At 39.0% G+C, this 64,261-nt stretch overlaps 2 protein-coding genes across 9 annotated transcripts; both read right to left on the minus strand.

Annotated features, from left to right (window-relative positions):
• Positions 1 to 22,334: 22,334 nt before the first annotated feature.
• Positions 22,335 to 51,078, minus strand: ZNF484 (zinc finger protein 484). Of its 8 annotated transcripts, XM_061426179.1 has the most exons (7): positions 50,723 to 51,004; positions 47,705 to 47,831; positions 45,340 to 45,405; positions 42,166 to 42,210; positions 31,522 to 31,648; positions 31,164 to 31,259; positions 22,335 to 25,134 (listed from the first exon to the last, which is right to left on the minus strand). In XM_061426179.1, exons 2-7 carry the CDS (start codon positions 47,705 to 47,707, stop codon positions 22,823 to 22,825), a joined length of 2,649 nt encoding a protein of 882 aa, XP_061282163.1. In that variant the 5' UTR covers positions 47,708 to 47,831; positions 50,723 to 51,004; the 3' UTR covers positions 22,335 to 22,822. The 8 variants fall into 8 exon arrangements, with proteins under 8 accessions (XP_061282163.1, XP_061282162.1, XP_061282165.1 ...); XM_061426178.1 differs by lacking the exon at positions 47,705 to 47,831 and having other exon boundaries at positions 50,723 to 51,020; XM_061426181.1 differs by lacking the exons at positions 45,340 to 45,405; positions 47,705 to 47,831 and adding an exon at positions 45,197 to 45,301.
• Positions 42,814 to 43,920, minus strand: LOC133253352 (2-methoxy-6-polyprenyl-1,4-benzoquinol methylase, mitochondrial-like). Its single transcript, XM_061427013.1, has one exon. The coding sequence runs from the start codon at positions 43,918 to 43,920 to the stop codon at positions 43,099 to 43,101; it is 822 nt and encodes a 273-aa protein (XP_061282997.1). The 3' UTR covers positions 42,814 to 43,098.
• Positions 51,079 to 64,261: the final 13,183 nt, after the last annotated feature.

Raw genomic sequence — 64,261 nt, forward strand, 5'->3', positions numbered from 1 at the left:
GGGCTCCATACGTCACCCACATCAGGCAACTGAAAGAACCTTTGTCATTAAACACTTCAACAGGCAAAGCAAAACTGTTAACAATATCTGGCCACATGATGGTCAGGATCCAGGGAAGAGCCAGGGAGTTCTCGAGTTCAGTCCCGTGTTCTGTAAAGACAGACAGGAAGTGCCCTGATCCCATCATCCCAGGCTTCGGGCAGGAGGCAGACACATTGGAAGCCTGCTCGAAAAGGATATTCTTTATCGGAATAAAAATGTATTGTTGAAATTGCAAGCACACTAGTTATTATTTGCCAACCTCAAATATTCTTAAAAGCTTAGTCCCCTGATCTTTGTGGATCATTGGCTCCTTTGTGTTCAGATATTTGGGTAGAAACAAGCCATCATTTCAAATTAGTTTCTTATAATTCTGTTATTTGCTGTTATATGAATGAAAGGTCACACTTGAAAAAATACATAAGAAAATCCCTGCAAAAGTCAGAGCCAAAGAAGCCACAAGCTGCATGCATTTTGCCTTCTAACAGTTTCAGCTTTCTCCCTGAAGAAACCTGATAAAATAGGCACCCTGATTTTTTCACTTCTCTGTTCAAACTGTGCTAAAATGAAATGATTTTCATATCAACAAGTAAGAATTTCTGAGTTTTGAGATGTCACACCAGGGTAACAGGAGCTGGAGAAAACAGAACATTCCTATGCTGCTGCTGCTGCTGCTGCTGCTAAGTCACTTCAGTCGTGTCTGACTCTGTGCGACCCCATAGACGGCAGCCCACCAGGCTCCCCGTCCCTGGGATTCTCCAGGCAAGAACACTGGAGTGGGTTGCCATTTCCTTCTCCAAAGCATGAAAGTGAAAAGTGAAAGTGAAGTCGTTCAGTCGTGTCCGACCCTCAGCGACCCCATGGACTGCAGCCTTCCAGGCTCCTCCATCCATGGGATTTTCCAGGCAAGAGTACTGGAGTGGGGTGCCATTGCCTTCTCCACTCCTATGCTACTGGTAGGCAAACCACATCTTTAAAATAAGCTTAGTTTCAAAGTGGATTTAATTATGACACTACATGATTATATGAAGTATGAAGCAAGAGTCTAAAGATCTCAGGCAATATGTAATGACAAATTTGATACCACATTTGTGAGAGTAAAAGCTACTGGTTTTTCCAGTATTCATGTACGAATGTGAGAGTTGGACCATAAAGAAGGTTGAGCACCAAATAATTGATGCTTTCAAACTGTGGTGCTAAAGAAGACTCTTGAGAGGCCCTTGGACTCCTAGGAGATCAAACCAGTCACTCCTAAAGGAAATCAACCCTGAATATTCATTGGAAGAACTGATGCTGAACCTGAAGCTCCAATACATTGGCCACCTGATGCAAAGAGCCAACTTATTGGAAAAAAAAACCCTGATGCTGAGAAAGATTGAAGGCAAAAGGAAAAGTGGGTGACAGAGGAAGAGATGTTTAGATGGCATCACCAACTCAATGAGCAAGAGTTTGAGCAAACTCCAGGAGATAGTGAAGGACAGGGAATCCTGGAGCACTGCCGTCCATGGAGTCACAAAGGGTCAGACACAACATAGCAACTGAACAACAATGTAAGAGCAAGTGTTTCTTGTTAGATCTGCAGCTGGTATGCACAAACTGGCGTAGAATACTCTCCAACAGAGAGTAAGTTGATTTAAGTAAGTAGGGCTTAACTAAGCCGGTTAAGTGTGTCACAAGTACATGCGTCAAAAGGTGATGTATTCGTTCCAGGAAGGAACAGAATGTTACTTTGAACAGTCTGTAAAACTTATAGGTAATCCACTCAAGATTTAAAATAATAAAACATTTATCTGAAATTTACAGCCTTTTGGAAAGTTGTGTTCTATCTATGAAAACATTTCCTCTCTGCCTTTCTATTAAATGAGGCTTCCCTAGTGGCTCAAATGGTAAAGAATCTGCCTGTGATGCAAAAGACCCAGGTTCAATCCTCGGGTTGGGAAAGTCCCCTGTAGAAGGGAATGGCAACCCAATCCAGTATTCTTGCCTGGAGAACTCCATGGATAGAGGAACCTGGCAGGCTACAATCCATGGGTTCACAAAGATTTGGACACAACTGAGCAACTTTCACTTTCTGTTAATAATTTTTCACATATTTAACACTTTAACTCCTCAGTTGCAGATGTTATTACCAAAATAAACTTGTCTTCATGGTTGAGGGAGGTGGAGTTGATTCATTGTGATTGCTGTATGGTCAAATGACTCTCCCAGTTTCTAATCATGTTTCTACATTCAAAATATTTCTTTTTATATCCATCAAAGTCTACTTCTCACATTTTCATGTACACCAAATACATGAAGATAAGAAATAAGAAATATCTGGTGAGTTCAGATTATATTAAACACTCTTTCCATAGCTTTTCCCATGTCAGTTGAGTCAGAACAGGGTGAAGCAGGGAAAAGTGTTGAAATTTTAAATGATTTATAAGGCCCCTAAAAAAATATACATTAGACAGAAATCCTAGCCTTCACTGGTCTATACGAATGAATTACAATGTCTCTTTCTTATGACATTGCAAGACATGACTAATGAGAGTTGCAACAAATTGGAGTTATGCTCGGAATGATTTGAGCTGAAACAGTTTTGGATGAGGGCATATGAAGATGTGTGGGATGACACATACTTAAGGAGGTATCAACAAGTATGTATCATTAAGTTGATAAGGTATATTTTGTAAACAAAGATGAAACATTTAACTTTTTTTCACTACCTGACCTTTCCAGAATTTGCCATCACCACCTGAATCTCCTGGGACTTGATGGTTTATTTACATGAGTCCTGGTTAGATTTGTTTTCTTTGCTTTGAAATTCTTTATGTTTCCCTCTCATAATATGATTTTCTAAATGCCACTATCTGTATCACTTATTTTATCTACCTATAAGGTTGTCTCTCACACTGTCCACTGTGTAACCATCTTCTGTGTATATGGATATTTATATGGCTGTGTATATATATATTGGAGAAGGCAGTGGCACCCCACTCCGGTACTCTTGCCTGGAAAATCCCATGGACAGAGGAGCCTGGTGGGCTGCAGTCCATGGGGTCGTGAAGAGTCGGACACGACTGAGCGACTTCACTTTCACTTTTCACTTGCATGCATTGGAGAAGGAAATGGCAACCCACTCCAGTGTTCTTGCCTGGAGAGTCCCAGGGATGGGGGAGCCTGGTGGGCTGCCATCTATGGGGTCGCACAGAGTCGAACACGACTGAAGCAACTTAGCAGCAGTAGCAGCAGCAGTATATATATATCTACATCTATATGTATGTATAATAGATATTCACATCTGTATGTACATAGATATTTATGTCTATATGTACATAGATATTTATATTTCTCTTTATGTAGATAGTTATGTCTATATGTACATAGATATTTATATTTCTCTTTATGTAGATATTTATGCCTCTATGTACCCTGGCATTTATATCTCTATGTATATAGACATTTATATATCTATGTACCTATAATTTACATTTCTGTGTACCTAGATATTTATATATCGATGTTCCTAGACATTTATATATCTATGAACCTAGAATTTACATTTCAATGTAATCTAAACATTTATACATCTAAGTACATGGATATTTATGTCTTTATGTACCTAGAATTTATACCTATGTACACATATGTATAAGCACATAGATGTCTTACAAGTGTAACAGGGCCTGGAGAAAAGGGAACGCTCCAACAAATATAGTCAGATATGATGACTAAACAATAACAAAATAGAAAATATATTCGGTTCACCTGCCACCAATAACACATTGTATATCAGTGTTACTACAATATGAAATAAAGGTTAATTTAAACAAGAATGCACAGGGGTACTTCCCTGCAGTCCAGTGGTTAAGATTCTGTGCTTTCCTGGATGGAATATGGAAAAAATTCTGATTAAAATTATATTCAGTTCAGTTCAGTGACTCATTCGCATCCAACTCTTTGTGACCCCATGAATCGCAGCACGCAGGCCTCCCTGTCCATCACCAACTCCCGGAGTTCACCCAGACTCATGTGCGTCGAGTCAGCGATGCCATCCAGCCATCTCATCCTCTGTCGTCCCCTTCTCCTCCTGCCCCCAATCCCTCCCAGCGTCAGGGTCTTTTCCAATGAGTCAACACTTCGCATGAGGTGGCCAAAGTACTGGAGTTTCAGCTTCAGCATCAGTCCTTCCAATGAACACCCAGGGCTGATCTCCTTCAGAATGGACTGGTTGAATCCCCTTGCAGTCCAAGGGACTCTCAAGAGTCTTCTCCAACACCACAGTTCAAAAGCATCAATTCTTCGGCGCTCAGCCTTCTTCACAGTCCAACTCTCACATCCATACATGACCACTGGAAAAACCACAGCCTTGACTAGACAGACCTTTGTTGGCAAAGTAATGTCTCTGTTTTTGAATATGCTATCTAGGTTGGTCATAACTTTCCTTCCAAGGAGTAAGCATCTTTTAATTTCATGGCTGCAATCACCATCTGTAGTGATTTTGGAGCCCCCAAAAATAAAGTCTGACACTGCTTCCACTGTTTCCCCATCTACTTCCCATGAAGTGATGAAATTATATTATTCCTGAAAATTATACTATTTTTAGGAAAATGTATTTACATATTCTCATCTAAGGCAAGCTTGTCAGAAAACCACAGAAAACTGCCACAGGAAATCACACTTAAGTTCAATGTAAAATATGACACAAATGAACTCATTTATGAAACAGAAGGAGATTCACAAATCCAGAAACGAACGGATGCTGTGGGGATTTGGTTGTGGGTGCTGCCAGATGCGGGTAGAGGTTAAGAGAGAAAAATCACTATGTATAATGTATGGAAAATAATAGGATATAGTATGCAGCAGAGAGAAATAAAGACATAATTTTGTAATATCTTTAAATGGCATATATTCTATTAAAATATTGAATCACTATGTTGTATCTCAAAGCAAATATATAACGTGAATCAACTGTACCTCAGTTGAAAAAGAAACAGTGGATGGGTAGCTACAAACACAAGAAATAATCAAGGATGAAGGTTAGCAAAATAAAAATGGGAAAATTTTAGGAATAGAAATTCCTATCAAGAAATTAATTTGGATGAAATTACTAAAAATGCTCATTGGTTCATCCACTAGATGGAACAATATGAGGATCTTCAAAAAATATAACACAGAAGTGCCTTAGGAAGCAGTAATCACATGCCTTGATACAGTCAGGGAAAAGCAACATGTTCAAAGACAAGGGTACCCTTGCCATCCCTGCCAGACCAGTTTCCATAGCAAGGACTCTGGTGCAACCTAAGTGTACAAGGACACAGAAATGAATAAAACAAATGGGTTCTATACACACAATGGTATATTAATCAGTCATAAGGAACAATGAAACAATGCCACGTTCAGGCACAGACAAGAAGGTAGAGATGATCATAGCAAGTGAAGTAAGAGAGACAGGGAGTGATGAATAAAATATGATGTAACTTCTAGGTGGAATCTAAAAATGGATACGTATGAGCTCTTTGAGCCAAGATAAACAGTTCACAGACTTAGAAAAAACTCTTCTCTTACTGTTAGCAGAGAAGAAAGGTTTTGGAGTGAGCTACTTGACTAACATGTGCACACTGCTATTGAGAAAATAAGCCCCAAGGACCTACTGGATAACACTAGGAATGATACTCCACTTTCTGTCATAATCTATACAGGAACAGTGTCTGAAATACAGCATGTACACATCAATGTGTGAGTGAATCAAGTGACTATGAATTAAAAAAAAAAAAAACACTGCCTTGTAATTCACCTATATACTCAAGTTCAAATAACTGGATAAACACAATAAATATATAAACATATGCTGACTCTATTCCCTTCATCCCATGGTTACGTTGGTTGGAATCACATCTCTGAAGACTGGGCAGGCTTGGGTCCCAAGGCTGGATTGTTGTGGGGCTCAGGGTCCTGGGAGGATGTGGCAGGCAGTGTGACCCCACAATGTTGCTGGAGTGCCTCTTGCCCTGTGCAGAAGCCCTCCATCTCTAGATACAGGTGAAGTAAATTAAGAGATTTGAATTAATGTAGACACACAAATAAATCCAATAGATTGTGCGAGGGTTATTAAAACTAAGAAAATGAGAATGAGGTTAGAACACTCTCTAACATCATCAGTTCAGTTCAGTTCAGTCGCTCAGTCGTGTCCTACTCTTTGCAACCCCATGAATTGCAGCACGCCAGGCCTCCCTGTCCATCACCAACTCCCGGAGTTCACTCACACTCACATCCATGGAGTCGGTGATGCCATCTAGCCATCTCATCCTCTGTCGTCCCCTTCTCCTCCTGCCCCCAATCCCTCCCAGCATCAGATCTTTTCCAATGAGTCAACTCTTCGCGTGAGGTGGCCAAAGAATTGGAGTTTCAGCTTTAGCATCATTCCTTCCAAAGAACACCCAGGGCTGATCTCCTTCGGAATGGACTGGTTGGATGTCCTTGCAGTCCAAGGGACTCTCAAGAGTCTTCTCCAACACCACAGTTCAAAAGCATCAATTCTTCAGCGTTCAGCTTTCTTCATAGTCCAACTCTCACATCCATACATGACCACTGGAAAAACCATAGTCTTGACTAGACAGACCTTTGTTGGCAAAGTTATGTCTCTGCTTTTCAATATGCTATCTAGGTTGGTCATAATTTTCCTTCCAAGGAGTAAGTGTCTTTTAATTTCATGGCTGCAGTCACCATCTGCAGTGATTTTGGAGCCCAAAAAATCAAAGTCTGACACTGTTTCCACTCTTTCCCCATCTATTTCCCATGAAGTGATGGAACCAGATGCCATGATCTTCGTTTTCTGAATGTTGAGCTTTAAGCTAACTTTTTCACTCTCCTCTTTCACTTTCATCAAGAGGCTTTTTAGTTCCTCTTCACTTTCTGCCATAAGGGTGATATCATCTGCATATCTGAGGTTACTGATATTTCTCCCGGCAATCTTGATTCCAGCTTGTGCTTCTTCCAGCCCAGCATTTCTCACGATGTACCATACACAAAATTAACTCCAAATAATAAAGATCTCAAGGTCAGGAGGGAGTCTATGAAATTCTTAAGGAAAACATAGTCAGGACACTGGATTATATAAACTACAAGGTCTTTTGGAGTTTGGATGACAACATTACAAGGTCTTTTGGAATCCATTTCCTAGAGCCATGAGAAATAAACCAAAAACAGCAAAGCATGACCTACTTCAATTTCAAAGCAGGTGCCCAGGAAAGGAAACCTTAAGGAATGAAGAAGGCAACCCAGAATATGAAGAAATATTTGCAAACCAAGATATCCACAAGGAATTCATCTCTGAAACCAGCAAGCAACTCACAATTTGGTCATATTTAAATAAAATTTATTCTGTAAAAATATTGAATAATTATGTTGTATTGCAACACAAATATTGTCATGTTAATATACTATACAATTACAAAAAATGTTTGATGTAGAGCTACAAACACAAAAGAAAAACAAGAAGAAAAAAGAAACAAAATGAAAATGGAAAACTTTATACAACAGAAAAACCAATTGAGAAATTACTTTGGATGAGATTATTATAAATCACATAAACTAGATTTACTGCTTTAATCTTTGCTTCAAAAAGAACTAGTCAGAAGAGGCCAAAGAATCTACCAACAAGATAAATATGGACAAGGAAGTGATGCAAAAGTCACATTTTACCAAGCCTATGTTCTGATAATGAGTACCGTCATAAGATGCATAAAAATTTTGATGATTTTTTTCAAAAACAATTCAAAAGGTGTTAACTCTGAAGATGTATTTCCCATATTTTTATCTAAGCCCCAATTTTTCTGGATGAAATGTGTAGAATTTCCTATTTCAGGCAGGAAAATCTGCACCCTAGCGTTCCTGGATGAAATATGGAGAATTTCACATTTCAGGCAGGAAATTCTGCACCCCAGTTTTCCTGAATTACATATGGGGAGTTTCACACTTTAGGCAGGAAAATCTGTGTCTCAATTTTCCTGCATGAAGTATGGAGAATTTGACATTTCTTGCAGGAAAATCTGCACCCCAATTTTCCTGGATGACGTATGGAGAATTTCATATTTCAGGCAGGAAAATCTGCACCCCAAGTTTCCAGGCTGAAATATGGAAAATTTCATATTTCAAGCAGAAAACTCTACACTCCAAGTTTCTGGGCTGAAATATAGAAAATTTCATATTTCAGGCAGTAAACTCTGCACCACAAGTTTGGGGCTAAAATATGGAAAATTTAGTACTTCAGGCAGGAAACTGTGCCCCCAGTTTCTGGGCTGAAATATGGAGAAATTCACAGTGTACCATTCCATGAGAAAAGAGGTCAGGGGAGAGTGTTCTGTGAGTGTTGACTGCCATACCTGTCGTTACCCTGATTAGTGAATCTGTCCTGTCAGAGGACGTCCCAGGAAGAAGTGGCAAGCAGCCTGTTTCTTTCAGAAAATAGAAAACTAGACCAAAGCTGTTGTTATAATGAATAGAGAAGTGAACCAGTGTGATTTTCTGGCAGGACTGAGGCTGCAACTGTTGAGCTCTCACAGTTGGAAAATAATTCTTTAGCCATTAGACCCCAGGTCCCAGGTTTAAAAAAAAACAAACATATTTTCCTGCATTTTAGAGCTTTGTAAAACACATGTAGGAAACACTGTACCACTCCATGAGAAAAGAGTTCAGGGAAGAATGTTCTGTGTTCTTTGAGTGTCAACTGCCATAGCTGTTGTCACGCTGATTAGGTGAAACTACCATCAGGTGACTTTCCAGCAAGAGGTGGCAAGCAGCCTGTTTCATTAAACTCAAAAACTTTTCCAAAACTGTTTGTGAATGAAGAGAAAAATGAACCAGTGTGGTTTTCAGGCAGGTTGAGGCTGCAATTATAGTGCTTCCACAGGTGGAAAATATTGCTTTTACCATAAGGGCACAATTCCCAGGTTCACAAAGGCATGTTTTCTGGCTGTTTCCGAGTTGTGTAAAGACACAGGTAGGACTCAGTGTACCATTCCAAATGAGATAAGATGTCAGGGTAGAGTGTTCTTTAAGTGTTGACTGCCAAACCTGTTGTTACCCTGATCAGAGAATCTGTCCTGTCAGAAGACTTCCCAGCAAGAAGTGGCAAACAGTCTGTTTCTTTCAGAAAACTCAAAAACCAGACCAAAGTTGTTGTTATAATGAAGAGAGACATGAACCAGCGTGTTTTTCTGGCCAAACCGAGGCTGCAACTATTCAGTTTTCACAATGAGAAAACACTGCTGCCATCAGGTTCACAGAAACATGTTTCCCTGCGTTTTCAGAGTTCTGTAAAGACACTCCTATGAAACGATGTACCATTCCTTGAGAAAAGACGTCAGGGGACAGTGTTCTATGGGTGTTGACTGCCATACCTGTTGTTACTCTGATTAGGTGAAATTTTATGGTCAGATGACTTCCCAGCAAAAAGTTGGAGGCATGCTTTTTATTTCAGAAAACTCAACATTGTGAACAAAGCAGTTGTAATGAAAAGAAAAATGAAGAAGTATGTTTTTCTTGCAAGTTTAAGGCTGCAACTATGCAGCTTATACTGGGGGAAATACTTCTTTTGCCATAAGTTCCCAGTTCCAAGGTTTACAAAATCATGCTTTCCTGTAATTTCAGAACTGTGTAAAGACCTCATAGGATACACTATACCATTCCATGAGAAAACAGGTCAGAGGAGAGTGTTCTGTGAGTGTTGACTGCCATACCTGCTTTTACCCTGATTAGGTACTGCTGTTACTCTGAAATGGTGCTGTTATGTGACTTCCCAGCAAGACGTGACAAGCAGCCTGTTGTTTGTTTGTTTGTTTGTTTTCAAAAAACTCCAAAATTTGACAGAAGCTGTTGTATTCAAGAGAAGAATGAACCAGTGTGTTTTTCTGGCAGGTTTGAGGCTGGAATTATCCAGCTTCCAAAGGTGAAAAATACAACTTTTACCATAAGGGCCCAATTCCCAGGTTCACAACAGCATGTTTCCTGGCTGTTTCAGAGTTGTGTAAAGACACACCTATGACACACTGGACCATTCCATGAAAAAGGTTGTCAGGGCAGTGTTCTGTGAGTGTTGACTGCCATATCTGCTGTTACCCTGATTAGGGGATTCTGTACAGTCAGATAGCCTCCCAACAAGAAGTGGCAAGTTTTCTTTTGGAAAACTCAAAAACTTAACCAAAACTGTTGCTGTCATGAAGAGAAAAATGAACCCGTGTGTTTTTCTGGCAGGTTTGAGGCTGGAATTATCCAGCTTATAAATGTGGAAAATACATGTTTTACCATAAGGGCCCAATTCCCAGGTTCACAACAGCATGTTTCCTGGCAGCTTCAGAGTTGTGTACAGACACACCCAGGACACACTGGACCATTCCATGAGAAAAGATGTCAGGGGAGACTGTTCTCTGAGAGTTGATTTCCATTCCTGTTGTTATTCTCAGTGGGTGAAACCATACTGTCAGGTGACTTCCCTGCCTGAAGTCAGAAGGAGCCTGTTGCTTTCACAAAACTCCAAAACTTAACCAAAACTATCGCTTTAATGAGAAAAATGAAACAGTGTGTTTTTCTGGCAGCTTTGAGGTTGAAACTATCCAGCTTTCACAGTGGGAAAATACTTCTTTTGCCATCAGGCCCCAATTCCCAGGTTCACAAAATCATGTTTCCCTGCACTTTCAGAACTGTGTAAAGACACTCCTAGGACACACTGTACCTTTCCGTAAGAAAGGTACAGTGTCAGAGGAGTGTTGAGTGCTGACTGCCATACCTGTTATGACACTGATTAAGTGAAACAGTAGTCATGGGACTTCCCAGCAAGAAGTGGCAAACAGCCCGTTTCTTTCAGAAAAATAAAACACTCAACCAAAGCTGTTGCAATGAAAGGAAAGATGAACCAGTGGGTTTTTCTGGCAGGATGAGGCCACATATTTCCAGTTTCCTAAGGTGAAAAATACAGGTTTTAGCATCTGGGCCCAATTCCCAGGTTTACAAAAGCATGATTCCTGGACATATTGTACCATTCCGTGGGTAAAGATGTCAGGGGAAAGTGTTCTTTGAACAAATTGACTTACAAACAATGCTCAGAATGGAACTTATTCATAAGTAGGGGACTTAAATGTAATATATAAAGCTTAACTAGGACTAGAACTTCAAAAACTATGAAAGAAGAGACGGGCATATTTAAACATGTAAAAAAAATTACTTATGAATGAGAACTATCATATACAAAGTCAAGAGACAATAAGTTTTTTTTTTTTTAAGTTACTACATTTAGTATATAAAGAGCTGTAACATACTGACAAGACAATCCAAAAAGCAAAATTTATGAACAGTTTATAAAGACAACCTGCAAATTAGCAAAGTGGTAAAGGAACTTTTAAACAGGTATATCAATATATCCATTAAAATAAAACTAGTTATCACTTTGAAATAATAAAATTCCTCAAGGTTAAAGAATAATAGCTACTTTTAATAGAGGGGAAAGGCACATTTTTATACTATTAGAATTATGAAATATTAGTCTTATTCAAGAGAAATCTGGCAACCTCTGTTAATATAGTTGAAGTGAAGTCGCTTAGTCGTGTCCGACTCTTTATGACCCCATGGACTGCAGCCTACCAGGCTCCTCTGTCCATGGGATTTTCCAGGCAAGACTACTGGAGTGGGTTGCCATTTCCTTCTCCAGGGATTTTCCCGACCCAGGGATCAAACTCAGGTCTCCTGCATTGCAGGCACACTTTACCCTCTGAGCCACCAGGGAAGCTCTCCTGTTAATATAAGAAAATACAATTCAATCCATCAATCTCATTTTAACAAGGGAAAAGAAGGCTCTGGTAGGTAAGAGCATGATTATACTGTCCTCTAACCTGTTTTCTGTGCCACCTCTTGAGGATGGTGGATCAGTTTTCCTCGTGGCAAAACTGTCAATAAACAGTGGCAAGAGGTTGAAAAAAATATGGCATGTCCACACCATGGGCTCTTCAGCTGGTTAAAAGTACTACTGAGTGCAAAAGATGCAAAAATGCATGTAATGCATGTATAATTCTATATTAAGATAATGAAAACACACATATGTGTGCACAAATAACATATTAGTGTGTCCATATGTGATCATGTGTAAAAAGAAAAATATAAGAAGCTCATCAACATTGCTTATCTGTTGACAGACTGTTGATGGCTGGAGTTACTGAGAATTGAGAAAGTATAAAATTCAAGAGACAAAATATGTCACACTTAATAAAGTTTTGCATGTATGCACATGTGTGTGTGTTTTTAATTAAAAGAGAGGCAATTTTTGGACTGGCCTATTTATCCTCACTTGTTCTACAGACATGAGCATGAAAGCTAAGAAATAAACAAGATGAAAAATTGCTTCTAGAGGAAGACTTCTTCCACTGTATCAAATATATAGTTTCTTCCTAGTATTAATTTTGTGGCATTTTAAGAAAATGATATATTCTTAGAAGATTTACTTTTCTTAGTTATTTATCTGTTGTCAGTAAGGTGTAACTCATGGGCAGAGACATATACAAATTACAATAATCATAGGGCCTTTCTATTGTGTATGCTTAGTCACTCAGTTATGTCCAACTCTTTGCATCCCCATGGAGTAGCCCACCAGGCTCCTCTGTCCATGGTGATTCTCCAGGCAAGAATACTGGAGTGGGTTGCCATGCTCTCCTCCATGGGATCTTCCCAACCCAGGTCTCCTGCATTGCAGGTGGATTCTTAACTATCTGAGCCACCAGGGAAGCCTTTTTGAAAATATAAATTACATAAATTATAAATGAATAATTTATAATACTGACTTGTGTAAGAAAACTTTCTCACTTTTAAGAAATACTTCTGTATAAGTACAGAATACTGAAAACTGATTTATGAAAGAAAATATTCCATTTAGTGCATTAATCTTGCTCTAACAGAAATTTTCTGATAACTTCCAACTGTGGAGTTCTCTAGTTATTGCTTTTACAGGGTTTTCCCTCCAAAATGAGTTTCTCTAAAGACGTATAATTTGTGAATGCACTTGTACTCAAATTTAATCATACAAAGAACTCTCCCCTATGAATTATCTGATGCATAAATATTGGTTTGGGTGAAAGCTTTCTCATACTGAATTCACAGAACAAGATTCTTTTTTGAAAAATTAACATAAACTGCACTTTAACTTAAAATTTTACATTTTAAGCTGTCTTAAAATAGTTTTGCTGTAAATACAAATGAATTGTATTATAGTACTGTCATAAAAAGATATGGCTAACTCACACTACTTTCCCTAGTCAAGTCTGTACCCTACACTTCCTTCAATCAGTTTATACTAACCTTGGGATTTACCTACTTAAGATTTAGTTCTCATATTCCACTGATAATTTTCCATCATCCATTCCTCAGTTAATTCCCAAGTATTCCTTGAGATGTTTTTCTGGAACTCTTGCTTTTTCCATGATCCAGCAGATGTTGGCAATTTGATCTCTGGTTCCTCTGCCTTTTCTAAAACCAGCTTGAACATCAGGAAGTTCATGGTTCACATATTGCTGAAGCCTGGCTTGGAGAATTTTAAGCATTTCTTTACTAGCATATGAGATGAGTGCAGTTGTGCGGTAGTTTGAACATTCTTTGGCATTGCCTTTCTTTGGGATTGGAATGAAAACTGACCTTTTCCAGTCTTGTGGCCACTGCTGAGTTTTCCAAATAAGCTGGCATATTGAGTGCAGCACTTTCACAGCATCAAGTTTCAGGATTTGGAATAGCTCAACTGGAATTCTATCACCTCCACTAGCTTTGTTCGTAGTGATGCTTTCTAAGGCCCACTTGACTTCACATTCCAGGATGTCTGGCTCTAGGTCGGTGATCACACCATCGTGATTATCTGGGTCGTGAAGATCTTTTTTTACAGTTCTTCTGTGTATTATTGCCACCTCTTCTTAATATCTTCTGCTTGTTAGGTCCATACCATTTCTGTCCTTTATCGAGCCTATCTTTGCATGAAATGTTCCTTTGGTATCTCTAATTTTCTTGAAGAGATCTCTAGTCTTTCCCATTCTGTTGTTTTCCTCTATTTCTTTGCATTGAACGCTGAAGAAGGCTTTCTTATCTCTTCTTGCTATTCTTTGGAACTCTGCATTCAGATGTTTATATCTTTCCTTTTTTCCTTTGCTTTTTGCTTCTCTTCTTTTCACAGCTATTTGTAAGGCCTCCCCAGACAGCCATTTTGCTTTTTTGCATTTCTTTTCCATGGGGATGGTCTTGATCCCTGTCTCCTGTACAATGTCACAAACCTCATTCCATAGTTCATCAGGTACTCTATCAGATCTAGGCCCTTAAATCTATTTCTCACTTCCACTGTATAATCATAAGGGATTTGATTTAGGTCATACCTGTATGGTCTAGTGGTTTTCCCTACTTTCTTCAATTTAAGTCTGAATTTGGCAATAAGGGGTTCATGGTCTGAGCCACAGTCAGCTCCTGGTCTTCTTTTTGCTGACTGAGCTTCTCCATCTTTGGCTGCAAAGAGTATAATCAATCTGATTTTGGCGTTGACCATCTGGTGATGTCCATGTATGGAGTCTTCTCTTGTGTTGTTGGAAGAGGGTGTTTGTTATGACCAGTGCATTTTCTTGGCAAAATTCTATTAGTCTTTGCCCTGCTTCATTCTGTATTCCAAGGCCAAATTTGCCTGTTACTTCAGGTGTTTCTTGACTTCCTACTTTTGCATTCCAGTCCCCTATAGTGAAAAGGACATCTTTTTTGGGTGTTAGTTCTAAAAGGTCTTGTAGATCTTCACAGAACCGTTCAACTTCAGCTTCTTCAGCATTACTGGTTGGGGCATAGACTTGGATTACTGTGATATTGAATGGTTTGCCTTGGAAATGAACAGAGATCATTCTGTCGTTTTTGAGATTGCATCCAAGTACTGCATTTCAGACTCTTTTGTTGACCATGATGGCCACTCCATTTCTTCTGAGGGATTCCTGCCCGCAGTAGTAGATATAATGGTCATCTGAGTTAAATTCACCCATTCCAGTCCATTTCAGTTCGCTGATTCCTAGAATGTCGACATTCACTCTTGCCATCTCTTGTTTGACCACTTCTAATTTGCCTTGATTCATGGACCTGACATTCCAGGTTCCTATGCAATATTGCTCTTTACAGCATCAGAACTTGTTTGTATCACTAGTCCCATCCACAGCTGGGTATTCTTTTTGCTTTGGCTCCATCCCTTCATTCTTTCTGGAGTTATTTCTCCACTGACCTCCAGTAGCATATTGGGCACCTACTGACCTGGGGAGTTTCTCTTTCAGTATCCTATCATTCTTGCCATTTGCAAGAATACTGAAGTGGTTTGCCATTCCCTTCTCCAGTGGACCACATTCTGTCAGATCTCTCCACCATGACCTGCCCATCTTGGGTTGCCCCACGGGCATGGCTTAGTTTCATTGAGTTAGACAAGGCTGTGGTCCTAGTGTGATTAGATTGACTAGTTTTCTGTGAGTATGTTTTCAGGGTGTCTGCCCTCTGATGCCCTCTTGCAACACCTACCATCTTACTTGGGTTTCTCTTACCTTGGGCATGGGGTATCTCTTCACGGCTGCTCCAGCAAAGCACAGCCAATCCAAGAGAGTTCCATAAAAACATCTATTTCTGCTTTATTGACTATGCCAAAGCCTTTGACTGTGTGGATCACAATAAACTGTGGAAAATTCTGAAAGAGATGGAAATACCAGACCACCTGATCTGACTCTTCAGAAATTTGTATGCAGGTCAGGAAGCAACAGTTAGAACTGGACGTGGAACAACAGACTGGTTCCAAATAGGAAAATGAGTACTTCAAGGCTGTATATTGTCACCCTGCTTATTTAACTTCTATACAGAGGACATCATGAGAAACGCTGGGCTGGAAGAAGCACAAGCTGGAATCAAGATTGCTGGGAGAAATATCAATAACCTCAGATATGCAGATGACACCACCCTTATGGCAGAAAGTGAAGAGGAACTAAAAGCCTCTTAATGAAAGTGAAAGAGAAGAGTAAAAAAAGTTGGCTTAAAGCAAAACATTCAGAAAAGAGCATGGCATCCAGTCCCATCACTTCATGGGAAATAGATGGGGAAACAGTGGAAACAGTGGCTGACTTTATCTTTGGAGGCTCCAAAATCACTGCAGATGGTGATTGCAGCCATGAAATTAAGACACTTACTCCTTGGAAGGAAAGTTATGACCAACATAGATAGCATATTCAAAAGCAGAGACATTACTTTGCCAACAAAGGTCCGTCTAGTCAAGGCTATGGTTTTTCCTGTGGTCATATATGGATGTGAGAGTTGGACTGTGAAGAAAGCTGAGCGCCGAAGAATTGATGCCTTTGAACTGTGGTGCTGGAGAAGACTCTTGAGAGTCCCTTGGACTGCAAGGAGATCCAACCAGTCCATCCTAAAGGAGACCAATCCTGGGTGTTCACTGGAAGGACTGATGCTGAGGCTGAAACTCCCAATACTTTGGCCACCTCATGCGAAGAGTTGACTCATTGGAAAAGACTCTGAGGCTGGGAGGGATTGGGGGCAGGAGGAGAAGGGGACGACAGAGGATGAGATGGCTGGATGGCATCACTGACTCGATGCACATGAGTGTGGGTGAACTCCGGGAGTTGGTGATGCACAGGGAGGCCTGGTGTGCTGTGATTCATGGGGACACAAAGAGTTGGACATGACTGAACGACTGAACTGAACTGAACTGAACTGAAAGGAATGAAGAGCTTTCCAGGCGGCTCAGTGATAAGAATCTGCCTGCCAATGCAGAAGATACAGATTTTATTCCTGGGTCAGGAAGATGCCCTGAAGAAAGAAATGGCAACCCACTCCAGTTATTCTTACCTGGGAAATCCCATGGGTAGAAGAGCCTGGCAGCCATGGGGTTGCAAAAGAGTCAGACATGACTTAGCAACCAGACAACAAACGGACAAAAGTAGAATTAAGGTCCTTCAGTGGAGGAGAGGCCTGATAAATCTCTCAAAGACCTAAGTCTTGAAGAGTATCCTCTAAGAATAAGAGTGAAAAAAAAAAAAAAAAAATAAAGAAGTCTTCACAGGGACTGAAACCCAGTTTCGAATAATCTCAATATATGATTGGATGAAGGCAATCAGGGATTACTCGTCTTCCTAGACTGTTCACCTGTTAAAAGCAAAGACAAACCCTCTCTGAAAGATAATATCATCCAGAGCATCTAATTATATCTACAGTTTTTAGTATATAGTGTCTAAGCTGTTCTTCTACAATCACAAGTTATATGAGAAAACAAGATATTACCAAAATCCAAGAAAAACAACAACTATCAGAAAAGGGCTAACAAGAAATCTAGACCATGGGGTCATCACTAGGAGAAGAGATGGAAGATAATCAAGTAACTGCATAATTTGAATAAATAATAACTAAAATTTTCCCCAAGTGTGCAAAAAACCCCACTAAGCTACAAGTTTTTTACAGACTGCAAATCCCAAGCAGAATACATATAACATCATACCTAAGCATACCACTGTCAAACTGCTGACAGCCTAAAACAAAGACATAGATTTTCCAGGAGTGAGATAAAAGAATTTTAAAAAGAACATAACCTTCAAAGATAACTAGATTGAAAGCTTAATTTTCAACAAAACAATGAAAGACAAATCATAACAAAATCTCAAAATACTAACAGAAAATAAAACTTGGAATTCTAAACTCAGTAAAAGCATCTTTTAAAAATGAAAGCAAAATTAATACATTTTCCAACAAATGAAAGCAATTTGTCACCAGCAAACATACACTAAAAGAAATACTAAAAGCTGTTGTTCAGTCAGAAGAAAAAAATTCAAGAAGGAAAATTAAAGGACAAGATAAGTAACAAAAAGGGTAAATATATGCATTAATTTAAATGAATATTGAAACAGTAATGATTAATGAAATAGTAATGATTGAACATGTCAAATACATATAGAATTAAAATGCATGACATCAATACCATGTCAGAAAGGAAACAACAATGTTCTATTCATCTTACAAACAAAATGGTGAGTACTAACTTACATTAGTCCTTAATAAGTGAAGTATGCATAGTGTATTAATATCTTACATAGTAAAATTTGAGACAAAAAGCATGACTAGAGATAAAAAGGAACATTTTATAATGATTAAGTCTCAATTAACCAGAAAGAGTATAACAAGTCTAAATGTAAATGGATGTAGAACCAAAGACTTAAAATATATAAAATGAAAATAAGGAGAAACAGATTCACAATTACTCTGGAAGACTAGAACACACTTCATTCAGTACCTAATAGAATAAAAAACCAAAAAAAAAAAAGTTAAAAAAAAATAGAGGATTCGAGATCAAAATTAAGATCAATTTGTAGAGATTAAGAGGAGATAGGAATACTCTTTCAAGTATGCAACTTTCTTCCAAGAACACAAGCTCAAATGCAAGACAATTGCCTCATGGTAACCTAATATGTCCCCTTCATGGATCATAGCCTTGTCATGATGACGGGGCTTGCATAACTGACTGAAGCTATGAAACATGCCATGCAGAGCCAACCAAGATGGATGAGTCATAGTGAAAAGTTCTGACAAAACACGGTCCACTGGAGAAGAAAAGGGCAACTCACTCCAGTATTCTTGCCAGAGAACCCCATGGACACTATGAAAAGGCAAAAAGGTATGACACGGGAACATGAGTCCCCCAGGTTAAAAGGTGTTCAATATCTATAGGGGAAAAGCAGAGGGCAATTACTAATAGCTCCAGAAAGAATGAAATGGCTGGGCCAAAGGAGGAACCATGCTCAGCTGTGGATGAGCCTGGTGGTGAAATGAAGTCCAATGCTGTAAGAACAGTAAATATTGCATAGCAACCTGGAGTGTTAGGTCCACGAATCAAGATAAATTGGCCATGGTCAGGTAGGAAATGGCAAGAGTGAACATCAACACCTTAGGAATCAGTGAACTAAAATGGACAGGAAGAAGAAATAGAATAGCTCTCATAGTCAACAAAACAGTCTGAAACAGAACAGAACAGTGTGCATTTTGGGTGCAGCCTCAAAAATGACAGAATGATGTCCATTGTTTCCAAGGAAAACCATTCAACATCACAGTAACACAAGGCTATGCCCCAATCACTAATGCCAAAGAAGCTGAGGTTCACTGATTCTATGAAAACCAACAAGACCTTCTAAAACTAACATCAATAAAGATTTTCTTTTTATCATAGGGCACTGGAATACAAAAGTAGAAGTCAACAGATAACCAGAATAACAGGCAAGTTTGGCCTTGGAGCACAAAAGGAAGCAGGGCAAAGCTTAACAGAGTTTTACCAAGAGAACACAGTGGTCATAGAAAACACCCTTTCCCAACAACCTAAGAGACAACACTACACATGGACATCACCAGATGATTAATACTGAAATCTGATTGATTATGCAGCCAAAGATGGAGAAGCTCTATACAGTCAGCAAAAACAAGACATGGAACTGACTGTGACTCGGATCATGAGCTCCTTATTGCAAAAGTCAGACTTAAATTGAAGAAAGTAGGGAAAACCACTAGGTCATTTAAGTATGACCTAAATCAAATCCCTTATGATTATACAATGGAGGAGGCAAATAAATTCAAGGGATTAGATCTGGTAGACAGTGCCTGAAGAACTAAGGATAGAGGTTTCTAACACTGTACAGGAAGCTGTGATCACACCAATCCCAATGAAAAAGAAATTCAAGAAGGCAAAATGCTTGTCTGAGAAGGTATTACAAATAGCTAAGGAAAGAAGAGAAGTGAAAGGCAAGAAAGGCAAAGATATACCCAACTCAATACAGGGAATATCAAGAGATAAGAAGGCTTTCTTAAATGAACGATGCAAAGAAATAGAGGAAAACAATAGAATGGGAAAGACTAGAGATCTCTTCAAGAAAACTGGAGATATCAAGGGAACATTTCATGCAAAGATGGGCACTATAAAGGACAGAAAAAGTAAGGACCTAACAGAAGCCAAAGAGATTAAGAGGTGGCAAGAATACACAGAACCATACAAGAAAGGTCTTAATGACCTGGATAATCACAATGGTGTGGTCACTCACCTAGAGCAGGACATCCTGGAGTGTCAAGTCTAGTGGGCCTTAGAAAGCATTATTATAAACAAACCTAGTGGAAGTGACAGAATTCCAGCTGAGCTACTTCAAATCCTAAAAGATGAAGCTGTTAAAGTGCTGCACTCAATATGTCAGCAAATTTGGAATACTTAGCAGTGGCCATAGGACTGGAAAAGGTCAACTTTTATTCCAATCACAAAGTGTGTATGAAAGTGTCAGTTGCACAGTCGTGTCTGACTCTTTGCAACCCCATGGCCTGTAGCCCACCTCTGTCCATGGAATTCACTAGAGAAGATTACTGGAGTGGATAGCCCTTCCCTTCTCCAGGGGATCTTCCTGACCCCAGCATCAAACCCGGGTCTCCTGCATGGCAGGCAGATTCTTTATTGTCTAGCCCAATTACAAAGAAGGGCAATGCCAAACAATGTTTAAACTATGATACAATTGTACTCATTTCACATATTAGTAAGGTTATGTTCAAAATCCTGCAAGCTAGGCTTCAGCAGTGCATGAACCAAGAATTTCCAGTCCAAGTTGGGTTTTGAAGAAGTAGAGGACCCAGAGATCAAACTGCCAGCATCCATTGGATCACGGAGAAAGCAAGGGAATTCCAGAAAAACATCTATTTCTGCTTTATGGACTACACTAAAGCCTTTGTGTGGATCACAACACACTGGAAAATTCTTAAAGAGATGGGATTTCCTGACCACCTTACCTGTCTCCTGAGAAACCTGTATGTGGGCCAGGAAGCAACAGTTAGAACCAGACATGGAACAACTGGTTCAAAATCGGAAAGGAGTATGACAAGGCTGTATATTGTCATCCCGCTTATTTAACTCATATGCATGCAGAGTACATGATGTGAAATGCCAGATGGGATGAATCACAAGCTGGAATCAAGATTGGCTGGAGAAATACCAACAATCTCAGATACGGAGATGATACCACTCTAATGACAGAAAGTAAAGAGAAACTAAAGAGCCTCTTGATGAGGGTGAAAGAGGTTTCAAGCCAGCTTGAACTCAAAATTCAAAAAAACTAACATCATGGTATCTTGTCCCATCATTTCATGGCAATTAGAAGGGGATAAAATGGAAGCAATGACAGATTCTATTTTCTTGGCCTTCTAAATCACTGCAGACGGTGACTGCAACCATGAAATTAAAAGACACTTGCTCCTGGAAAGAAAGCTATGACAAACCTAGACAGCATATTAAAAAGCAGAGACGTTACTTTGCCAACAAAAGTCTGCTTAGTCAAAGCTATGGTTTTTCCAGTAGTCATGTACAGATACGAGAGTTGAACCATAAAAAAGGCTGCATGCCAAAGAACTTATGCTTTCGAACTGTGGTGCTGGAGAAGACTCAATCTTGAGAGTCCCTTGGACAGCAAGGAGATCAAACCAGTCAATCCTAAAGAAAATCAACCCTGAAGATTCATTGGAAGGACTGACACTGAAGTTGAAGTTCTAGTATTTTGGTCACTTGATATGAAGAGCTGACTCACTGGAAAAGACCCTGATGCTGGAAAGATTGAAGGCAAAAGGAGAATGGGTTGACAGAGATGGTTAGCTAGCATCACCAACTCAATGGATATGAATTTTAGCCAATTCTGGGAGATAATGGGAGAGAGTGGAGCCTGGTGTGCTATAGTCCATGGAGTTGCAGAGAGTGGGACATGACTGAACAACCACCACAACAAACTTAGTATGTAATAAGTAAGTAGAGGATACATTAACAAAATTGGAAGGAAAGAATTCTAGGTTTTAAAACTTTCTTAATTTGTCTCTTTAGAAAAAGAAATCATTCAAAAAGTAGAGGTTTCTGTAAAAGACAGTGAGAATCCAGAGTGCCAAATCTGTAACCTGTGGCTAACTTTCATGATCTCGGAACCAGCTATAGTGTAACAGGTAATCTTTGGGGCTGCTGCTTACATCAATGATCACTTCTGGGATATAGTCTGGGAGCACTTTATACCTCTTGGGCATGAGTTACCTGCTGCCATGGTAGGGAATTAATAAATAAGGAAACACATTAGTTACCTAAAGATGCCTGTGAATATTCAGGTAAGTCTGTGGTTTTTGCCAATCTCGAAGTCAAATTTTAAACTTATTAATCTAAATTTCCACACACTAATAAACATTGTAAGCTATAAATAATAGTGACATCCCAAAGAAAAGAAAAAAAGTAGAGTCCATCTTTGTATCTTTAATGTCAATTTTCACAAAAACTTCTAGATTCTTTTTATTATACATCTGAATTGTCTACACTGTTGCCTTGATTTTAGTGTCCATAGAGTGCTTGGACAATGAAAATTTTTCTTGGAAATCTACTCAAGAAATTCCTTTGGTCAACATTGAATATTTTTGCTATACAGGGCATGAACAACTCAACAGCCCTGATTTATAAAGCTGCTTATCCAAAACGTGAAATAATAAGAACTATTGCCAAGTCATCTTCTTGCACATGTACTATTATTTGCAGGCGCTTAAAAATCCCAGTATCTGTCAAGTAAACAAGCATGCCATTAATCACTGCTTAAACACTTTCTCCAAAGTGTCTGCCCATATGTATAAAACTGGACATAAGCTATGAGATCCAGATATTCATACCTCTGACTAGTTGGAGGAAAATTGACTTGGGTTACCTCCTGCTTCTTAGTCAAGCTATAGCTCCTCACAACTTTGTATCCCTACCCCATGATTGTGGCACTGGGCATTCTACTTCCTCAGTATTAGATTTCTGATGTACACTGAATTGTGCTTTCCAGTTAAAGTCTTTCCTAAAGTCACTAGATTTATAAGGTTTCTGTTTAGTATGAATTTTCTGGTGTTTAATAAGATTTGATCTGATGGAGAAGGCCTTTCCACATTCAGTACACATGTAAGGTTTCTCTCCTGTGTGAATTCGGTGATGTTCAAGGAGTTGTGACTTCTTAATAAAAGCCTTCCCACAGTCACTGCATTTATAGGGTTTCTCTCCAGTATGAATTCTCTTATGTCGATTTAAATGTGACTTCTGGATGAACGACTTCCCACATTCAGTACAAATATAAGGTTTCTCTCCTGTATGAATTCTTTGATGCATAATGAGTGTTGATTTTCGTGCAAAGGCTTTCCCGCATTCACTACACTCATAACGTCTTTCTCCAGTATGAGACTGCTGATGTATATGGAGGCCTGACTTTCGAGTGAAGGCTTTTCCACAGTCATCACATTTATAGGGTTTCTCGCCAGTATGAATTTTCTGGTGTGTAAAGAGATTTGATCTGTCCGTGAAAGCCTTTCCACATTCAGCACATCTGTAGGGTTTCTCTCCTGTGTGAATTTGCTGATGTACATGAAGCTGTGACTTCTTTGTGAAAGATTTCCCACAGTCACTGCATTCATAAGGTTTCTCTCCAGTATGAATTCTCTCATGTGTAATAAAATGTGACTTGTGGAAGAAGGCCTTCCCACATTCAGTGCAAACATAGGGCTTTTCTCCTTTATGAATTCTTTGGTGCATACTCAGTGTTGACTTCTGAATAAATGCTTTCCCACATTCATTGCATTCATAATGTCTCTCTCCAGTGTGACATTTCTGATGTATTCTGAGCCGTGACTTCCAGGTGAATGATTTCCCACAGTCACTGCATTTATAGGGTTTCTCTCCAGTATGAATTTTTTGATGTTTAATGAGATTTGACCTGTCAGTAAAGGCCTTCCCACATTCAGTACATATATAGGGTCTCTCCCCAGTATGAATTTTCTGGTGTATAATGAGATTTGTCCTGTGAGTGAAGATCTTCCCACATTCTTCACATATGAAGGGATTCTCCCCTGTGTGAATTCGCTGATGCACATGGAGTTGTGACTTCTTTATAAAGGACTTCCCACAGTCATTGCATTCATAAGGTTTCTCTCCAGTATGAATTCTCTCATGTGTAATAAAATGTGACTTTCGGATAAAGGCTTTCCCACATTCAGTACATACATATGGTTTTTCTCCTGTGTGAATTTTCTGATGCATACTTAGTGTTGATTTTCTTGTGAAAGATTTCCCACACTCAATACATTCAAAGTGCTTCTTGCCAGTATGAGCTTTTTTGTGTATACTGAGATTTGAATTGTGAGAGACATTTTTTCCACATTCACTGTAATCATGGGGTTTTTTCCCTCCAGTAGGAATTCTCTGGAGTCTGAACAGATCTAACTTCTTGATAAAGGCTTTTCCACGTGCACTGCATTTATAGTCAATTTCCTCAGTATGAGAAGTTTTCTCATGGTTTGAGTTGAGGGAAAATTTCTTCCCATATTCAGTGCCTACATAGGATTTTTCTCTTGTATAAACCTGAGGCACAGCAAATTGGGACTTCTGAGTGAAGATCATCTCACATTTGGTGCACTCAGGATGTTTCTCTTCAGCATAAATCCTTTGATGTGCAAAAAGGTGTGTCTTATGGGTGGAGAATTTTACACAATCAGAAAATACATGGAAGTCCTCCCCAGTATGGTGTTTTTGATGCTGAATGAGAGCTTGCTTACTCAGAAGTTTCTTACATTGATTATATTCACAAGCATTCGTTTTCGTATGAGAATTCATATAAGTGTTACCATGTCCAATAATCTTATCAAAATTTTCTGTTGCATTGTTTCTATTACAATTACATAAGCTTACAATAGGCTTCAAACTCTTTTGAAATGAGTCATAGTTATGGAGTCTTTTTCTTGAAGGAACAAGGTTTGTGTTTACATGAAATTTTTCCCCAATGTCTTTTTTATAGTCACAGTTCCCCTTATTAGCTAGCGTATCCTTGTTGGTGAAGATGATAGGACTTAAATGTTTGTTCTGGTTTTCCTTATCTCTTCCCGTCTGTTTATCATCTTGCCAAAATTCTTCTAAAATGGAATATAAGTCATCTCTTGGGAAGAGACGTATTCCCTCAAAGCAGACTGAAACATCTTCAGATATTCCCTGTTGTGATGTTTCAAAACCAATACCCTGATCTAAAAAATAAAATACACAAAGAACAGTTAGCAAAACACAGAAGGGATAATAGAGTGGATACAAGATGAACACAGAGAAATGGGAGAGGTTCTATACACATGTAATACTAAATATAGATAAATATATAAAATAAGAATAAATATATATAATAATCTCTTTATATGAAATAATATGCAATAATAAAGTAAGCCCTTACATTTACTGTCTGATAATAGAATTTAGATGTCTCAGGCATTGTTCTAACTCATTTAAACATCAACATAACCTTTTGCTATTAATGTTATTATTGTCCCTACTTTACAGATGAGGAAACTGAGCCACAGAAGAGTTAAGTAATGTGCCCAAATCAAATGCTTAGTAATTGGGGAAGACGAGATTCAAACTGAAATATGCTGTTCTGAACATGTAGCATAAGTACATAATAGGTGTTAGAACAAAGTGACAAACCATGTGGCTAAAAAATATTTCTGAGTCTAGATTCTTATTATCCTTCATCTATAAATCCTAATCTCTCTGCTTTCTCTATTCCCTATTAATCACTGTTCCATAAATACACATTTATTTATGTACAGAAATCTATTGTAGCCACAGTCATCCTGAATTAGCTTTACCGTTTACAAATGGTAAAAATATATCTATGATTCAATTCTTTATGCCTGGTTTTGGGGTGCAGATACACACACTTAATAACGAAGAATATAACAGCAAAAAGGGCCAACTCTGAAGCAGAGACAGAGTTGTTCATTAAAATCCGTCCCCTTCCTTCAACAGTCTTAAGCCTGTAGCCAAGCATGTGTCTGTCTCAAAACAACAGGCATATACAGCCTCATTTGTAGGTAAATCCAGGTAATTCACCTATCACCATTCAAATGAGAATAGGAATTATATTTGTTGTAATCAGGTCAATGTTTTAAGGAAGTAAGTGTGTCTCCCATAACTCTCTTCCCACTGGCTATATTACAGACCTGATAGCTCAGTTCTATGTTGCTGGTGATGCCCAAGACAAGAGATTAGAAAACTACAGCCCTCAGGCTAAATCCAGGCCTGGTTAATGTTTGTGTTCTCTAAGTCACTGTTTCTTGGGGTCTATCAATGACAGGAGGTGGGTTTTATTCCAATATACCATTCTTACCTACAACAAGAATCACTAATATCCCCAACTGTGGAACAGTGTATAAGACATAGCAGAGTCAGTTCTGATGAGGTGGATGAACCTATAACCTATTATACAGAGTGAAGTGAGTCAGAAAGAGAAAGATAAATATCGTATTCTAACGGAGAAGGAAATGGCAACCCACTCCAGTATTCTTGCCGAGAGAACCCCAGGGATGGGGGAGCCTGGTGGGCTGCCATCTATGGGGTCGCACAGAGTCGGACATGACTGAAGTGACTTAGTAGCAGTAGCAGCAGCAGCAATGCATATATACAGAATCTAGAAAAATGGTTCTTTAGAATTTATTTACAGGGCAACAGTGGAGAAACAGACATAGAGAATAAACTTATGGACACAGGGAGAGGAGAGGAGAGGGTGCTGCTGCTGCTGCTAAGTTGCTTTGGTCGTGTCTGACTCTGTGCGACCCCACAGACGGCAGCCGACCTGGCTCCTCCGTCCCTGGGATTCTCCAGGCAAGAACACTGGAGTGGGTTGCCATTTCCTTCTCCAATGCATGAAAATGAAAAGTGAAAGTGAAGTCGCTCAGTCGTGTCTGACCCTTAGTGACCCCATGGACTGCAGCCCACCAGGCTCCTCCATCCATAGGATTTTCCAGGCAAGAGTACTGGAGTGGGGTGCCATTGCCTTCTCCAGGACAGTGTGAGATGTATGGAAAGAGTAACATGGAAACTTACATTACCATGTGTAAAATAGATAGCCAAAGGGAATTTGCTGTATGGCTCAGGAAACTCAAACAGGGGTTCTTATCAACCTAGAGGGGTGGGATGGGGAGGGAGATTCAAAAGGAAGGGTATATATGTATACCTATGGCTGATTCATGTTGAGGCTTGACAGAAAACAACAAAATTCTGTAAAGCAATTATCCTTCAATTAAAAAAAATTTTTTTAAGACATAGTAGATTCTTAGTAAATACTTACATAAAAATCAGATTACTCTTTAATATAGACACAGTCCAACCTTATATCCAATTCATTCTATCTCTAGGATCTTATAATGTTTGTAATATCCCCAAACACATTCTTTTAACTTTTATATTTTTTGGGCTTCCCATGTGGCGCTAGTGGTAAAGAACCCACCTACCAATGCAGGAGACTTAAGAGACATGGGTTCAATCCTTGGATTGGGAAGAACCCCTGGAGAAGGAAACAGCAACCCATTGCAGTATTCTTGCCTGGAGAATTCCATAGACAGAGGAGCCTGATGGGCTATACAGTCCATGGGGTTGCACAGAGTTGGACATGACTGACGTGACTTAGCACACATTACAGTTTTACTCACACATATTAATGTTTTCATTAAGCCTGAGGACCTCTAATACTAGATTCCTAAACATGGCTTTCACCTTTTGCAACTTTTCACTTTCTTTAGCTTATAAACCCACTGCTATGCCTGACAGTATTTACATTATTATCAATGATGTTCAATGTAAAAAATTTGCTCCTGTGGTAAAAAGTTTAATTATTCATAATTCCTCTGTCACAAACTGAATTATCAATTCAGTAAAATACAAAGTCATAATTCAGGCCAATAAAATGAGTGTATGTAAGCTATCTTTCCACCAGTCACTAAAGTCTATTTTATTACTGAATCTAAACATATATTCTTTTCCTTTTCCCCACTAAGCTTCCTTTTCCTGATCTTTATTCCTTTTCAAAATTCATTTCCTTCATGGATCATTTAGGGTTGTATGCTGTGAAAATGAATCTCAAACCTCAGCAAAACTCTAGGAAGGCTCTCTTTTCTCTTAACTTAAAAATAAACACAGATATTCTGAGCCTTACAAAGTCATATTAATTGGCATAGATGTACACAATAATAAATGCTTAATGCTCAAATGCTTAAATTTTAAACATTTCTTTCAGTTGTCTCCCCTTTCCAATTACAATTATTGGTCCTTTAAATTACTCTTAGCAGAAAAATTTCAAATCCCTCTGAAATAGAGCAAAATATCACCTCAAGAATTTAATTTCACTAAATATTCTCTAGAGAAACATTTTTGAAATAGGTAAAAGACTCAGTTGTCATTCAAATTAATGTCATTTTCTCTGAGTTTTTGTGGGTCAGAGAATTAGAAAAGGGAAAAAGCAATGTATACTGTAATATGTCCAATAAAAGAAGTAAGTGAAACATGAGAGCAAAGTATAAGTATGTAGATTATCTGAACAGGCAGACAGATCAGAAAATAAAGGGTCAGATACAGAGGAATAATTAAAGAAAATGTTAAAATGAACCAAACATGATTATGGAAACTAAATAAAGATAAATGTGAATTGCAAATATGAGGCATGTTTTTCCTGTAGTTTATTAATCCATTGAGAGAAGAATTTCTCATATGTTAGGTAATATTTTGCATCATATAGTTACAACAAGATAAGCACAGTATTTTAACCAGTAGCACCTAGAAAAAAAAATTTTTTAAACATCAACAGGATTAGAATAATTCAAGCATAAGTAAATATAGACTTGGTCTTAGGTTTTACTTTTCACCGGAAAGTAAAAGGAAGAGGGCATCTAAATGATACTTTCTAAAAGAGAAAAATTAGTAGAAAGAGCATAAAGAATTGTTTGAGAAGATGAGTCACAGGGAAAAGCAAAAATATGACATTAAAACAATAAACAACAATAAAATATGACAACATTTAGAAAAGTGGTTTAGCATGCTGCATTGTAACTGCTCTTCCTTCACACAAGTAGCTGCCTGATGGGCCCTTATATGCATAAGGTATCAATTGTTCCCCTGAGAGCTTTATACAATGAGAGCCAATCTGATCTGTTTCCTTAATTCTGGTATCAGTCATGGCTTATGCCAGAATTGAGACAAATGATTCAATTTGAGACACATATATAGGTCTTAAGCTACTTTATGGAGGGCCTAGTTCTTTACATCTGTCCCAGAATACCAACAGTAATTTCCAACTTCAATTGGAAGTTATATTTGGTGTGTGTGTGTGTGTATATATATATATATATATTTGGAAGTTATATTTGGTGTGTATATATATATATTACATATAATATATATATATATATATATATTCTCTGGCAGTAAAGCCAGAGAACAAGAGAAGAAAGACCCCCTTGGTGGCGGTCATCATCCAAAGGCCCTGCTTACTACTCAAACTGTTAAGTCACCTGCAGAGGAGCAATGGACTCCCACACCAAATTTGGTTCAGATGTCAAGAGTGATGATTTGACACACAACCAATAAGATATGAAAAAGTTCATTACTCATTTAGTGAGGCTTTTGAAGGGAAAGCTCCTAAGCAGGTCTAAAAGTGGCTTACAAGAGTGAGAAAAGGAAACTAGCTTGGGTTTTTTATAGTAGTTGGGGGGTGGTGCTAAGCTGACTGATACAGAGCAATTTCCCACTAGCACTAATGGAAAGAGCATCTGAGTTTTCTTGTAGTTTGCCCAGATGTGGGGCAGAAGATGAAGAGAGAATGGTGAAGTTTGGAAGGTGTCAACAGTCAAATACCAAAAATGAAATCAGAATCTATTACAAGGTACATGATAAGATGTTCAAAACATTTTGTTATTAGAGAAACACAAATTAAAACAAATGGTTAGAAATTAAAATCCAATAGATTATGAGAAATTATTAGAAATATGGGCAGGGATGTGGAGAAACTGATGCCTTTGTATGTTTAGAGGACTGTAGACCAATACATCCAATCTAGAAACCAATATGGTTATACTTAGTGAAATAAAGCATTCATATATTCATTAATAAAACACTCCCACTACTCTTCCTCAAGAAATTCCTGTTTCCTATAAGAATAGTTCTTGAATAAATTTATTATAGTACTAGCTATAGTAGCTAGAAAGCTGGACAAGTAAATGTGGCATATATATATACTATGGAATGTATATATCTATTAGAAGCAATGAGCTAGAAAAACAGTGTAACATGAACCAATTTAGTGCTGAGAGGAAAGAAATAAACTAAGGATATATATATATAGGATATATAGCACAGTACCATTTTTAGAAATTAAAATGACCAACAATTTAAATTTTACAAATACCCAACAAATTCAAGAATAAATTGCAAGCAAACATATAAAATACAGGAGAGCAACTAACTGCCTCTGGGAAGAATAAAAATGAGTAGGGAGTGAGGATTAAAAGGGATAAATAAAAAAATTAAATAAAACTTTTTAAAAAATTGTAAAATAGGGGATTCCCTGGCTATCCACTGGTTAGGACTCTGAGTTTCCACTGGAGGGCATGCAGGTTCAATCCCTGGCGAGAGGAACTAAGATCCCGCATGCTGTGGGGTGTAGTCCCCTCAAATTATAAAGAATTAAAATAAGAAGCTATCCCCAAATGTAAGTAATAGAAATCTCAAAGCCAACAGTTGAGGGAGAGACATGGGAGATGATATAATATGGCCATCTTTAGATGACAATTTTGAAGTACCTTAAGGGAAGAGAAAGAAAATGAAGAGAAATATGCAGGTGAGTGACCCAAAGTAATTTTTTTTTAAAGGCAATTTTATGAGTACCTGAATGTGTAAGGAAAGGATTTAAGATATTGACAGAGATTAAAAAAAAATTTTTTTAATGCTATAAAAAGGGAGAAAAAGCAAAACAGCAGGATCCTACAGCCAATGTACCAGTAACTGTAGCATATCCCTCTTAAAGAGTCAAACAAAGAAGACACTGATATTGGAAGGGGCCTTAAATGGGAATGGCATCTAGATGTCTAAGAGACCAATATCAACTCTATCCATGCAGTTTCAAAAGTTCAGAATGTTAGAGAAATATCATATTAAAAGCACTTCAAAGTTGCCAAACTCTGCCAGCAAAACTGATTTGGTTATATGATCTCCTATGCTTTTGGTTCCTACTCACCTAGACAGCCCTGGCTTGAGATTTTGCCATTCCACATATATGGTTCTTCTCCCCACTCCAAGCTGAAAATGACTTCTGCTTTGGGAACTTGAAACCCTGATGATAGGAAATAACAAAGCCCTCCATTTACTTTTCAGAAAAGTTCACGGGGAACAGAAGTATATTCTTAATGTCCAAAAGAGATTGTTAAAAACATAGAACAAAATAAGGACAAAACTATTACACACTTCAGATGTCCTACAGGCTTTAGAAGTCCCACATACCTTAGAAACATCAGATTTCAGAAATTCCACTAAGGAGGAAAAAAAAAAAAATACGTTCAGTTAGGTACAGCCTTACCCAGCAGAGCTGTGCTTACCCACTGAGATCAAGTTGAAATAGTTTTCCAGCATCACATCCCTGTATAGACTTTTCTGAGCAAGGTCCAATTGTTGCCACTCCTCCCTGCTGAAGTCTACAGATATATCTTTGAAAGACACTGATCCCTGGAAAAACACATGTTTATTCAATGAAAAGTATCAGGACTGTAGGATAAGAGCAAGATATTTATGAACTTATTTTTAATAATTTTTAACATGATACAACATATAAGCTTCTCACTAAATATCTAAATTTGACATTATTATTTCAAGGGAAAAATAAATATTAAAAGTATCAGGTCATTCTTTCTGTGGCTCTAATAACATTCTGAGGTTTTGTTTTTATCTGCATGCTGGTTACAAAAGAATAAAGTGAAAACTCATCAAGCTGCAAACCTGATTTCTGCATTCTTTTCCATGTATGCCATATTTCATTAACACTTCACTTAGGCAATGATTTTTCAGATATAAAATCAGAAGCACAAGCAACCAAAGGAAAAAATAGATAAATTGGACTTTATCAAAATTTAAAACTTTGCACTAAAAAGGATACCATTAAGAAAGTGATAATATAAGGGAATTTGCTGACAGTCCACTGTTAGGTCTCTGCACCACCACTTCAGGGGGCATGGGTTCAACGCCTGGTAGGGGGACTAAGATCCCCATGCTATACCCAATGGCCAAAAATGAAAAATAAACAAAGAAAAATAACAACAACAACAACAAAAAAAAAAAACAGAACAAACAAAATGTTTACTTAAAAAAGAAAGTAAAAACAACTCAAAGACTATGGGAAAATGTCTGCAATTATATATCTGATAAAGGATTTGTGTAAAGAATATATAAAGAACTCTTACAACTCAATAAAAAGATAAATGATCCAATTAAAAATGGACCAAGGGGACTTCCTGATGGTCCAGTGGCTAAAACTCCATGCTCCCAATGCAGGGGGCCTGGGTTTGATCCCTGGTCAGGGAGCTAGATTCCACATGCAGTAAAAAAAGATCCTGGATTCTGCTTACAAAGCTCGAACATCCCTCATGCCACAGCTAAGACCTGGCACAGTCAAATAAACAAATGGACCAAGAAAGAATATACATATCTCCAAGGAAGATATACAAATGGCCAAAAAGCACAAAAGGTTCTCAATACAGATCAATATAGTCAAAAGGGATATCAAAATTCAAAGAGATACCCCTTCAAATTCACTAAGATGATTATAAAATAAAAAATGCTCTGCTTGTGTGTATTTGTATTTTTATTATTTTTGTAGCAAAATAATAAATGCAATTAAATCTTGAATTCTGAAATTTAAAAAATGCTCCAGTCATTAGTTATTAGTCATCAGGAAAATGCACCTACTAGGATGGCTATAATAATAAAAAACAAAAGGACACATAATATCAAGTGCCAGTGGGGAAGTGGAGAAATTGGAACCCTCATATAGTAAAGGTGGGAAGGTAAAACAGTCTGGCACTTCCTCAAAAGGAGTTATATGAGCTAATGGTTCCACTTCTAGGTATATACCCAAGAGAAATCAAAACATTCATTCACATAAAACATATAGAAATGTTCATAGTAGCATTATTCTTAATAGTCAAAAACAGAAACAACCCAGGGTATCAACCAATGATGAATTTCAAAATGTGGCATATTCATAAAAGAGATTATTCAGCCATAGAGAGGAATGAAATACTGATTTATGCTATACTGTGAATGAATTTTGAAAATATTATGCTAAGTGAAATAAGCCAATCACAAAAGACCACATATTATATGATTCCATTTACATGAGATGTCCAGGACAAGCAAACCTATTAGGACAGGAAGAAGACTACTGGTTTCCCAGGGTAATGGAAGGATGTGGTGGGGAGGGAGGCAGGAACAGCTAAAAGGTATGACTTTGGATAGGGGAGGGAAAGAAAGTGTTCTAAAACTGGATAAAGATTGCACAACTCCATGAATATACTAAAAATGATTGAATGTACACTTTTTTTTTTTTTTGAATGTACACTTTAAATGGACAGTACATATGATACATTTAGGTGACCCTTTTGAGGCACTGTCATATCCAGATGGCATACAAGAGTTTGTGATGGTCCAGGGTTTCTTCCAGGAATAACTATACTTGCCAGATGAAATACTGAAACTATCTGTTTGAAAATACTGGAAGCAGTTAGGTGCCAAGACTCTACAGACAACATTGAAGGTTTAAGTTTACACTAGGAGTATTTATCAATTCTGGGTGTGGTAAAAGGTGAAAACCCAGGCTTTGAACCAGCAGAAGACTAAAGTTGGGTGATAGAAAAACCAGAATTCAAACACATGGACGGTTTTCCCCCTAAGACATCTGCCAAATTCTAGGGCTGTAGGAGCAGAAGACTAAACACTTAAGCAGATAGTCTCTGAAAAGCAAGGCAAAATGTTAGTAGTCTGATAAGAAAACACTGTTGGCACTTATCAAGAGGAGGGTCCACAGAGGGCAAACTGGGCTCTCAGCTGAAAATCCTGGATGGTCAGAGTGAACCAGAGGTAGACTATTATCAGAGCTTCAACTTAGTCTTGATTCAACCTAACACTGCTTGACTAGACAAAGGTGTTCATCCTCCACTCTATCTGCTAAGGGAAACAAGAATCCTCTCCTGAGAAAGTTTGTTATTGTTCAGTCATTAAGTCGTGTCTGACCCTTTGTGACCCCATGGACTGCAACAAACTACGCTTCCCTGTCCTTTGCTATCTCCTGGAGTATGCTCAAACTCATGTTCATTGAGTCAATGATGCCATCCAACAATCTCATCCTCTGTCATCCCCTTCTCCTCCTGCCCTTAATCTTTCCCAATGAATATTCAGGATTGATTTCCTTTAGGATTGACTGGTTTGATCTCCTTGCAGTGCAAGGGACTCTCAAGAGTCTTCTCTACCACCACCCCTCAAAAGCAACATTCTTTGGTGCTCAGCCTTCTTATGGTCCATCTCTTACATCCATATATGACTAATGGAAAAATCACAGCTTTGGCTATTTGGACCTTTGTTGGCAAAATAATGTCTCTGCTTTTTAACACCCTTTTTAACACGCTTTTTAACGTTCTAGGTCTGTCATAGCTTTCCTCTCAAGGAGCAAGTGTCTTTTAATTTCAAGGCTTTAGTCACCATCTGCAGTGATTTTGGAGCCCAAGAAATAAAATCTGTCACTGTATCCATTTTTTCTCATCTATTTGCCATGAAGTGATGGAACCATATGCCATGATCTTAGTTTTTTTCGAATGTTGAGTTTTAAGCCAGCTTTTTCACTCTCCTCTTTCACCTTCATCAAGAGGCTCTTTAGCTCCTCTTTGCTTTCTGCCATTACAGTGGTGTCATCTGCATAGCTGAGGTTATTGATATTTCTCCCAGTAATCTTGATTTCAGCTTGAGCTTCAGCCAGCACAGCATTTTGTATGATGTACTCTGCATATAAGTTAAATAACTGAGAAAGATACCATAATCTAGATCCTTAACAATGTTTTATATGTGTTTTGATACAATAAAAGAAATGCCTATCAAAAAACAGAACAAAATATCTAAAGCCAGAGGAAAAAAAATTCAATAGAAAGAGTCTTACAGGATTTTGGAGTTAGATGAAAAGGTGGAGAATTTCATCAGAGAAATGGAACTTATACTAAAAAAAATGAAAATTGAAAAATTAAGTATCTAAAATTAAGAACTGAGAGGGGTTTAATAGCAGAAGAACAGAATTACTGAAATGGAAGACAAGCAAACAGAAGATATCCAAACTGAACCACAAAGGTTTTTTAAATAAAAAAAGCAGAAGAGCATGTGATGTATCACATGTACAACACCTTGGAAAGGAAAAACATATTGTTGTCTGAGACAACAAAGAGGAAGAATATGAGGCAGAAGCAAAATTTGAAAAGGAAAGGTGAATGACATCAACTCAAAGACTCAAAAAGTTTCTCAAATCCCACTTTATAAAACTGTAAATACTGACTATGCAAAAACAGTAATAATAATATCTTGTGAAGTTTAAAACATATGTAGAATTCAAATGTATAAAAATAATAATGTAAAAATGAGAGGCAGTAAATGGAATTAAGATGTTTTAGCATCTATTAAGAAGGGGGTAAGATAATAATAAGTTAAAGATGGATATTATAGTATCTAGGGAAACAAAAGAATGCATCACAAACAAGCTAACAAAATAAAAATTAAAACTTTGACTAATCTAAAAGAAAGTCAAGAAAAGAGTGGAAAAATAGTATTAGACATTTCAAATATGAAACTAATAAAACTGGATATAAATACAAATATATCAGTAATTGCATTAAATGTAAATAAACTAAACAGTCAAGTTAACACCAAAGACAGACTTTCAGCTAAAAAAATTTAGTAAGGTACATTCTACCCTGTTCATCTTGCTAAACACCTAAAAACCTAGAAAAATATTCATATATAAAGCATCTATCCACACCCTTGACTTTCTCTCAAGAACATCCTTTCCTATAGTGAAACTAATTATAGCATCTTTTGTAATCTTGATAGCCCCCAAATATCCCACATCATCAAGTCTAGTTCCTTTTTGCTTAACAGTTCTTCCTCCAATCTATCGCTTAATATTCATATTTTATTGTAAGCAGGAAAAAGAAACCAGGCCACATCTCCAATCCTCTGCTTGAAATCACCTCAGAGAAAAACACAAGTCCATCACTGACAAATCTGCTTTCCATATAACTACAGGAAAAAATCCAGCTAAGCTTTCTGCTACTATATACCAGAGATGTTCCCTCCCCTACTTTCCAGTAACATATTTCTCATTTCCTTCTGAGTCTTCACCAGAAGCACCTTTAACACCTGTATTCCTGTCAACTGTCTGTTTAAAATAATGAGATATTCTGGAGAAGGAAATGGCAACCCACTCCAGTATTCTTGCCTAGAGAATCCTGTGGACAGAGGAGCCTGGTGGGCTGGCGTCTATGGGGTCGCACAGAGTCAGACACGACTGAAGCGGCTTAGCTGTAGCAGCAGCAGTGCCACAAAGTGAAAATATAGGTCACTAGCTACAAACCACCAAACGGTTCCATTTCCACTTAAACCAAGGTCATACACTTTCTGTCTGAACTTTTTTTATTTTTTGTCTTCATTCATATCTTGGTAGTTTTCCCTGCTTTCCAATAACGTTTTTCTATGAGGGCTATTATAAAAAAAATAATAATAAAATAAAATAATGAGATATTCTATAAAACAATATAGTTTTTTTCCTACTGTGCTCCTCACTTTCTTCTGAGTTCTCTAGCAGAGTTAACAACAATATTTCTATTATCAGTCTGTTCAAGGAAATCTAGGCTATTGCTATTATACAATTCAAATTTTTTACAGTTTTTATTCATTACCAAATTCCAAAGTCTTTTGACATTTTGGGGTATTTGTTACAGCATCATTCCATGTCCAGGTACCAAAATCTGTAATGGTGTCCTATTGCTGCTGCAACAAATTACTGCAAACTTAAAACAACACAAATTTATTATCTGGATCTTCCTATCACATCCAGTAAGAAAAGGTGGGATGATTAAAGTAGAAAGAATGTCTTAAAATTTCTGAGTAAAAATGACTTACAATCTAGAATTAGCTATGAAATTACTGAGGGTCAAATAAAAATACTTTTAGACATGCAAGGTCTCAAAAAACCTAATTCTCATACAATACTTTCTGGATAATATTCTCTAAAAATGAAAGCACGAATCAAGAAAGAGCCAAAAAACAAGAGATCCAATACTTGAGAGACATGAAAGGAATTCCTAGCAGCATGCCAAAAGAAGACCCCCCAAGTCAGTGCATGAGAATCAAATAGAGAGCAACTTCGGTAATGTCAAGAACTCCAAGGGAAGTTTCTTTCAACTGCTGAAATAAAGAGCCTGTATTCTGGAGCCAAATTGCTTGGGTTTTACTCCTGGTTTCACCACTTACTAGCAGTAAAACCCAGAGCAATTTACTTAACTTCTCTGTGGACCTACTTCCTTCTCTGTAAAATGAGGATAATGATTATAGATACCTCAAAAGGGATGTGATTAAATCAGCTGAGAGAAAGAGTGTGTGTTTACAATGCCTAGCATACAGTAAGCACTATATTAATATTTATGATTGGTGTTAACTGTCATTACCTAATATATTTTAACATATTGTAAAGATATTTATATTGCACTCATTTCACATGGTAGCAAGGTTATGCTCAAAATCTTTCAAGCTAGGTTTCAGCAGTTCATGAACCAAGAACTTCCAGATGTACAAGCTGGGTTTAGAAAAGGCAGGAGAACCAGAGTCCAAACTGCCAGCATTCACTGGATCATGGAGAAAGCAAGGGAATTCCAAAAAATATCTACTTCTGATCTACACTAAACTCTTTGATTGTGTAGATCACAACAAACTGTGGAAAATTCTTAAAGACATGGGAATACCAGATCACCTTATCTACATACAGAAATCTGTATGTAGATCAGGAAGCAGTCATTAGAACTAGACATAGAACAACTGATTGATTCAAAATTGGGAAAGGAATATGACAAGGCTATGTTCACCCCATGTGTATAACTTATATGCAGAGTACATTATGTGAAATGCTGGGCTGGATGAATCACAAGCTGGAATCAACATTGCTGGGAGAATTATCAACAACCCCAGATATGCAGATGATACCACTCTAATGGCGGAAAGTAAAGAGGACTAAAGAACCTCTTAATGAAGGTGAAAGAGATCGAAAAAGCTGGCTTGAAACTCAACATCAAAAAGCTAAAATCATGGCATCTGGTCCCATCACTTCACGACAAATAGAAGGGGAAAAAGTGGAAATAAGGACAGATTTTATTTTCTTGGGCTCCAAAATCACTGTGGACAATGACTGCAGCCATGAAATTACAAGACACTTGCTCCTTGGAAGGAAAGCTATGACCAACCTAGACAGCATATTAAAAAGCCGAGACATCATTTTGCCAACAAAGGTCCTTTAGTCAAAACTATGATTTTTCCAGTAGTCATGGACAGATGGGAGAGTTGAACTGTAAAGAAGAGGGAGTGCCAAAGAACTGATGCTTTCAAATTGTAGAGCTGGAGAAGACTCTTGAGAGTCCCTTTGACTGAAAGGTAATCAAACCAGTCAATCCTGATGGAAATCAACCCTGAATATTCATTGGAAGAACTGATGCTGAAGTTCCAATACTTTGGCCACCTGATGAAAGAGATGACTCACTGGAAAAGACCCTGATGCTGGAAAGATTGAAGGCAGGAGGAGAAGCAGTCAACAGAGGATGAGATGATTAGCTAGCATCACCAACTCAATGGACATGAATTTGAGCCAACTCCGGGAAATAGTGAAGGACAGAGGAGACTGGTGTGCTGCAGTCCATGGGGTTACAAAGAGTCGGATATGACTTACTGACTGAAAAACAATAGCAACAAAACACCTAACCTTCTGAAAGTGTTCCACAAAATTACAGCTGTAGGAAAACTTCCAAACTCATTCTCTGATGCCACCATCACCCTGTGATCAATATCAGACAAAGATACCACAAAAAAAAGAAAATCACAGGCCAATATCAATGATGAATGTTAGAGACATAAATCCTCAACACAATACTAACAATCCAAGTCCAACAATACATTAAAAAGATCATTCACGATGATCAAGTGGGATTCATGTACAGATGCAAGGATTTTTCAATATCTGCAAATCAATCGATGTGACACACAAACTGAAGAATAAAAACCATATGATTATCTCAGTAGATGCAGAAAGACAAAATTCAGCACTCTTTTATGATAAAAACTCTCCAGAAAGTGGGCATGGGGGGAACATTTCTCAACATAATAAAGGCCATATATGACAAATCTACTGCTTAACATCATACTCAATGTTGAAATGCTGAAAGCTTTTTCTCTAAGATCAGGAATAAGACAAGGATGTTTGCTCTCACCACTATTATTCAGCATAGTTCTGGATGTCCTAGTTACAGCAATCAGAGAAGAAAAAGAAACAAATGGAATCCAAATAGAAAATGAAGAAGTTAAACTGTCACTGTTTGCAAATGACATGATACTATTCATAGAAGACCCTAAGGACACTACTACAAAACTATTAAATCTCATCAGTGAACCTAGTAAAGTTGCAGGTTACACAATGAATACACACACAAAAAACTGTTGCATTTCTATACAATAACATCAAAAGATCAGAAAGAGAAATTCAAGAAACAATTCCATTTACCATCATATCAAAAGGATAAACTACCTATGAATAAACCTACCTAAGGAGACTAAAGATTTATACTCTGAAAATTATAAGGTGTTGATGAAGGAAACTGAAGAAGACACAAACAGATGAAAAGACATATCATGTTTGTGGACTGGAAAAATTAATATTGTCAAAATGAATATACTACCCAAAGCAATCTACAGATTCAATGCAATCCTGATCAAATGACCAATGGCATTTTTCACAGAACTACGGCTTTCCTGGTGGCTCAGACGGTAAAGAATCTGCGTGTAATGCGGGAGACCTGGGTTCGATCCCTAGATTGGGAAGATCCCCAGGTGCAAGGAATGCAACCCTCGCCAGTGTTCTTGCCTGGAGAATCCCCATGGACAGATGAGCCTGGTGGGTACAGTCCATGGGGTCGCAAGGAGTCAGACATGACTGAGCAACTAAGCACAGCACAGCACAGAACAAAAAAATCTCAAAATCTGTATGGAGACACAAAAGACCTTGAACAGCCAAAGCAATCTTAAGAAAGGAAAACAAAGCTGGAGGAATCAGACTTCCTGACAAAAGTAGAAATATAGATCAGTGGAACTGAACAGAAAACCCAGAAGTAAATTCATACACCTTTGGTCAGTTAATCTATGACAAAGGAGGCAAGACAATACAATGTTGGACAGACAGTCTCGTCAACAAATGGTGCTGGGGGAACTAGACAGCTACCTGTAAAAAAAAAAATCATTCTTTAATACCATACACAAAAATAACGTCAAAATGGATTAAAGACCTAAATGTGAAACCAGACACTATAACACTCCTAGAGGAAAACATAAGCAGTACAATCTTCAACATAAATGTAGCAATATCTTTTTTATCTGTCTCTCCAAATAATGGAAAGAAAAATAAAAATGCACAAATGGGGCCTACTTAAAATATTTTGCACAGCAAAGAAAACAAAAAACAGAATGAAAAGAAAACCCACATATTGGGATAAAATGTTTGCAAATGATGTGACTGACATGGGATTCGTCTCCAAACTTTACAAACAGCTCATGAGGTTTAACATAATCAAAACAAACAACTCACTCAAAAAATGGGCAGAAGACCTAAATAGACATTACTTCAAAGAAGACATACAGATGACCAAGAGGCACATGAAAAGAGCTCAACATCGCTAATTACTATAGAAATGTAAATCAAAACTACAATGAGATACCATTCACACCAGTCAGTGTGGCCATCATCAAAAAAATCCACAAAGAATAAATGTTGGAGAGAGTGTGGAGATAAGGGAACCCTCCTACAATGTTGGTGGGAATGCAAATTGGCACAGTCACTATGGAGAACATTATGGTGGCTTCTCTAAAAACCTAAAAATACAGCTACCATATGACTTTGCAATCCCATCCCTGGGCAGATTCCTGAAGAAAATCATGGTCCAAAAGGATATATGCACCCCCAGAGTTTGTTTCAGTGCTGTTTACAATAGCTAAGACATGGAAGCAACCTAAATGTCCATCTACAGAGGAATGGAGAAAGAAAATATGGTGTATATATATACAATGGAATATTACTCAGCCATTAAAAAGAATGAAATAATGCCATTTGCAGCAACATGGATGAACCTAGAGATTGTCATACTTAGTGAAGTAAGTTAGACAGAGAAGGATAAATAGTGTATGATACCCCTTCTAAGCAGAATCTAAAAAGAACTGGTACCCACGAACTTATTTACAAAACGGAAACAGACTTAGAGAACAAACCTAGACGCCGGGGCGGGGCGGGATGGGGGAAAGAATACGGGGAAGGAATAGTTATAGTTAGGAAGTTTGTGATTGACATATACACACTGCTATATTTAAAATGGATAACCAACAAGGTCCTACTGTAGAGCACAGGGAAGTCTGCTCAATGTTATGTTGCAGCCAGGATGGGAGCAGAGTTTGGGGGAGAATGCATACATGTATATGTACAACTAAATCCCTTTGCTGTCCACCTGAAACTATCACATCATTGTTAACTGGCTATACTTCAATATAAAATATAAAGTAAAAAAAAAAATCTATCAAAAATTTTCTCAAACATCAAGAACCAGGAAGTAGTTATTATAGATGAAATAAATTACTTTTTAACAATATAATGCATGTATTTCATTTCCATTATTTCTGTCTTTCATGAAGATCAGAGACAATTTTGTAGTTCAAAGTTCATAACTGTTAAGTCACACAACTCACATATACCTATAATCCAAGCTTGACTTGGAGCTGATAGTCTCTTTTTACTGTCTTTGATCTTAGTTTTTATTTATTTACACTTGTCCATTCACTATATGGGTTAATAGATACCTTCTAAAACTCACTGAAAAGTAAAGAAATAAATAAATGAACAAATAAGAACTTACCAGGGACTTGGTCATTTCTGGCTCTTCTGGGAAAGGGGCAGAGATCTGAGAAAACAGATTGACAGAGGGACACAAGAGAAGGAAACGTGTCAATGTCATTTACTGTCCATGAACCTGACCCAAAAACTTATTTGTAGAACCATATCACAAAAAAATCATCCTGTACTGTACAAAGATTTAAATGCAGGAGTTTTACCACAGCATGGCTAATACAAAAAAAAAAAAAAAAGAAAATTAGAAACATCTTGATACCCAATAATTATGAACAGCTTAAATACTTTACAGGGCATCCATAGGATACAATATTATGTAAAATTAAAGTACTATAGAAAAATAAAATGGTAAGTAAAAATAAAAAGATGTACCAAACAGTATGGGTCCATTTTCATTGAATAATATGTGTGTATGTACACATGAACACATACATGAATGCATTCATGCACACAGAGAAAATCATCTGGAAGGAAATATATTAATATGTTAACAGATATAACATTTGGATGATGGGAAAATTATAGGTAATTTTTGGTATAGACCATCTGGTGATGTCCATGTGTAGGTCTTCTGTTGTGTTGTTGGAAGAGGGTGTTTGCTAAGACCAGTGTGTTCTCTTGGCAAAACACTATTTTTTTTTTTTTTTTTTTGAGTTTTAGTGCTGGTTTTACCTTAACCACATACTGCACACCCAAAAAAAATAGGACTTAAGTAAAAGTACAGACAAATAACTCTGGGAGAAGGCCTGAAGCAGCCCCTAAGGAAAGCTGCAGTCAAGTGACAGGAACTTGGTTCTTTCACTTTGAGATTGGTCACATCAGAACGTGGGTCCAAGGCACATAGCCTCAAGCAGAGATGTCCTGCTGCTGGTCACACTAACTGGATTATCCTCCAGCTCCAGACTTCTGACAGGATGTGACTGGCTCACGCTTCAGAATCTTAACGGAGATAAAGTTTGAAACCAGAGTGAATGGCTACAATGCCTGATGTGAGATTTTCATAAGTCACCTTCTGAAAACCTGCATCTTCTATCATCTCCTTGAATTCCTCCTGAGATGGGAACTGTCGGATACTCTCTACAAGGTATTGGTAGGACTTCCAATCTCCTGCAATGACTTCTCCCAGGACAGGAATGACCTGGAAGCTATATACATCATAGAGCCTGGATAGGAGGGGATTGTTTACTTGGCTGAACTCCAGACAGAGAAACCTTCCTCCTGGTTTCAGGACACGGTGGGCTTCCTGTAGTGGCTGATCAATGTGTGTGACGTTCCGGATCCCAAAGGCAATGGTGTAAACATCAAACTTGTTATCGTCGAAGGGCAGTTCTTCTGCATCTCCCAATATCCAGGCAAGTCCAGCTTTGTATCCTTGAGCACGGGCTTTCTGTTTTCCAATCTTTAGCATCTCCTTGTTGATGTCACAGACCATGACATGAGAACCACCCAAGGAATCCTCTTCATTCTGGTACTTTCTGGCAATTTCTTCCCAGGATAAATTTTGTTGGGCCCTTAGCTGCCTCTTCTGCTTTCTCTGATGCTGCGCCTGAACATAATTAAGGAACCGGAATGCAATGTCACCTGTGCCTCCAGCAACATCCAGAAGCTGGGTCCCAGGAAACGGGCGCATCTTCCAGAGCAGCAAATCCTTCCAAACACGATGGATACCGAGACTCATCATATCATTCATCACATCATACTTCTTGGCCACACTTTCAAACACATGTCCGGATCGAATCCGCGTCTCTTGCGTCTCCTGCATTACAGGCCGATTCTTTACCATCTGGCAAAACACTATTAGCCTTTGCCCTGCTTCGTTCTGTGCTCCAAGGACAAATTTGCCTGTTACTCCAGCAATGGCACCCCACTCCAGTACTCTTGCTTGGAAAATCCCATGGACGGAGGAGCCTGTTAGGCTGCAATCCATGGGGTCGCTAAGAGGCGGACACGACTGAGCGACTTCACTTTCACTTTTCACTTTCACGCATTGGAGAAGGAAATGGCAACCCACTCCAGTGTTCTTGCCTGGAGAATCCCAGGGACGGGGGAGCCTGGTGGGCTGCCGTCTATGGGGTCGCACAGAGTCAGACATGACTGAAGTGACTTAGCATAGCCACGTATTTTTTGACTTCCTTCTTTTGCATTCCAGTCCCCTATAATGAAAAGGGCATCTTTTTGGGGTGTTAGGTCTAGAAGGTCTTGTAGGTCTTCCTAGAACCATTCAACTTCAGCTTCTTTAGCATTACTGGTCAGGGCATAGACTTGGATTACTGTGGTATTGAATGGTTTGCCTTGAAAATGAAGAGAGATCATTCTGTTATTTTTGAGTTTGCATCCAAGTACTGCATTTCAGACTCTTTTGTTGACTATGATGGTTACTCCATTTCTTCTAAGGGATTCCTGCCCGCAGTAGTAGATATAATGGTCACCTGAGTTAAATTCACCCATTCCAGTCCATTTTAGTTTGCTGATTTCTAGAATGTCGACATTCACTCTTGCCATCTCCTGTCTGACCACTTCCAATTTGCCTTGATTCATGGACCTAACATTCCAGGTTTCTATGCAATATTGCTCTTTACTGCATCGGACTTCAGTTCCATCACCAGTCACATCCACAACTGGGTGTTGTTTTTGCTTTAGCTCTGTCTCTTCATTGTTTCTGGAGTTATTTCTCTACTGATCCAGTAGCATATTGGGCACTTACCGACCTGGGGAGTTCATCTTTCAGTGTCCTATCTTTTTGCCTTTTCATACTGTTCATGGGGTTCTCAAGGCAAGAATACTGAAGTGGTTTGCCATTGCCTTCTCTAGTGGACCCCGTTTCGTCAGAACTCTCCTCCATGACCCGTCCATCTTGGGTGGCCCTACATGGCATGCCTCATAGTTTCATTGAGTTAGGCAAGGCTGTGGTCCTTGTGATCAGATTGGTTAGTTTTCATCCCCATCCCTGGTACTCAATTCCTCACTCTCACTCCTAAACTTTCTTTTCCAACTGCCAATCATTGCACACTGACCTCACCCCAGCAGCCATTACTCACAGATCAGAATCACTGGTTCCCATGTTCTACTGCTCACAGGCCCCAAATGAGGCAGGAGATAGATGGGCTCCAGGTTAGACATTTACAGCCAGCATCCTATTTACACTTCCAGATAGAAGTAACAACAGGAACAAGTTAAATACCTGTATTTTGCCTCCAGTGGATACTTTAAGATAGCAGTCCTGGCCATGGCAGAGAGGAGCTGAGTCCTGCTCAGATAAAGAGACCACATATTTCTCATTCTTGAGGTCAAGGACACTTCCCTATCTATATATGCACAGAAAGTTTCCTCAGCAGTCAAAAAGGGAGGGAGCACCACCCATAAGAGGTGGTGTCAACCTTCCCATAGGTTGCTGCACTGGGAACCCACCTTGGCAAAAGGATGTGCACACATATGAGGGAGGACCTAGGTCAGGTCAGTTATGAGGAAAAAAAGTGAGATAACTGGTCAAAGGCAAACAAAAACCTAGAACTGCCCTATATAAAAGATGTAACTGTCTCTTTACTGTGCTCCTCCTCACTAGTGGGGATGCCCACACTCTTTCTCTCCAGGCATGTATCTCTACCTTGCTATGTCTTAACTAAACAAACTCTACCACATGTTATGCTGTGTCTCTAATAATAAACTTTATACTGGTTTTTGTTTTGTTGTTTTTTTTTTTTTTTACAGTTTTTGCCTCCTTAAAACATTTTTGCTTTCAAATAGGTCAAAAGCCAGGGAAACTCTGCTTCTGGCTCTTGCTGGTGGAGTGGATAGGATTCCTGGTTTTCACCCAGGTTCAATTCTTGGGCAGGGAACAAAGATCTCACTTCAAGCCACCATTGTTCTCTCTACAAGATCATAATCATTCATTCTATAGTTCCTGATCACAGAGCCTCCAATAACTGTACCCCATGGTCCTGACTCTACGTCAATCAATCCCATGCGCTGAAAAGGAAAAACTCCTCCTGTGTGTTTTTCTTCTATTCTCACACCATCTACTTAGAGTTTTAGCATTATTCACACAGGTTAGGGGCTCAGTCCTGTAAGACTGTCCCCACCCCAAATTCAGATGCCAACAACAAGTTCAGGTTCTTACTTGTGTTTCTGACCAACTGGCTACAATTAGATGTTCCCATGAGGTTCCCTCATATTACACTAATTTTCTAGAGTAGCTCATAGAACTCAAGAAAATATTTTACTTATTAGATTACCAATTTATTATAAGAGAATATAATTAAGAAACAGCCAGGTAGAAGAGATGGATATGCAAGATATGTCAGAAGGAGTGCATTGCTCTTCCAGAATCTCTACATGTTCAATCTAGAAACTCTCCAAACTCCATTCTTTTGAGTTTTTATGAAGACTTCACTATGTACAGATGACTGTTTAAATAACTAGCCATTAGTGGTTCAACTTCCTACTCAACTTCAAGCCCTAAAACTTTAAGAACTTGCTTGGTTCCCCTGGCAAACAATCCCCATTGAGTGATTCACTAGGGGCTTTCCAAACATCATTTCATTAAAATAAACTCAGGGGTGTTTCAAAGTAACTTATTATTTATAACAACAACAACAAAAACCCTACTAATTTCACCTTTATCTCTCTAGTGCTACGTCAAGAGACAGAAATAAAAGAGGCCCCTATAACTCTTATCATTTAGGAAATTAGAAAGGTGTTAGGAGCCTTGTGCTGGGAACTGTGGATGAAAATCAAAATACGTATTTATTATATCACAATCCCGCATGCACCAATAACTGGCATCCACACCTTTATTACTACTGTTGACTGAAAAAAAATTCTCACCCTAAAAGGTGAGGATTATTTTTATTCAGTAGACTTACTGAGGACTTAAGTCCAGGATACAGCCCCTCAGACAGCTAACAGGGACTTTTCTGAAGAGATAAAGGAGGAGCCAGAGTAAAAGGGAGCTTTTGCAACAAAACAAAAACCAAGTATTTGGAATATCAAAAGATTCAGTTCAGTTCAGTTCAGTTCAGTCACTCAGTCGTGTCTGACTCTCTGCGACCCCATGAATCATAGCACGCCAGGCCTCCCTGTCCATCACCAATTCCCAGAGTTCACTCAAACTCATGTCCGTCGAGTCGGTGATGCCATCCAGCCACCTCATCCTCTGTCATCCCCTTCTCCTCCTGCCCCCTCTCCCCCCCAGCATTAGAGTCTTTTCCAATGAGTCAACTCTTAGCATGAGGTGGCCAAAGTACTGGAGTTTCAGCTTTAGCATCAGTCCTTCCAGTACTGTCTGTCAATTAAAGAAAATCCAGGCATCTCAAGTTAATGAATTTAGCATTTTTCTATATATGGGACAATGCAAGAGTTTGCATTCATTAGAAATCGTTCCTTTGATAAGCACTGTAACAATCTGGGACCAATGTCTTATTTTTCTCCATTCTGAATTCCCCTAAAGGTGAACAACTGCGGGTAGCAGCAGTGGCTGATGGCTTGATGGTCACAACCTCTTTTGTTTACTGAAATGGCAGGCCACATTCTTGGTCCACACTACTCACCATACATCTCCATTGGTAATCCCAAGTCTCCAGTTCCAGACAGGCCTGCACCTTAGTGGGCCATGAAAAAATCACCCAAGGACTCCTCTCACTATCCACACACAGTAGACCTATACCATTAGTTTTCCTAACAAATTTACATACACACACAAACAATTGGGAACTCAATCAGTGAACAAAGCTATGAATATTCCTGAATTTTAAAGATAAATTTTAAAATCTAAAACACATCCAAATCTAAAGTGCAAGTGAATGAACAGATTATTTACAGAGAAAGAATTAAAAAAATCAAGATGCCTCATCTGCAGTAATGAATGCTAAGTGACATCAGAAGTAGCATCTAAAGGATGACTTCTCTGTTAGGGCCAAAGACATTTTCAAAAATGAAAGCACTTACAAAGTATCTCTTACCATTATCTGAGAAAAAAAAACCCACAAAAGTATTCCAAATAAATGTAAAATAAATCAGGTGAGAAATAGCAAACAGAAATATATTTTTCAGCAATAACTTTTGTAAGGTATATAATTATTAAAAAGGACAATAATGATGATATGATAAGAATGTAATCAAAGGGAAAAGTAATAACATTATCATATGACAAAACATTTCAGGAAAAAGTCAGAAGTTATCTGGGGTGTAGAATGGAAACAATGAACAAAAATTTCATCAATCCAATGAAAAAGGAAAAGAAAATCAGAAAACAGTGAGTTAAAATAAATAGTAAACATTAAAATGGAAGGTATAAAATTGGGTAAATCATTATTACACCAAACTGAAAAGGTAAAATTATCTGTTGACAGACTAGATTATAGGTTAGATTTGGAAAAACCAAAGTGTATCTATTGCAAGCAGTAGATCTAAACAATGAGAGCAATAGAAATACAAAATAAAGCCCTGGGCAAAGATAAATCATCCAAATGAAAGTGAAAGCTGGGATAGCAATATAAATATCAAAATGAAATTCAAGGTTGAAATTGCTTTTCACTGAAAAGACAGATCCTATAATAATAGCATCCAATAAATTTTTAAAAATACAAAATGCATTAACCATTAGATTTATGCATGCCTTTCCCCCATATACATGCAAACAAAACTAGTAAAAAAGCACATAGAACTACAAAGTGAATTATTAGTAAAAAATTATTACTGCAACTCTTTGGAAATATGATGAATCAAGTAAACCAAAAATAAGAAAAAAAAGACTTGAAAAATACCAACAAGCTATATTTAATATACATTAGGAAAGGTTTATACCACACACACAGAAAATATGCTTTCTCTTATATCCATTGAACAAAGTTCACTGTAACTTGTGTAGCTTGCCTTCAAGTCACAAAGAGAAAGAGAAATATCGTATTCTAACACACATATAGAATCTAGAAAAATGGCTCTGAAGAATTTATTTACAAGGTAGCAATGGAGAAACAGACATAGGGAACAGACTTACGGACATGCGGAGAAGGGAGAAGGGGAGATGTATGGAAAGAGTAACATGGAAACTTACACTACCATGTTTAAAATAGATAGCCAATGGGAATTTGCTATATGGCTCAGGAAACTCAAACAGGGGTTCTGTATCAACCTAGAGTGGTGGGATGGGGAGGGAGATAGGAGGGAGTTTCAAAAGGGAGGGGATATATGTATACCTATAGCTGATTCATGTTGAGGTGTGGCAGAAAACAACAAAATTCTGTAAAGCAATTATCCTTCAATTAAAAAAAATTTTTTTTAAGAAAAAGCTTGATAAATTGTTAAAAGTTGAGACTTTGCAGTCTACAGTCTATGAAAATACAATAAATTAAAAATAAACAAAACATAGCAATAATTCAGGAATAAAGAAACTCAGGATCAAAGTGGAACATCAAACTGAAATTACACATTTCAAAAATAAAGATGCATATAAAAGAAATATCATACCCCTAAATGTATCCAGTATGGGAAAGAATGACAGTTACATAAAATGGGGGGAAATGGGGGAGTGGGGAGAAAACATTTTTTAAAAAGATAAAATTAATGTAAAAATAGTAGAGAGTATAAACATAATGAATACTTCAAAATGACCAACAAAATAAATCTTGAGATTCCTGATAATAAAAAAAGGAAGAAAAATGATACATAAATAACTAGGTACGACAATGTAGCTCCTAACCGGGATACAAAGCACATAACAATATATTTTTAAATCTCTAGCAAAGTGTACCATGAAGAAAACTTTCACATATTGAGGCACGGAGAAGTCGTTTTGGCTTACACATGGTTCAGACTGAACTTTGTGTGAACACACACAGCACATCTGCTTTAACCATTAAGGTGTTTGGAAGATAAGAATAAGTAACTCCCTTCTTATAGCATCCCCTTAACAGGAATCATGGTCCTGCAGTCTCACTGTATAAGTACTAAATCTGGCTGCTTTAAAACGTTGAAGGAATGTATCCCTGTCGTGTTTGATATATGATCTTTGTTCTGATAAGTTTATAAGGCTAAGCTGAAAACCATATTCCAACCCAGCAATTCCTCAGAGCCTCCTAGCTGTCTCCTGGGCTACAGTCCTCAGTTTGGCTCAAATAATACTAACAAAACTCTTTTCTACTCCTATTATGATTATTTATTATTTATTTCCATCAATAATTTTTTAAAAATCAGAAATAGAAACAACCTAGTAAGCAGAAAAAAAGAGAGGATATTAATGACCATCTACCATCTCTCCCCTTCAGATCCTTCATTTCTCAGGCCCCACAGTTACCCTTCCCCCACAGAATCCAAGAACCTGCCCACCGATCCAACAACAAAGGTCCCATAGATCCCATCACTCCGCCTGGAGTTCCACCATCCACTATCAGTCCCACCCCATGTCTCCAGGGATTCACCATTACAGATCCCACCAATCCTGCCGGAATCCACCATCAAGACCACACCGACCCCTATTATTCCATCCACTGACCGCCTCCCCATTGTTCATCACGGACATCAGCGACACTTTCCCACTAAATCCCCACCCCAACGCTCCCTGCACTCACCAGCCCCTCACCCATGCTCTTTCCAGACAGTGGTCATTTAGATGTCGCAGTGGTAAAGAATCTGCCTGCCAATGCAGAAGGTGCAAGAGGCATTGGTTGGATCCCTGGGTGGCAAAGATCCCCTAGAGAAGGAAATGGCAACCCGCTCCAGAAAATTCCATGGACAGAGGAGCCTGGAGGGCTACAATCCATGGGGTCGCGAAGAATCGGAAACGACTGAGCGACGGAGCGTGCGCGAGTGCGCGCACGCACACACACACACACACACACACACACACACACAGTCACAGGAAATACAACTCCACCTACTTCCTTTTTCTGGATTCCCTCCTCGCCGTTGTGGAATTTCTTAGCTCCGCCTCCGTATGCCCATGCTCAACAGTGGCTTCTCTGCGGAAATTTGCCAGTATTCAACATGGCGCTCTCCTGAACTCTGCTCTTCTTTAAATGATTTAAATTTGATTCAATATGGCGGCGCCCAGGTACTCACTCAGGCCTGTGGGCGGCCATGTTGAAATGAGGTAGACTTGTGTAGTAAAGAGCTGCTAAGTCACTTCAGTCGTGTCCGACTCTGTGCGACCCCATAGACGGCAGCCCACCAGGCTCCCCCGCCCCTGGGATTCTCCAGGCAAGAACACTAGAGGGGTTTACATTTCCTTCTCCAATGCATGAAAGTGAAAAGGGCAAGTGAAGTTGCTCAGTCATGTCTGACTCTTAGTGACCCCATAGACTGCAGCCTACCAGGCTCCTCCGTCCATGGGATTTTCCAGGCAAGAGTACTGGAGTGGGTTGCCATTGCCTTCTCCGTAGTAAAGAGCTGTCAGGAGGAAAGGGGGAACCGAGGGATGTATCCTGGAATTAAGCCAGGAACAACCAGAGCTGATCACCCAAAGCAGCCCCAGGCACCTTCCCTATTCCTGTGGATTTGAAACACCTCAAACAATAATATCTAAGCAGCAATTATTAAGCACTCCATCCCCAAGTAGCAGAATAAATATTCTATCCAAGCATCTAGGGAGCATTTACCAAGGGATACCATAATTTGTGGGCTTCCCTGGTGGTGTCAGTGGTAAAGAACCCGCCTGCCAATGCAGGAGACACAATGAGATATGGGTTTGAAAAGAACATGAGAGACCTGTAACCAAATTGGCTTTGGACTTGAACAGCAATAATGGAACCTAGAAGATAAAAGAGCAATACATTAAAAATTTGTGGGAAAATTGTTTCCAACTTGGAACTGTTATACTATACAAAATTATTAATTACGTGTTGGTATAGAAACCAACATTTTCAGACGTGCATGGTCTCAAAGTAATTGCTCTCCTATTCATACTTTTCTTAGGAAACTACTGGAGAAAAAAATGTGAAATCAATATAGCAGGATCCAGCAAAAAATCACAGATGTGCAGGAGTTCTAGAGAGCTTTCATTACAGATCTGAACAGCTCAGAATAAATATCTCCAAGAATATGACACTGTCAAAATCAGTGTTACTGTGAATGCATTAGGAACTCATGGGGGGGAAAAAAGACCTTTGAAGGTGGTATGAAGAGGTTGGAAAAAAGTATTGTTTCAGAGCATGTTACACTAGTTTCTCCCAGATACATATCCTCACACACATACATTTTCAATAAGTAGGCAAGAAGAAAAGCAAGTCAAGAAAAGCAATACAAGCAGAGGGGCATATATATATATATATATATATATATATATATATATACACAAACTAGCAATAAACATATCTTTGTACAGAATGATTAGCATTCTGATCCTACTGGATTTGATTTAGGTCATACCTGAATGGTCTGGTGGTTTTCCCCATTTTCTTCAATTTAAGTCTGATTTTGCAATAAGGATTTCATGATCTGAGCCACAGTCATCTCCTGGTCTTGTTTTTGCTGACTGTATAGAGTTTCTCTGACTTTGGCTGCAAATAATACAATCAATCTGATTTCAGTGTTGGCCATCTGGTGATGTCCATGTGTCTTCTCTTGTGCTGTTGGAAGAGGGTTTTTGCTAAGATCAGTGTGTTCTTTTGGTAAAACTCTATTAGCCTTTCCCCTGCTTCACTCTGTACTCCAAGGCCAAATTTGCCTGTTACTCCAGGTATTTCTTGACTTCCTACTTCTGCATCTCAGTCCCCTATAATGAAAAGGGCATCTTTTTTGGGGTGTTAGGTCTAGAAGGTCTTGTAGGTCTTCATAGCACCGTTCAACTTCAGCTTCTTCAGCATTACAGGTCAGGGCAGAGACTTGGATTACCGTGATATTAAATGGTTTGCCTTGAAACTGAGCAGAGATCATTCTGTCATTTTTGAGATTGCATCCAAGTACTGCATTTCACAATCTTTTGTTGACAATGATGGCTACTCCATTTCTTCTAAGGGATTCCTGCCCACATTAGTATATATAATGGTCATCTGAGTTAAATTCACCCATTCCAGTCCATTTTAGTTTGCTGATTCCTAGAATGTCAAATATCACTCTTGCCATCTCCTGTTTGACCACTTCCAATTTGCCTCGATTCATGGACCTAACCATTCCAGGTTCCTATAGAATACTTTTCTTTACAGAATCTGACCTTGCTTCTATCACCAGTCACATCCACAACTCAGTGTTATTTTTGCTTTGGCTCCATCCCTTCATTCTTTCTGAAGTTATTTCTCCACTGATCCCCAGTAGCATATTGGGCACCTACCGACCTGGGGAGTTCATCTTTCAGTGTCCTATCTTTTTGCCTTTTCATACTGTTCATGGGGTTCTAAAGGCAAGAATACTGAAGTGGTTTGCCACTCGCTCTCCAGTGACCCACATTTTATCACTGTAAAACCACTAGACCATACAGGTATGACCTAAATCAAATCCCTTATGATTATACAGTGGAAGTGACAAATAGATTTAAGGGATTAGATCTGATAGACAGAATGCCTGATGAACTATGGATGGAGGTTCATGATATTGTATAGGAGACAGGGATCCAGACCATCCCCAAGAAAAAGAAATGCAAAAAAAGCAAAATGGCTGTATGAGGAGGCCTTCCAAATAGCTGTGAAAAGAAGAGAAGCCAAAAGCAAAGGATAAAAGGAAAGATACAACCATTTGAATGCAGAGTTCCAAAGAATAGCAAGGAGAGATAAGAAAGCCTTCCTCAGTGATCAGTGCAAAGAAATAGAAGAAAACAATAGAATGGGAAAGGCTACAGATCTATTCAAAAAAATTAGACATACCAAGGGAACATTTCACGCAAGATGGGCTCAATAAAGGACAGAAGTGGTATGGACCTAACAGAAGCAGAAGACATTAAGAAGAGGTGGCAACAATACACAGAAGAACTGTACAAAAAAACCTTCACGACAGAGATAATCACGATGGTGTGATCACCGACATAGAGCCAGACATCCTGGAATGTGAAGTCAAGTGGGCCTTAGAAAGCATCACTATGGACCAAGCTAGTGGAGGTGATGGAATTCCAGTTGAGCTATTTCAAATACTAAAAGATGATGCTGTTCAAGTGCTTCACTCAATATATCAGCAAATTTGGAAAACTCAGCAGTGGCCACAGGACTGGAAAAGGTCAGTTTTCATTCCAATTCCAAAGAAAGGCAATGCCAAAGAATGCTCAAACTACCGCACAATTGCACTCATATCACACACTAGTAAAGTAATGCTCAAAATTCTCCAAGCCAGGTTTCAGCAATATGTGAACCGTGAACATCCAGATGTTCAAGCTGGATTTAGAAAAGGCAGAGGAACCAGAGATCAAATTGCCAACATCCACTGGATCATGGAAAAAGCAAGAGAGTTTCAGAAAAACATCTATTTCTGCTTTATTGACTATGCCAAAGCCTTTGACTGTGTGGATCACAATAAACTGTGGAAAATTCTGAAAGAGATGGGAATACCAGACCACCTGACCTGCCTCTTGAGAAATCTGTATGCAGGTCAGGAAGGAACAGTTAGAACCGGACATGGAACAACAGACTGGTTCCAAATCGGGAAAGCAGTACGTCAAGGCTGTATATTGTCACCCTGCTTATTTAACTTATATGCAGAGTACATCATGAGAAACGCTGGGCTGGATGAAGCATAAGCTGGAATCAAGATTTCCCAGAAAAATATCAATAACCTCAGATATGCAGATGACACCACCCTTATGGCAGAAAGTGAAGAAGAACTAAAGAGCCTCTTGATGAAAGTGAAAGTGGAGAGTGAAAAAGTTGGCTTAAAGCTCAACATTCAGAAAACTAATATGGCATCTGGTCCCATCACTTCATAGCAAATAGATGGGGAAACAGTGGAAACAGTGGCTGACTTTATTTTTTGGGGTGGGGGGAGCTCCAAGTCACTGCAGATGGTGAAGCTGACTGCAACCATGAAATCAAAAGACGCTTACTCCTTGGAAGGAAAGTTATGACCAACCTAGACAACATATTAAAAAGCAGAGACATTACTTTGCCACCAAAGGTCCGTCTAGTCAAGGCTATGGTTTTTCCAGTAGTCATGTATGGATGTGAGAGTTGGACTATGAAGAAAGCTGAGTGCCAAAGAATTGATGAATTTGAACTGTGGTGTTGGAGAAGACTCTTGAGAGTCCCTTGGACTGCAAGGAGATACAACCATTCCATTCTAAAGGAGATCAGTCCTGAGTGTTCATTGGAAGGACTGATGCTGAAGCTGTTAACTTCAATACTTTGGCTGCCTGATGCGAAGAGCTAACTCATTTGAAAAGACCTTGATGCTGGGAAAGATTGAGGGCCGGAGAAGAGGATGACAGAGGATGAGACGGTTGGATGGTATCACTGACTCATTGGCTATGAGTTTGAGTAAACTCCAGGAGTTAGTGATGGACAGGGAGGCCTGGCGTGCTGCAGCCCATAGGGTCACAGAGAGTCGGATACAAACGACTGACTGAAATGAACTGAACTGATCCTACTGGAAGAGAATATATTTGTGGGTACTAGTGAAATGCTGTAGATAATTGGATGTGTTGGCCCAAGAGTGTTACATGTGTGCTTTGAGCACAGAAATCACATATATAATTTGAACATTATCGCAGCATTGTCTATAAGGTTACATTGGTTGATTTCTTTGGTTTGTTTTGAGGAAATGAGAATAAAATTTGAGAAAAGCTTAACTTTATAATGTCACAGTAAATGTAAGCCTTAAGTGCTAAGACTTAAAATTAGAGTTAAAGGGAAATGTTAGAACTGGATATGGAACAACAGACTAGTTCCAAATAGGAAAAGGAGTACGTCAAGGCTGTATATTATCACCCTGCTGATTTAACTTATATGCAGAGTACATCATGAGAAACGCTGGACTGGAAGAAACACAAGCTGGAATCAAGATTTCCCGGAGAAATATCAATAACCTCAGATATGCAAATCATACCACCCTTATGGCAGAAGCCACAGGCTTCCCTGGTGGCTCAGAGGTTAAAGCGTCTGCCTCCAATGCTGGAGACCCGGGTTCGATCCTTGGGTGGGGAAGATCCCCTGGAGAAGGAACCGGTAACCCACTTCAGTATTCTTGTCTGGAGAATCCCATGGACAGAGAAGCCTGATAGGGTACAGTCCACGGGGTCGCAAAGAGTCGGACACAACTGAGCGACTTCACTCACTCACTTATGGCAGAAAGTGAAGAAGAACTAAAGAGCCTCTTGATGAAAGTGAAGAAGGAGAGTGAAAAAGTTGGCTTAAAGCTCAACATTCAGAAAACTAATATGGCATCTGGTCCCATCACTTCATGGAAAATAGATGGGGAAACAGTGGAAACAGTGGCTGACTTTATTTTTCTGGGCTCCAAAATCACTGCGGATGGTGATTGCAGCCATGAAATTAAAAGATGCTTGCTCCTTGGAAGGAAAGTTATGACCAACCTAGACAGCATATTAAAAAGCAGAGCCATTACTTTGCCAACAAAGGTCCATCTAGTCAAGGCTATGGTTTTTCCAGTGGTCATGTATGGATGTGAGAGTTGGACTATAAAGAAAGCTGAGAGCCAAAGAACTGATGCTTTTGAACTGTGGTGTTGGAGAAGACTCTTGAGAGTCCCTTGGACTGCAAGGAGATCCAACCAGTCCATTCTAAAGGAGATCAGTCCTGGGTGTTCATTGGAGGGACTGATGTTGAAGCTGAAACTCCAATATTTTGGCCACCTGATGCGGAAAGCTGACTCATTTGAAAAGACCCTGATGCTGGGAAAGACTGAGGGCTGGAGGAGAAAGGGACAACAGAGGATGAGATGGTTGGATGGCATTACCGACACAATGGATATGGGTTTGGGTGGACTCCGGGAGTTGGTGATGGACAGGGAGGCCTGGTGTGCTGTGGTTCATGGGGTCGCAAATAGTTGGACACAACTGAACTGAACTGAACTGAACTGAAAGGGAAGTGTAGCTTCAGCGGCAAGACAAGAAGTACCTAGGGATGAGGACAATAGGGAAAGGAAATAATGACCAATACAGATTCAACTAATAGGTGCTTAATAGGATAAGACCCTGATGTTCTTCACAATTGCTTATTAAGCACCAACTATGTGCCATGAACTCCTTAGTGCCAAATTCAGACTTAAATTGAAGAAAGTAGGGAAAACCACTAGACCATTCAGGTATGACCTAAATCAAATCCCTTATGATTATACAGTGGAAGTGAGAAATAGATTTAAGGGCCAAGATCTGATAGGTAGAGTGCCTGACGAACTATGGAATGAGGTTCATTCCATAGAACACTTTTTCACTCTCCACTTTCACTTTCATCAAGAGGCTTTTTAGTTCCTCTTCACTTTCTGCCATAGGGGTGGTGTCATTTGCATATCTGAGGTTATTGATATTTCTCCCGGCAATCTTGATTCCAGCTTGTGTTTCTTCCAGTCCAGCGTTTCTCATGATGTATTCTGCATATAAGTTAAATAAACAGGGTGAAAATATACAGCCTTGACGAACTCCTTTTCCTATTTGGAACCAGTCTGTTGTTCCATGTCCAGTTCTAACTGGACATGGAGACAGGGATCAAGACCATTCCAATGGAAAAGAAATGCAAAAAAGCAAAATGGCTGTCTGGGGAGGCCTTACAAATAGCTGTGAAAAGAAGAGAAGCGAAAAGCAAAGGAGAAAAAGAAAGATATAAACATCTGAATGCAGAGTTCCAAAGAATAGCAAGAAGAGATAAGAAAGCCTTCTTCAGCGATCAATGCAAAGAAATAGAGGAAAACAACAGAATGGGAAAGACTATGGATCTCTTCAAGAAAATCAAAGATACCAAAGGAACATTTCATGCAAAGATGGGCTCGATAAAGGACAGAAATAGTATGGACCTAACAGAAGCAAAAGATATTAAGAAGAGATGGCAAGAATACACAAAAGAACTGTACAAAAAAGATCTTCACGACCCAGATAATCACGATGGTGTGATCACTCACCTAGAGCCAGACATCCTGGAATGTGAAGTCAAGTGGGCCTTAGAAAGCATCACTACGAATAAAGCTAGTGGAGGTGATGGAATTCCAGTTGAGCTATTCCAAATCCTGAAAGATGATGCTGTGAAAGTGCTGCACTCAATACGCCAGCAAATTTGGAAAACTCAGCAGTGGCCACAGGACTGGAAAAGGTCAGTTTTCATTCCAATACCAAAGAAAGGCAATGCCAAAGAATGCTCAAACTACCGCACAATTGCACGCATTTCACACACTAGTAAAGTAATGCTCAAAATTCTCCAAGCCAGGCTTCAGTAATATGTGAACCATGAACTTCCTGATGTTCAAGCTGGTTTCAGAAAAGACAGAGGAACCAGAGATAAAATTGCCAACGTCTGCTGGATCATGGGAAAAGCAATAGAGTTCCAGAAAAACATCTATTTCTGCTTTATTGACTATGCCAAAGCCTTTGACTGTGTGGATCACAATAAACTGTGGGAAATTCTGAAAGAGATGGGAATACCAGACCACCTGATCTGCCTCTTGAGAAATTTGTATGCAGGTCAGGAAGCAACAGTTAGAACTGGACATGGAACAACAGACTGGTTCCAAATAGGAAAAGGAGTTCATCAAGGCTGTATATTGTCACCCTGTTTGTTTAACTTATATGCAGAGTACATCATGAGAAACGCTGGACTGGAAGAAACACAAGCTGGAATCAAGATTGCCGGGAGAAATATCAATAACCTCAGATATGCAGATGACACCACCCTTATGGCAGAAAGTGAAGAGGAACTAAAAAGCCTCTTGATGAAAGTGAAAGTGGAGAGTGAAAAAGTTGGCTTAAAGCTCAACATTCAGAAAACGAAGATCATGGCATCCGGTCCCATCACTTCATGGGAAATAGATGGGGAAACAGTGTCAGACTTTATTTTTCTGGGCTCCAAAATCACTACAGATGGTGACTGCAGCCATAAAATTAAAAGACGCTTACTCCTTGGAAGGAAAGTTATGACCAACCTAGATAGCATATTCAAAAGCAGAGACATTACTTTACCAACAAAGGTCCGTCTAGTCAAGGCTATGGTTTACCTGTGGTCATGTATGGATGTGAGAGTTGGACTGTGAAGAAGACTGAGCGCCGAAGAATTGATGCTTTTGAACTGTGGTGTTGGGGAAGACTCTTGAGAGTCTCTTGGACTGCAAGGAGATTCAACCAGTCCATTCTGAAGGAGATCAGCCCTGGGATTTCTTTGGAAGGAATGATGCTAAAGCTGAAACTCCAGTACTTTGGCCACCTCGTGCAAAGAGTTGACTCATTGGAAAAGACTCTGATGCTGGGAGGGATTGGGGGCAGGAGGAGAAGGGGACGACAGAGGATGAGATGGCTGGATGGCATCATTGACTCGATGGAGGTGAGTCTGAGTGATCTCTGGGAGTTGGTGATGGACAGGGAGGCCTGGCGTGCTGCGATTCATGGGGTCGCAAAGAGTCGGACACGACTGAGCGACTGATGTGATCTGATCTGATGTGCCACGTCTAGACAAGCAATCAGAGTAGAACAACTCATTGTGGGCTATAGAGCTTGGTTTCTGTCTGATTTTATATGTCCTGTTGAATTAATTTTATCTCCCTTCTTCTTTCAGATGAAGAATTTAGACTTGAAACCACAAAAATTGAAATTTCTGAAGAATGTTTCTTCCTTTTTGAGATGTTAGATCAGTGTGTACATATCCATTTCAAACTCCCTAAATATCCTTCCTCCCATCCTTCTCCCAGGCAACTATAAGTTTATTTTCTAAATCTGTGGTTCTGATTCCGTTTTGTAAGTTTATTTGTATCATTTCTTTTTCCATTCCACATATAAGGGGTGTCACATGTGTCTTTTTTATTAATTTATTTTAATTGGAGGAGTCATATGACAGTTCTACTTTTCTGACTTACCTCACCTGACACCTGCATTTAGAATATAGGAAAATAAATGAGCATTCAAGATTGCACTCAGGACTATGGAAAAAAGAAGAGAAGGGAATAGAATGGAGAGAGTAAAAGTGAGCATTTGCTTTACACAGAGTGGCCATGAAGGCCCAGATGGGTGGGTGCCATCTGGGCAGAGGCTGGAAGAGATCAGCAAAGCAGAGGTGCCAGAAATAGGAACAAAGATTAAATATATGTTGATTATAAATCACAATATCACGAGACCCAAGTGACAAAATGGTGGTCAGTTCTTTGGGTTTTCTTTTTGTGTTGTACATCCTGCACTTAGAACTGAAGAGGCCAACAACCCAGGGATGCCAAAGAGTGCAGACAGACAAACACACACACACACACACACACACACACACAAGCTCTAGCCAAAGGACCAGAAAAGAGAAAACCTAGCAAGACAGAGAACTTTTAGAGAATAACCTCTCTATTCCAGCAAAAAACCATAAAATACCATTACTAGGGGCTTCCCTGGTGGTTCAGATGGTAAGGGGTCTGCCTGCAATGCAGGAGACCCAGGTTCAATCCCTGGGTCAGGAAGACCCCCTGGAGAAGGAAATGGCAACCCACTCCAGTACTCTTGTCTGCAAAATCCCATGGGTGGAGGAGCCTGGTAGGCTACAGACCGTGGGGTTGCAAGAGTCGGACTCGACTGAGCGACTTCACTTTCACTTTCACCATGACTATGGCTGCATCCCATCACACCAGCAAAGTCCAGACCTCTACCCTCAAATCACTTTGTTATAACAAAGTATTCCCAATCATCCCCTTTCCTGACTTACGAGGATGGTGTCAGAGAAGGCTGAGTAGGGTTAGGGTTTACTTCTTTCAACTCCTTGGTAAAATTTATTCTTTTTTTCATTCTTCATTTTTATTGGAATATAGTTGCTTGACGATGTTGTGTTAGTTTCTACTGTATAAATCAACTATACATATGCATATATTTCCTCGTTTTGGGATTTCCTTCCCTTCTAAGTTACCACAGAGCATTCTATAGAGTTCCTTGTGCTATATAGGTTTCCACTAGTCATCTATTTTATACATAAATTTATTCTTAAACATTTTATTGGTTTTGATACTATTATAAATATGGTCATTTTCTTTATTTCTTTTTCATATAATTCATCATCAGCTTATAGAAATGCTAGCAATTTGTGTATGATAATTTTGTATCCTGTAACTTTACGGAAGTCATTGATTGGATCTAGTAGTGACTGGGTGGAGTCCTTAGGATTTTCTTGTCGGAAATTCTAACATTTGTTTAAACTTGGTCTTGGTATCAGTGATTCTTTTGTCGTGAGTTGTGATTTTCTTAGTTCTTAGAATAAAGATTTTCTGTTGTTAGGAGGCTTAGGTTCCTATCTAAGTCTTTTATTTTCGCAGGCAGGTATCCTGTTCTGTTTAGCGTACAGGTCTTAACCTCCTTTTTTAGATAGTGGTTCCCCTGACAGTTTAAATTTTAGCAGCTTTGTGGTGTCATTTCGGTCAGCTTTTGGAAAAGGAAATGGCAACCCACTCCAGTACCCTTGCCTAGAAAATTCCATGGATAGAGGAGCCTGGTGGGCTACAGTCCATGGGATCGAAAAGAGTTGGACACGACTGAGCAACTTCACTTTCGGTCTGCTTTAACTGGTGCCACTGGGGCTCTCTGCTAGTGCTGCCTGAGGGGATAAAATGAGTCTTCCTAGGTTGGGATGCTGAGTCTCTCTCTGGGATGAGAGGTCTTTGGCCTCAAGGAACTAAGAAGTTTCTCTGTTCTAGAGCTGCCTTATCTTTGCGCTACAGGCCACATGCTTATTACAGTGAGACATTCCTCTCCCCCCAAACCCTGGCCCTCTCTCCCCTCCCACACACACTAGTTACCCTAGTCACCCTGGTGTCTCTGGCAAAAGATGGGTTACTCAGGCCAATCAGAACAAGAGGCTGCCTTGTCTGGGTGCTTATGGTAGGATGCCCTCTACTGGTCACCCCTTGTAATACCTGGTTTCTGGGAGGAAGTGGGGCTTGTTGTTTACTGCTTAATGTTCCAGAACTCCTTTGTTGATGGTGTTGGGTTTGTGTCATACACAGGAAGTCCCCTACATACAAATGATTTTCGTTCAGAGAGCTTGTTCATATGACCAGTTTGTTTTAAAGTGAACGAAGTTAGACTGGGTACCTAACTAACACAGTAGACTATATAGTACCATACCATAAAAAGTTTATAATACTTTCCACACAAATAATTTGGCTGGCATACAGGATCTGTCAACTCATGAAGGGTTACTGACTGGAAGGAGAGGAGGTGGGAAATGGTAGAGCTGAAGGATTGTCAGCAACAGGAGATGGAGGGCAAGCTGCAGTTTCACTCACAGCTGATGTTGCTGGCACAGGTTCTGGTTCCTTGCAGGATTCAATTTTATCTACCTTCTTGAAAAAATGATGCAGTGATGTCTGGGTGATAGCTCTTTTTTCCTCATCATAGATGGCAAGGTAGCATAGGTTGCATTCTGAATGGCTGCTGCAAATTTCAGGTTCCATCCTATGTACCTGTGTCTCAAAAACTAACTGCCTCCTCAAGGAATTAGTAAGCTCTTCATGTTGCACAACAGTACTGTCAAGTACAGAAAAGCACAACCACTCATAGAGCATGTGTGCAAGGGACAATGTACGCCAGACACATGAACTAGCATGGTTGGACATGCAAATATGTGTCACATCTCTGAAAGTTTACAACTTGAAGGTTTGTATGTAGGGGACTTATCATAGTTTGAGGGACTTCTGTTTGATCTGTAAGAGGAACCGACTACTTGACTCTCTTCTATGGCTAGGTTGGATCACCATCTTCTGTTCAGTGGGGAAATTAAATCCTACCACTTAGGTTGTCTTTCCAGTCATGAGGTTCCAAATCAATTCACCTCCCTCTTAACATTTTTGAGAGTTTTCCTTTGGTTGCCTCCTTCAGTTCAGTTCAGTTCGGTTCAGTCACTCAGTTGTCCGACTCTTCGTGACCCCATGAATTGCAGCACACCAGGCCTCCCTGTCCATCACCAACTCCTGGAGTTCACTCAAACTCTTGTCCATCGAGTCGGTGATGCCATCCAGCCATCTCATCCTCTGTCATCCCCTTCTCCTCCTGCCCCCAGTCCCTCCCAGCATCAGGGTCTTTTCCAATGAGTCAATTCTTCGCATCAGGTGGCCAAAGTATTGGAGTTTCAGCTTCAGCATCAGTCCTTCCAATGAACACCCAGGACTGATCTCCTTTAGAATGGACTGGTTGGATCTCCTTGCAGTCCAAGGGACTCTCAAGAGTCTTCTCCAACACAACAGTTCAAAAGCATCAATTCTTTGGTGCTCAGCTTAGTTATTTCCATAGTTTATAGAGGAGCAAAAACAAACAAACAAACAAAACAGGTCTATGCACTCTTGTACGGACCCGAAGTCTATGTTTAACTTTTAAGAAACTGATATTTTCCAAATTAATAGTATCATTTTATATTCCCAACGACAGTGTATGAGGTCTAGTTTCTTTCACATCCTTGCCAACACACGATATTGTCAGACTTTTAACTTTTAGTCATTCTAGTGGGTATGTAATGATTGCCATTATAGCTTTAATTTCCAATTACCTGATGACTAATGATGCTGAACAATATTCATATGCTTATTTGCCATTTGTATCACTTCTACAGTGAAATGCCTATTCATCTTTAGCCAAATTAAAAAAAAAAAACTGGGCAGTTTGTCTTACCATTGTTTAAGAGATCCTTATATATTCCAGGTTCAAGTCCTTTTCAGATATATTTTGCAAATATTCTCTCAGTCTGTGGTTTGCTTCTTATTATCTATAAAATATCTTTTGGAGAAATGAAGTCTTTAGTTTTCTAAGTCCTACTTACTCACATTTTCCTTTATAGTTTGTGCTTTTTGTAACCTATTTAAGAAAACTTTTGCCTTGCTCTAATAAATTATCACCAACTTAGGTTAAAACAACACAAACTTATTTCATATAAGTTGGTAGGTCAGAAGTCTGGTGGACTTCGATGACTTCTTTGCCTTAAGCCTCACAAAGCCAAAGTGAAGGTGTTGACTGTCTAGGCTCTTATCAGGGCCTTCTGGGAAGATCTATTTCTAAGGTTGGTCAGGCTACTGTTAGATTCTAG

Source organism: Bos javanicus, chromosome 8, assembly GCF_032452875.1.
Source record: "Bos javanicus breed banteng chromosome 8, ARS-OSU_banteng_1.0, whole genome shotgun sequence".
Lineage (NCBI taxonomy): Eukaryota > Metazoa > Chordata > Mammalia > Artiodactyla > Bovidae > Bos > Bos javanicus.

What these genes read in the sequence shown, in the direction of transcription:
- LOC133253352 (XM_061427013.1), bottom strand. Translation starts at nt 43,920, where the DNA reads ATGCAGGAGACGCAAGAGACGCGGATTCGATCCGGACATGTGTTTGAA.
- ZNF484 (XM_061426177.1), bottom strand. Translation starts at nt 45,033, where the DNA reads ATGCCATGTAGGGCCACCCAAGATGGACGGGTCATGGAGGAGAGTTCT. An exon ending in AAGATGAACTCCCCAGGTCG is followed by an intron (nt 42,211 to 44,862) that starts GTAAGTGCCCAA and finishes CTGTTTTCTCAG; the next exon opens with ATCTCTGCCCCTTTCCCAGA. An exon ending in CTCAAGCCAGGGCTGTCTAG is followed by an intron (nt 25,135 to 31,163) that starts GTGAGTAGGAAC and finishes TTTATTTTTTAG; the next exon opens with ATCAGGGTATTGGTTTTGAA.